The sequence below is a fragment of the Saimiri boliviensis genome, chromosome 14 (genome assembly GCF_048565385.1).
Source record: "Saimiri boliviensis isolate mSaiBol1 chromosome 14, mSaiBol1.pri, whole genome shotgun sequence".
Lineage (NCBI taxonomy): Eukaryota > Metazoa > Chordata > Mammalia > Primates > Cebidae > Saimiri > Saimiri boliviensis.
The window spans coordinates 47192894-47247975 of NC_133462.1; the positions used below are offsets into that span (position 1 = coordinate 47192894).

The 55082-nt window shown below is 50.0% G+C and overlaps 1 protein-coding gene across 1 annotated transcript; it reads left to right on the forward strand.

Annotated features, from left to right (window-relative positions):
- Nucleotides 1-4047: 4047 nt before the first annotated feature.
- On the forward strand, nt 4048-24836 carry NUAK2 (NUAK family kinase 2). Its single transcript, XM_010348965.3, has 7 exons — nt 4048-4351; nt 14283-14403; nt 18021-18172; nt 18538-18603; nt 20763-20882; nt 22058-22190; nt 22875-24836. Exons 1-7 carry the CDS (start codon nt 4121-4123, stop codon nt 23936-23938), a joined length of 1887 nt encoding a protein of 628 aa, XP_010347267.2. The 5' UTR covers nt 4048-4120; the 3' UTR covers nt 23939-24836.
- Nucleotides 24837-55082: the final 30246 nt, after the last annotated feature.

The window sequence follows — 55082 nt, forward strand, 5'->3', positions numbered from 1 at the left end:
AGAATAAAGCCCATCCAGTTAACCCCATGGGCACTTCACACCTCTCTTGAGGGTCTTACCACTTTTTGCCTTGGATTGTATGGTAAATTGTATGTTTATCTGATTTCCCTTACTAAACTGTAAACTCCCTGAGAGCAGAGAGCTAATATTAGTCACTCCACAAGACTCATCTTAGAGGTATCTGAGATCTGCCTTATCTGTCCCCAACCCTCACCTGACCCCCAAAGCGTAGCCTTGGCGCCTCTCACCTGTGCTGCTGCCTGCACCCTGCTCCCAGCAGGACACATCACAGCAGTCCACACTCTGAGCTGCTTTCAAATCCCCTTTTACCAGTCTGGACCCACCCCTCCTCCCCTACAGACACACACACAGATTGTGACGTGTGTAAGGACAGAGACAAACATTTGTTCCCACTTGTTTTCCCAGCACAGCGCATAGTAGATCCAATAAATAACTTTCCCCCATGAACCATATCTGAGATCTGCCTTACCTGCCCTCAACCCTCAGACATGGATCAGCCACAGGACTTGGGGCTAGGGATAGGCCTCTCCCTCCCAGGAGTCAACAGAGGGGCAGGCAGGATTGAGAGTAGCTTATCTCAGCCAGACATCCCAGCACATCCACACATCCAACCACATGACCTAGGAAGTCCCCAACACTGCATTAAGGATCAGTGGCAGAGTCCCTGACCAACACAGATTCCCTGTCAGGCGCTCTGGCTCTCCCACCAACCAGATCTCCTTTAAGGAATTTGAGAGCTGAGTTTCAGCAGCTTAGATCATTTCCTTGTCACATGCTGTTCTGGCTTTGGGTCTTCCTTGCCTGCCTGCTGTGTTCTTTGGTCACCCATGGCTCACCTCCTAGATGGGGATTCAGATTGGAGTCAAAGGAAGCTGCAGTGGGAGTGAGAAGGTCCAGGGGGTTGTAGGTGATTCCCCCCCGACCATGGCCAGGTAATGGAGTGGGCCCAATCACATGGAGGTCCTTCGTGTTTCATCTTCGGATTCCATGGCCCATCCATTCCTTCAGTCCATAAACATCTATGGAGTGCCTTTTAGGTGACTTGCAGTACACTGGGTGTTGGGATACCCGGAAAAAATTACAGGAGTCTAGCTAGATTAAGCTTCAAAAGAAGTATTAGGCTCATCTGTATAATTCTTATAAAGAAATGTTGATTCAGCTGGCCAATTGCCACTTGTCCTTTGGGTCTCAACTTAAAAAGCCCTGGCTTTAGGAACCTGCCCCTGACCAGCCTCCTCCCATCTGGGATACATATTTTAAAGGCAATCTGAGCCAGGCCAGGTATTTCATGCCTGTAATCCCAGCACTTTGGGAGGCTGAGATGGGCGGATCACCTGAGGTCGGGAGTTTGAGACCAGCCTGACCAACACGGAGAAAACCTGTCTCTACTAAAAATACAAAATTAGCCAGGTGTGGTGGTGCATGCCTGTAATCCCAGCTACTTGGGAGGCTGAGGCAAGAGAATCACTTGAACCCGGGAGGCAGAGGTTGTGGTGAGCCGAGATCACACCATTGCACTCCAGCCTTGGCAACAAGAGCAAAATTCCGTCTAAAAAAAAAAAAAAACAGACCATCTGTTCTTCCATCATGGACCCCTCTCCCTCTGTACAGGATTTACTTGTTTATTTCTCACTAGACTGAGAACACTCCAAGGGCAGGAATCTTGTCACCATTGTATCCCCAGGCTCAGCACCTAGTGGGCACCAGTATTTGTAGGATGACGTAATTAGTAGAAGGTCACAGAACTGGTTAATGTCAGAGTCAGGACTCGAACTCAGGTCCCCTAACACTCAGTCCTGTGCTTGCTCTTATGTTACTCATGCTTCCTTTTGAGAATCCTAATCTTCTGGATGAGCCCCCAGGAATAGACGCAGATTTTATAAGGGAAAGGAAATAGCAAGTCAGGGCAACTGTCTCTGAGCTTCATCCTATTTGCACAGATGACCCACAGCAAAAGGGGAGGCTGGTAGAGGGAAGAATGCCACACCAGCCACAACCTCCTGTGGCCCTCCAAATTTGCGAGAGAGAAGTTGGTTTCCTGTGTGAGGTGGATCCTCTCCAGCCATAAAGGAGGCAAAGAGCTCCATGGAGGGATGAAGACATCTGTAACTCACACTAGACAAAAAAATCACAGGATCAGCAGAAGGGCAGGGTGAGGTGGCTCACGCCTGTAATCCCAGCACTTTGGGAGGTCGAGGTGGGCAGATCACAAAGTCAGGAGATCAAGACCATCCTGGCCAACATAGGGAAACCCCATCTCTACTAAAATACAACAAAACTAGCTGAGCGTGGTGGCGTGTGCCTGTAGTCCCAGCTACTCAGGACGCTGAGGCAGGAGAATCACTTCAACCCGGGCAGCAGAGGATGCCGTGAGCCAAGATCGTGCCACTGCACTACAGCCTGGGTGACAGAGCTCATCTCCATCTCAAAAAAAAAAAAAAAAAAGATCAGTAGAAGTAGAAAAGTGGGCAGCCACTTGGGGGTGAGTCCTTCTTTGTCCTCAGCATGCCCTGGATACACAGGGGAGGCACCATCCTCCTGATGGCCTGTGGGGAAGGCTGGCTGCCCAGCAGAGCTGGAATCCATCCAGGGCCCTAAACTGGCTCGCAGAAGGGATTTCCCTCGGGGAAGGGGATTTAGGTCTGTTGTCCTCCATTCTCTTCCTCGAGGATCAGGGTAGGTCCTTTTCATTTGCCACTTTGCTACCAATTATGTGGCCTTGGGCAGAATAATATTTATTTCACAGGATTAGATTATCAAGAGGGCCAGAGGGGAAACATTCCCTCTCCCCCCTTTAAAGCAAGAAGGAAAACCTATGGGCATTCTCATTTCACTCTAAATAGCACTCAGAGTGGAGACTCTGGACATAGCAACTCCAGGGCTCAAAAACCAAGTCAAACCTCATAATCTACCACCAGTGTTCCTGGCACACGACGAGAAAACCTCAGGTGGAGCACCTATTTTCAGATTTGGGGACACAGGTTAGATAGTCGGAGTATAAAAATTTTAAATAAATACATGTCCCTTTGGGTTCTCTCCACCTCCAGCTGATACTTCGCAAATAAATTCCAACAAGTGGTTGAAGGAATCTACTCAACCTTCGAAGTCATCTTTTTTTTATTCTTCTTCTTCTTCTGAGATAGAGCCTCACTTTGTTGCCCAGGCTGGATTGCAGTGGCGCCATCTCGGCTCACTGCAACCTCTGCTTCCTGGGTTCAAGCGATTCTCCTGCCTCAGCCTCCGGAGTCCCTGGGATTACAGGTGTGCACCACCACACCCGGCTAATTTTGTATTTTTAGTGGAGACGGGGTTTCGAGGTGTTGGCCAGGCTGGTCTCGAACTCCAGGACCTCAGGTGATCCGCCTAAGAAACCCTCTTTGAGGAAGAGAGAAGAAATTTCCAGAGCCACTGGATTCCAAAACCCAAGTAAGGCTGATCTAAGGAACTATAGAATTAGCTCTGCACCAGCCTTCCCATTAGGCTTGGATTCTGCCTCAGTCCCATCCCAGCTCCGTTTCTCCTTTATGAACTTAATGAAGTTGTCAAGCAATTATAGATTTTGGCTTGGGACAAGCAAATTACTCAGGATGGAGAAATGTTTTGGTGACCTCTAGTGCCCTCAGATTGTCCCTTGCCAACTGAGAACGAAGGACAATAAAACAACAGGGCTCTAACCAAGACCAAGCACCACTCAGAAGCGAGAGCAGCTCCAAGGGCCCTCAGAGTAAGGTTCTGGGCCTCAGGTGGCCTCGGCTAGAATCCCCTAGTCCCCATTCCCGGCCCTCGGGGCCCAGGTGGGAGGGACTCCATTGACACTTTTCTCGGCTACGCCAATGGGGAGGAGGCGGGGCCTGGAGCCCCGGCAAGCCAATGTGGACGGCCGTGGTCACGCGCCGCCGGCCAGCAGGCCAATAGGCACTGGGGGGCGTGTCCAGGGACGGGGCTCAGGGCGTTTATAACAACTTGGAATGCTGTGCTTTCTGCGCGTTCTAGTGCTGCTGTGGCTCCCCATCCGGGTGCGGGACCTGTGCCCCGCGCTCGAGCCCTAGCCGCACAGCCTAGTGGTTCCCCTGCCGCCCTCGCGCACCTCCAGTTCGCCATGGAGTCGCTGGTTTTCCCGCGGCGCTCTGGCCCCACTCCCTCGGCCGCGGAGCTCGCCCGGCCGCTGGCGGAAGGGCTCATCAAGTCGCCCAAGCCCCTGATGAAGAAGCAGGCGGTGAAGCGGCACCACCACAAGCACAATCTGCGGCACCGCTACGAGTTCCTGGAGACCCTGGGCAAAGGCACCTACGGGAAGGTGAAGAAGGCGCGGGAGAGCTCGGGGCGCCTGGTGAGTGCCGCTCCCTCTGGCGGCGCGGGGCGGGCTCGGGCTTGGCCGCCGGCTGGGAACGGAGGAGGGGGGCGGGGAGCTCGCTCGTTGCTGGGCGGAGAGGCCAGCGTGATCTTTACCGCGCTGAGCTTGCGGGGCTACTGGGGGGTGTCTGTGGCAGATGTGTCGGTCCGCGATTGCGGGGACAGTGGTCGCAGACTTACGAACCCCAGCCAGCAACACCACACTGCTGTGATGATTGTCAAATAAAAAAAAGTGAGGCTATGGATAGTTCGCGCGGAAAGACGAATCGTGTTCTGCCCTGGGATGAGATGAATGGGACTTAAGTTGAATTTTGCTGGGAATAGATTGTTCAATACAGTGCAATGTGAAGAGGTAGTAGAAGGCACCCCGTCTTAGCAGGGATTTGGTAAATATGTGTGTGGTTGAATGAATGGATGAGGTGTGACGTTCCCCCAACTCTTAAGAGTCTGGCAGCCCAGAGCACTGGAGATCTGGCACAGGGGATGGGTTTTGACATTGAGGTCCTTTCCGGCTCTAAGATTTAGTTGAAATTTCATTATGATGAGTTTTTGATTCTGGAAAATGTGAAACCAGGCTCTGGTACCAGGTCCACTGCACCAGAGATACCTTTTAGTTTGGAGGCCTTTTCAAAAACATGTCCTGTTAATTTGGTGCGAGTGTAGTAGTCTACAATCTGGGTGACCTTAGGCAGTTTCCTTCATCTCTGTACTTTGTTTCCCCTTCTGCAAAACTGTAGAAAACACAGCCTGCCTCACAAGCTGCTGTGAGGATTGAATAAGATGGAAATATGAACTTAAATTGTCCCTGATGCATAGAACTTGCAGTGAGAACTTCTGGAAAGGCCAGAAAGAATGGCGAATTTGTCAAGTTAGTTAGCAGTGGCTAATTAGTTCTCAAACTTGAGTTTAAAGTACATAAGAATCACCTTGGATGTTTGTTTAAAATACTTACATTCTCTGGTTTCACACCCAGAGTAATTTATTCTGAAGGTCTAGGATAGGGCCGTATAATATATATTTTAACAAGCCTTTTACAGCAGGTGTTTTAGCCATTATTGTGTTTTGCCAAATCCAGTTGGGTGCTGGTTGTGAGGGTGTGTGTGTGTGTGTGTGTGTGTGTGTGTGTGTGTGGTTTGCCCTATTGGCTAGGCAGCAGTTACCTCCCCAGATTGTGTTTGCTTTTGCAACCAGTAGCTGGTTTGAAATTCAAGAAGTCATTTCATTGGTGAAGGAGAGTGGTTGTTGGAGAAAGGGCTAGATTATGGTCCCATCAACAGGACCGAGTATGTTTTTCCTGCTATCGCCTGGCACAGTCCCCAGTTGCCTGCTGCCAGGTTACAGCTGTTGGGCAATCATGTACTTCCTGGCTTGCCTTTTCTTTCCCTTTCTACAAAGTGTGAGGGCCCAGTGAGGCTTCAGGCTTGAGGCTGTTGGACCCAGGCTTTTTCAGGGGCTTAGCTGGAAAATAGCTGCTCGTGGCTTGTGCTTCATGCTTCTTGGGAGTGGGGAGACTGGGTCGTGGGGCCTGGCGTGGCCTAGAAACTTAGAAACCGAGATTTAAGTTCAGAGATCCCATCAGGCTCTTGACCCAGGTCACCGTGGGGTGTGTGTGTGGGTGTATGTGTGTAAGTGCGTGAGAGACAGAGAATAAGAGAGAGATCTCATTTGATTCCAGAATGAGATAAACTAGCTTTCAGTTTTCAAATCTCAGTGGATTTAGGCAGGGATTCCAGCTCTAATTACATTAGAACAGAGAGAATTCAGAAGATACGCCCTGGCCTCACGCCTCTTGCTCTTTGTAGGAAGCCAAGAGCAGTAGGCATGGGACCTCCTGTGAACCTCCCTGATCCAGACCACCCAGTATTGCAGCTGGGAACTTGCTCAGAGTCTCCTTCCTTCTTGGAGAGCAGCTGCCTGCTGTGCTAATGGTTTCTCAATTCTGGAGCTCTGCTTCTTCCCCACCTTACTCTGCCCCTGCCTCTTGACTCTCCTCTATGAAACAAGAGAGACCTAGTGCCTCAGGATACTTCAGTGAGGGAGAGGGGTATGGGAGCTGCCCAAGACCTCCCCCAGCATGAATTGAGATAGTTGGTGGGAGCTAGATTCAGAGGAAAGCCTGCTGGGTGACTTCCCTCCCACTTTTCTCTCTACCTTTCCAGCACACTTCCTGCTCCCAACCTGCCTAGATGGGATTATCAGGGGCCAGATGGGATTGGCAGAGGGAAGGGCAGGTGGGTGGAACTAATAGCTGCTCTAGGAGGGCATCAAAGGAAAAACAAATATTTGCTCTGGATCTTCAATACATTCCTGGTATCCAAATGACATTTCCTTCTGTGATTCTCCCAGCTCCCCTGGCCACCCTTCCCCCTAAAGAGAAAAACACATGCTAGGGTCCCTGGAATGGTGGAGTCCACCAAAAGCTTCTGATGATCTGCATGAGAAATCGTACCTCCAAGGTACAGCTTCCATCTTTCTGCGCCAAGGGGCAATGAGGGTCATGAGTCCAAGTGGGCAGTGCTCTGGAGCGAGGGTGCTTCTGTCTTTTTTATGTATTAGATTGCTGTGCAGGATTTCAAAATGTTTGAAAGTGACTGAGATGGTCTGATTCCTTCATTGACAGATAGAGTAACTGAGGCCTGGAGAGGGGAAGTGACTTATCCTGTAGCTGGTGAGTGGCATGCCTGCAATGTGGGCTCCTGGATGACCAAGTACTGAGTCCTGGACTGGGAGTTGGCCTTGAGATGAGCCAGGGCTTGCCTCAGTGTACTTTGTTATTCCAACAGTTAGCTCCCGCTGCGTTTCCCATCGCTCCAGGCAATGCTTCAGGTGGGAAGAGTCACTGGGAATCAACCCCACCCTCACATACAATGACTGTGTTGAAGGATTCTGGGTGGGTGAACTACACTATATTCTCGGGGTTTCAAACCTTGTTGGGGATGCTGCCTAGCTGACAGTCAAGGCTGCAAGGGTTCAAATCATGGCTCCATTGCTTACCAGCTGTTGTGATCTCTCTGTACCTCAGTTTCCTAATCTGAGTAAAGTGGGGGAGATCATCATTCCCACCTTGTGGGTTTCCTGAGGATTAAGTAAGATAGCATATATAAAGTGCTTAGCACAGTGTCTGCCACACACAGTGTTATTATCCCAGCAAGGCTGGCTTTGATGAGGCCCTGCCCTTCCCTTTCCTGGGGAATCCCTGCGTCCTGGAGGTCTGTCATACCCCCAGAAAGAGAGTGGATTGTGTTTGGCTTCCCTAAGCCAAATCACTTTGTTCAAAGTCCTAGTCTCTCCTTCAGCCCCAGTTCCAGAGAAGAACTCCCACCTGGCCAGCTGCCAAGGGCTTGCTTGGCAGGACACTGCCCTCCCAGCTCCTCCTGCACCTGCCTGCTCAGCAGCAGGCAGGGAGGCTGCAGGCCACTCTTGTCCTTGAGCTCCAGCCAAACCACACAAGAAGGCTGAGCAGGGACGCTCCTTGCCCAGCAACCTGGTAGAGGGGGCTGGAGGATGGCAAGGAGTGGGCAGCACAGTATGGGGATGTGGCTCAGGCTCCCCTCGGAGCCCATTCCTGATCAATGCCTACCTAGCTCTCTGGCTGATGTAGTAGGATGGCGAGCCACCCCCTAGGCCCACCCCCATTCCGCCCAGTCTGGGCCAACCCAGCCCAACCTCTCCTCCGTTATCTAAATGGGTCATCCTCCAGCTCCTTGTCCTGCCTCCCAGGCAGCAGCTGCTCCACAAAAGGCCAGAGAGGAATCAAGGATCTTGGCTCCAACTCTGGGTGATAGCTATGACCAGAGATGCCCAGCTTGCACCTCCTCTCCCTCTACCTGGAACCAGCATCTCTGGATCTTCTTTTTCTAAGGCCTTTCTGCTATCCTCTACTGAATCCAGATTGTTCCTGATCTGAGTACGTGGGAGGGAAGCAGTTTTTACCAAATGAGCCACAGCACCTACCTCTCCAGGGTGTTGGCAAAGGAGTGGGCATGTTTGTATATCTGCAAGTGGGATGGGGTGGCTGGTGGTGCTGCACAGGCTGGCCCAGGGCGAGATGTGGGGCCTTCCCTTCTCCAGCAATGGGAGGTAGGCAGGGAATCTCCGCGGAAATATTTTCTTCTGAGATGGAAGCTTCTCCAGGCACCATCCTTCCATCTTCAATCCTGATTGTGTCTTGATGTGCTGGGAAGCCTTGGAAAAGTCAGTGCGCCTTTCTGGACTTCAGTGTGTGCCATTTGCAAAACAGGAGGAGGAATTAACCTTGCTGTCTCTTTCTTTTCTTTCTTTCTTTTTTTTTTTTTTTTTTTTGAGACGGAGTTTCGCTCTTGTTACCCAGGCTGGAGTGCAATGGTGCGATCTCAGCTCACCACAACCTCTGCCTCCTGGGTTCAGGCAATTCTCCTGCCTCAGCCTCCTGAGTAGCTGGGATTACAGGCACGCACCACCATGCCCAGCTAATTTTTTGTATTTTTAGTAGAGACGGGGTTTCACCATGTTGACCGGGATGGTCTCAATCTCTTGACCTCGTGATCCACCCGCCTCGGCCTCCCAAAGTGCTGGGATTACAGGCTTGCGCCACCGCGCCCGGCCTTGCTGTCTCTTTCCATGTCCAGGACCTCAGGGTCAAGAAAACCACTGGGGCGGTATCAAAAATTATGCTCAAGCAGGCTACCATGGCCACAGTATGGGCCATGGCTAGCACCTTCCTGGCATAGCAGCAGGTGGCCCATTTCTGACGAAGTTCAGCATAGGATTCTAGAGTTTGAAAGAGTACTTAGAGATCGTGATGCGCAAATTCATGCATGGCTCTTTCTGGCCTTTGCTCAAGCCTTTCTTTCTGCCTTCGTTGCCCCTCCCTAGCCCACCTCCCTTGGTTTAGCAAAACTCACCGATCCTTCAAAATCGAAAGCAGTTTTCTACCAGAGGTGGCTTTCCCTGCTCCTGCTATAGGCAAAGGAACTTCTCTCCAGTGCTCCTGCAGCTCTGCAGGCAGGGACATCAACTGCCACGTTTATCACAATAGAATGGGGTTTATCTAATTGTTAGTACCCCCACTGGACGACTGAATCCCTAACACAAGTACCAGCCAGGCACGTAGAAGGCACTCAGCAGGTGACTGGAAGATAAAGATCCTTTCGTTTTTCAGATGAGGACATGAAAAACAGCCAGATGATGAGTTAACCAGACTTATCTGATCAAGTGACTTATCTTGAGTTGCACAGCTCGATACAGGGGCAAATAAGAATTAGATACGTGGGCTCTTGATGCCCCCACCACTAATCAGATGTTCAAGTTTACGTTATTATTATTGAATCTAGTTTTCCTAGCCCTTCTCAGTAGGGTGGCCATATAATGTATTGTCTAAACTTGTATACTTTAGAGAGTAAAAGGGACAATATTAGCAATTATACCAGGACTGTCTCACGCATGTGGCCTTCCTACGTCTGGGTGATTCATTCAGCAATTGTTACCCTCTTCCTTGGCTTTAGTCATCTTATTTTTATCTTTTATTTTTTTAAGACAGAGTCTCGCTCTGTCGCCCAGGCTGGAATACAGTGGTGCAATCTCAGCTCACTGTAACTTCCGCCCCCCAGGTTCAAGCAATTCTTGTGCCTCCACCACCAAGTAGCTGGGATTACAAGAATGCATTGCCAGGCCCAGCTAATTTTTGTATTTTTAGTAGAGATGAGGTTTTACCATGTCAGCCAGGCTGATCTCGAACTTCTGGCCTCGAGTGATTCACCTGTCTCAGTCTCCCAAAGTGCTGAGATTATAGGCGTGAGCCACTGCACCCAGCCTAGTCACATATTCTAGAGAATAGTTGCCGAGCTATCTTGCAGATGAGAACAAAGGTCCCTAAAAATTAGTCCTTATAACCGAGGTGGACTCCACCCATGTCTAGGAAGAAGAGGAGAAAAATCTTATCTGAGCGCTGGTCCCATCAGTCAAAGATCATCGGCCCAGTGACTTAACTGGTAAATATTTGTGATTGTTTTTCACCAGTAAACAACTGTTGAACGCGTTCTGTATGCTGAGCTCTGTCTAGGCCTAAGTTGTTGCTCTAATTTGCTTTGACAGGCTAGCCAGCAGATAGCTAGAGCCCTCTCCTTGGGGCCAGGAGAGGCTGGGGAGCAGTGGCCCAGCCCCACCAGGGCAGTGAGGCATGGCTTTTCTTGTCTGCCACCTGCTCGGGGACTGATGGAGGCCTGATGACATAACTTGTTTGCTTCCTGGAAGGTGCCAGCCGTACTGCGATCTGCTGGGACCTAATGTGGATTACCTGGTGGGTCCCTAACCTACCCCCTGAGGCCAGAGCACACAAACTTGCAGGAGGCTGAACTGTTCGAGGAGGATTAACCATTCTGATGTAGAATCATGGGCTTCCGGAGTTGAAAGAGACGGATCTTGGGGTTCAATTTGTTTCACCTTCCCCCATGCAAAGACTCCTCCCAGCACCTCTAAGACCTCTTTCTTCTTTTTTTTGGAACCTCATTTATTTTAGGCCTCGTGATCTCTAGAGTTCTGCCCCTAAGCCTATGATGATTTATCTCACTCTTGTATCTGCGAGTATGTAACTGTACGTCCAAGACAGGCCTATGTGTACATTTTAAGTTTTGAAATAGTTTTGATTATCTAGATATGGGATTTGTGTTTATGTATGATTGATTGTTTGCTTTTTATGGACCTTTATCTCTGAAGAGCTCATAGAACTTTATCCATTGTCTAATTTTAAACAATTTTAGAGAGGAAATAACTTGTCCATAAAATCTCCCCTTCAAGGAGAGGAAAAAGGTATGGAGGCGAGAAGTGTGTGGGAATGATGCTCCAGGTTGAACCCGGGAGAGAGAGGTGTCTCCTAGTTAAAGGAGGGTTCAAGCCCTCTACACCTACCCCGGCCCCCTGCCCAGTTCCAAGCCCAGGATTTTGTTTTGTTTTGCTTTGTTTAGCTCACAAGAGAGAGATGGATGGTTTGGAGCAGAAGGGGGGTAGCCCCATGGCATCCCCTGCAGCTGCAGCGTGGGCCTCTCCAGCATCTTGGGGAGGAGGCTCCATGGTGACCATCCCTCCCACCTACCATTGTCCTCCCTGCCCTGCTCAGGGAGGGCCCGAGAGCCGGGGGCCTCCCTTCTTTCACGGATGCAGCTCTGGGGGGAGGAGCAGGGTGGAGGGCACGCCATCCCTGGCCCGTTGCCGGGGTGACCGGCCCAGGCCATTGTGAGCAGCTCCTCTTACGGGATTAGAGCTGTTCCGCATTCTTGTCCGATGGAGAACACAGGCCGGCAGGGCCTGCTGCCCCTGCAAGCCAGAAGCCATTGTCTGCCTCCAGAGCCCTGAGAAAGGGTGGATTAGAGGCCCCGCCCCTGGAGCAGGGTTTTCCTTTTTTTCTGTCTCCCTTTGAATCTTGAGGGAAGGCAAACCCTCCTGGGAAATGGAACAAGGAGCTGTTTACGGCAGTCTGGGTCTTCAGATTTCTCACCACTTACCTATCTCCCATAAGAGGAAGTCTCGTATTTACCATTGGTGTCCTTGGACAGCACTTGCCGGGAACTGGCCGGCCCTGTGACACCCCACCCCCACCCCGCTCCCGCCCAGCCCTGCAGCCTCTGAGGGCCCCGTGGCATCTGTACAGCTCATTTCATAGACTCAGAGCAGGAAAGCCCCTCAGATCTTTTGGTTCAACCTGTTTGTTTCAGGGAAAAGACAACCAAGGGTCTGAGAAGGGGTGGGACTCGCCCAGGGGGACAGCGGCAGACTTCCCGGGGCAGTGTCCCTCCCCAGCTGCTGCTGAGGAGGGCGGAGCAGAGAGGAACCGACCCTCGGTGGCTCCAAGCTTTGCTAGCTGCACCTCGACAGCCCAGTTCCCACTTCCTCCTGCCTCACTCCACCCTTCCTGAGCCCACCACACTTACCGTCCGGAGGGCTTAGCCCTCAGCCCCCAAGTGGTGTTTTTCATCTTGCTGGGCTAAGATAGCAAGCCCTGAGGCCCCGACTGTTGAGTTGTTTGTTTGTTGTCAGGTGGGGAGGAACATTTCTTTTTCTTTTTTTCTTTTTTTTTTTTTTTTTTTTTTGAGACAGAGTTTCACTCTTGTTGCTCAGGCTGGAGTGCGATGGCGCGATCTAGGCTCACTGCAACCTCCGCCTCCCAGGGTTCAAGCAATTATCCTGCCTTAGCCTCCTGAGTAGCTGGGATCACAGGTGTGCGTCACCACAGCCAGCTAATTTCTGTATTTTTAGTAGAGATGGAGTTTCTCCACGTTGGTCAGGCTGGTCTCGAACTCCCAACTTCCGGTGATCTGCCCACCTTGGCCTCCCAAAGTGCTGGGATTACAAGCGTGAACTACACCACCTGGCCCAAACATTTTTATCTGAACTGAATAAACTGGTTTAGAGTTTTGGTTTTTTGTTGTTGTTGTTGCTGTTGTTGTTTCCATAATTTTGGGACCAATTTTTAAAAGCCTGTGGTAAAATGTACATAATATAAAAGTTACCATTTAAAGTGTACAGTAGTATTAAATTTAACATTGTTGTAACCCAGTCTCCAGAATTCTTTTCATCTTACAAAACGGAAGCTCTATACGCATTAAACACCTCCCCCAGTCCCTGGTAACCACTCTTATTGATACTTTCTGTCATTACGGATTTGCATGTTCCAGGTACCTCATTTAAGCAGGATCATACAATATTGAACTTTGCATGACTGGCTTATCTCACTTAGCATTAATGTTTTTAAGGATCATCTGTGTCATAGCATGTGTTAGAATTTCATTCTTTTTATGGTTGAATAATATTCTGTTCCATCCTGTGGACATACCACATGTTATTTATTCCTACATTTCTTTCTCTCTTTCTTTCTCTTTCTTTTTCTTTCTTTCTTTCTTTCTTTTCTTTTCTTTTTTTCTTTCTTTCTTCCTTTCTTCCTTCCTTCCTTCCTCCCTTTCTTTTTCTTTCTTTTTCTTTCTTTCTTTCTTTTTTGAGACAAGATCTGGCTCTGTTGCCCAGGCTGGAGTGCAGTGGTGCAATCATGGCTCACTACAACCTCTGCCTCCTGGGCTCAAGCAATCCCCCACCTCAGCATACACCTGTAGCTGGGACTACAGGCATGTGCCAGCATACCTGGCAAGTTTTTGTATTTTTTGTAGAGACAGTGTTTCACCATGTTGCCCAGGCTGGTCACAAACTCCTGGCCTCAAGTGATCCTCCTACCTTGGCTTCCCAAAGTGCTTGGATTACAGGCATGAGCTACCGCACCCAGACCTATCCCTACGTTTCTTGATGAAGATTTGTGTTGTTTATACTTGGTGGCTAGTGACTGATTGCTTATAGCAAATTACAGTCTGGGACAGAAAAAGTGCCAAACTCAGAATCAGATGAGCACATCATCTAACCTCTCTTGAGTCCCAGTTTCTTCACCTGTAAAGGGAAATGATGATGCTTTCTGTGCCCGCCTCCCAAGGTTGTTGTGAGGGCCAGTTCATTTACTAATGTAAATGAGTTATTCTGTGTCTACTGTGCACCAGGCACTGTACTCAGCATCAATAATTCAGTGGTGAGCAAAACTGCCCGGTCCCTGTCCTCACGGTGCAGACCGGCACATTGGCTTTATAAATCATAAAGTATCGGCCTTGCAAATGTAGGTTTTTACCTTTCTTGTCCGTCTGTAGACTATGAATAAGGAGGTAACTGGTCCATATTTCTCCTGCTGCATGGACCATGTGCACCCAGCTCAGGTGAGATCTTTTTCTAGAGAAAGTGCTCTCCAGCCTGTCTGTCATTTACCCTGGTGAAGGATGAAATGGCTTCTCTGGGTGTATTCTATGGCCTTTATAGCAGCTATAGGCAAACCACCAGGACCAGGTCCCCCAGAATGTCCTCTGCCAAACCTTTCTCCTCACTCTCCTGCGTTCTGTTCCCAGGTGGCCATCAAGTCCATCCGGAAGGACAAAATCAAAGATGAGCAAGATCTGATGCACATACGGAGGGAGATTGAGATCATGTCATCCCTCAACCATCCTCACATCATTGCCATCCATGAAGGTATGGTGGGCACCCGAAGCTGGAATTTGGGGGTCTATGTGTGTGCATGGGTGTGTTCACATGCCTGTGTACATGTGTCAGAAGAAACAACATAAAGAAGTAAAAATGAGCCGGGCGCGGTGGCTCAAGCCTGTAATCCCAGCACTTTGGGAGGCCGAGGCGGGTGGATCACGAGGTCAAGAGATCGAGACCATCCTGGTCAACATGGTGAAACCCCGTCTCTACTAAAAGTGCAAAAAATTAGCTGGGCATGGTGGCACGTGCCTGTAATCCCAGCTACTCAGGAGGCTGAGGCAGGAGAATTGCCTGAGCCCAGGAGGCGGAGGTTGCGGTGAGCCGAGATGGCGCCATTGCACTCCAGCCTGGGTAACAAGGGCGAAACTCCGTCTCAAAAAAAAAAAAAAAAAGAAGTAAAAATGATACAGGCCCTAGAGGTGGGCAAGAGCTGAATTTGAAACTCAGCTGTATGAATTTGCATAACTTACTGAATTTAGTTTTGGGGTTTCAGTTCCTTATTTATAAAGTGGGGTAATCCCATTTACATCACAGTGTGCAAAGATCAAACCATTAATGCCATTGAGTGCTCCGCTCATGGGAGGTACTCAAGGAATTGCAGGCTTTTTTGTTGTTATAATTCGGTTTTCCCTACTTGAACACTACCTTCCCAACCCAGTGAGCTCCTTAGCAATCTGAGGGAGGCTGAAACATACAAAGGCCTGCACCTGTCTCGGGTGCATGGGTGCTATTCTTTGTGCATCCCAAGAGCCAGACCTCCTAGAGTCTGACCTGGGCTCTGAATCATTCTTGCCACAGGGCTGGCTTCTACCTCTCCTTGTCTCTCTTGGCCTCCTCTTCTCTGACATCAGTGCTGACTTTGCCACTCCAGCTGCCCTCCTCCCCGTGACCCAGACAACAGAGTGAGCAAGAGAAGGTGACGAAGGAAAGATGGGGAGCCTTCACCTACACACACCTGTCTGCATCGAGCCTTTACATAATATCAGTTAGAAGAGAAGCAAGGGATCGCAACAGGAGGGAAGAAAGGGAACCTGTGGCTCTGTCTTCTGCCTGTATATTCCTGGTGGGGGAAAAAAATAGAGCAATCTCTGCTCTTGGATTGTGTTCATAAAAATATTAAGGGCAGCCGGGCGCGGTGGCTCAAGCCTGTAATCCCAGCACTTTGGGAGGCCGAGGCGAGTGGATCACGAGGTCGAGAGATCGAGACCATCCTGGTCAACGTGGTGAAACCCCGTCTCTACTAAAAATACAAAAAATTAGCTGGGCATGGTGGCGCGTGCCTGTAATCCCAGCTACTCAGGAGGCTGAGGCAGGAGAATTGCTTGAACCCAGGAGGCGGAGGTTGCGGTGAGCCAAGATCGTGCCATTGCACTCCTGGGTAACAAGAGCGACACTCTGTCTCCAAAAAAAAAAAAAAAAATATTAAGGGCAGCCGGGCACGGTGGCTCAAGCCTGTAATCCCAGCACTTTGGGAGGCCGAGGTAGGTGGATCACGAGGTCAAGAGATCGAGACCATCCTGGTCAACATAGTGAAACCCCGTCTCTACAAAAAATACAAAAATTAGCTGGGCATGGTGGTGCACGCCTGTAGTCCCAGCTACTCGGGAGACTGAGGCAGGAGAATTGCTTGAACCCAGGAGACGGAGGTTGTGGTGAGCCGAGATCGTGCCATTGCACTCCAGCCTGGATAACAAGAGTGAAACTCCGTCTCAAAAAAAAAAAAAAATATTAAGGGCAGAGCCACTGTGGTTTGAGCCTGTCCCATGAAGAGCCAGGCAAGCAGCTGAGAAGGCTAATTGTATTTCTGTGTACTTCCCTCAGGGAACAATGGGCAGATGACAAAGTTTGGTTAAGCCAGGCTGAGTGTGGTGAGTGTGTGTGTGTGTGTGTGTGTGTGTGTGTGTGTGTGTGTGTATTCTGCCTTATACCCATATCTCCAACTGGATCTGGGAACTGAGCTCTGAAGCTCATGATACGGCTTCTCTGGCAACTTCAGATTCAACAGACATAAGAACATCATAGTTACTGTGTGTCTGGAGGGGCTCCCCAAAATTGATCCCCATCCTGCTACAGGCATCAAGGGATGTGAGGTAGAGGGTATGCCTGTGTCTTGGGAACTGACCTCTAACCTAGCTGTTCTCCAAAATGTGCCCTGGCTGGCTTTTGACTCCCAATTTTATGGCACAAAGTTTGCTTGCACCCTTGCAGAGATGGCAAGAGCCACAGGGGTGGAGTCACAGCCAGGCATCCCCAGGAGACTGAGCCTCCATGGATAAGGGCCATTTACTCCTGTCTCCCTGGAAAAAGTGACAGTCTCCTGGTCATGTATCCAATAGCCTGAAAGCTGGGACTCCTCTAGGGAGAAGCCTCTTCACTCCTTCTCAGAGCCTAGACAGCATTAGTTCTAGAGCTGGCCAAGCAAGCCAAACTCATAGGACCCGTTTGACACAAAGATGCAATGTCATGGACATACATGTTCTAACACACACCAGGCAGAAGGGCCAGTTTGGTGAACCAGCCACTCCCTACCTTTCTAGGGAGCTGGAGCCAGGACAAGTCTTCAAGTGGCAAGAGGGCCCCTCCCACCCAGAGAGATGAGCCAGCTGGAATGGGCTGGCTGCCAGGAACCCAGCCACTCAATTAATTACCAAATATGTATTGATTGCTTCTATGTACAAGGCCTTATGCATGAGGTCCTGGCCTGGATCCTCTGGATGAAAGTCAAAGATGGTGCTGGATATCTCAGCTCTCCGTGGTGCTTTATAGTTCATGATCCACTTTAATGGCACTTTTGTTCCCTCTTCTGATCTTCAAGACAGGCATTATTATTGGCATTGTTTTCCAAATGTATGCATGAGGGCACTGAGTATAAATATAACCATAGGTGCCATTTATTGAGTCAGACCTACACCAGCTTGTTCAGGCAGCCCTGGCACTGCTGCTAACTTTTTATGTTTCTCACCCCAGCCCTGTGAGGTTGCCTTATTATCCTGCTTTTCAAATGAGGAAGCTGAGGCACAGTGGTTTAATGACTTGTCCAAGATCACACAGCAAACCTGCATTCTGACTCATGCATCTAGAAGAGATTTGCCCAAGGCCGCAAGGTGAAAAAATACCAGCTTCTTTAAAGAAAAAGTACCAGCTTCTTGAACCAAGGAGCTTTGCCTTTCATGAGAATGAATCACTTATGAGAATGAAAGGCCAGGCTCCTTGGTTCAGGAAGCTGGTACTTTTTCTTTAAAGAAGCTGGTACTTTTTTGGGGATTCTGAAAATTACCCTGCCTTTTCAGGAAGATGTCTAGTGAGGCAGGGTAATGTCTAAGGGCAGGGTAATTTTCAGAATCCCCAAAAGCCTGAACTTCCAAGGAGGCAGAGGGTGAGCCAGTGTCTTTGGCCTTAACTCATGGCTCCTAGAAGATGCTGAGAACTTCCAAGGCCCTTCTCCTGCCCTTATTTGCTACTGTATAGCCCCATTAGCAGATATCCCTAGAGGAGGGGGATCCTGTCTGGTTTGGGGTCTGGGATGGGGGAGGAGTGAGTCACCCCCAGTGGAGAGCAGTGCACTCTGGGGGGCCTGACATTCCTTGCCTTGCTCTGCCCAGTGTTTGAGAACAGCAGCAAGATTGTGATCGTCATGGAGTATGCCAGCCGGGGCGACCTTTATGACTACATCAGCGAGCGGAAGCAGCTCAGTGAGCGCGAGGCTAGGCATTTCTTCCGGCAGATCGTCTCCGCGGTGCACTATTGCCATCAGGTGAGCACCTGCCTGCTCCAGCCATGTCCTCGAGGGGTGGGGTGTGGTCCCTGGGGCTCTGGGGCTGTTATAGACCAGAGAGGTTTCATGACCTGTGCAGGATCACACAGGGAGGCAGAAACAGAAGCAGAACTAGATTCTGGACTCTCAGGGAAATGCTGGCATCTCTGACTTTCAGTCCCTTGCCCAGGGATAGAAGGGCCTGTGATTTCTTGCAGCACACACCAGTAAAGATGGGCATCCCCAGCCTACCTGTGCTGAGGCCCACTTGGCTCCCTTTGTGTTTACCTCAGTCTCCAGTCTAGACTATTCATCACCTTCCCTTCCCCGGTGACCTTCCTCTGACTGCCCCCTCCTGCTTTCAGAATGGAGTTGTCCACCGGGATCTCAAGCTGGAGAACATCCTCTTAGATGCCAATGGGAATATCAAGGTGAGTCCCACTTCTTATTTCCAGAAGCTTCCTGCCCACCCCAGCTTTTCTGTACTGTCCCCAGCCAAGCAGCTCCAAGCTCTTGATGGGTTCCTGAAGGAGCTGAGCAAGGCTGACCTTAATTTCTTCGTTGGTACTGGTAGGGCCCTCAGCCATGGATATCCATGTTGGAATGGATATTCTAACACCTCATTGTGTGGATGGAGAGGTGGGGCCTCAGAGGAGGGGTGATTTGCACAAGATCACACACTTAGTGCATGGCTGAGCCTGGGCTAGAATCAAGGTCTTCTGACTCTCAGATCAGTGCTCCTTTGAAGCCAGAAGGCTGACAGGAGTCTAGGTCTAAGGTCAGGTTTGCTACAACCTTGGAACGGGCCTGGCCTGAGTTCTTCTCCCCACCCATGTGTGTACACACTTGCATACACACACACATGCATGCTTTAATCTGCTACAATTAGATAGCCCTTTGGAAACATCCCACAGATGAAGGATTCCACCTCCAGCTTCCTGCTTTCTTCAGCTGCTAGATTTCCATGCTGAAGTTGTTTTTTTTTTTTTTTTTTGAGACAGAGTCTCTCTATGTTACCAGGCTGGAGTGCAGTCCCACGATCTCAGCTCACTGCAATCTCTGCCTCCCAGGTTCAAGCAATTCACCTGCCTCAGCCTCCCAAGTAGCTGGTACTACAGGTGCGCAGCACCACACCTGGATAATTTTTGTATTTTTAGTAGAGATGGGGTTTCACCATGTTGGCCAGGATGGTCTCAATCTCCTGACCTTGTGATCCACCTGCCTCGGACTCCCAAAGTGCTGGGATTATAGGCGTGAACCACTGTACCCAGCTACTGAAGTGTTAAATTTAGGCATGGAGAAGCTCATGTTGATGGGCATGGCCTAGGGAGACTGGCCCCTGCAGGCACCCAGAAGGGTGACGCTACATTCTGATCCACTTCAGGATCTTTCTGAAGCCAGGACATAGTCTCTTCCAGTGGTTCCTGACCTGTACCCTGAGGTGCCTGGTACTGAGTTCATTCCCTCTAACCAGCCAATTCCCGGAGCAGGTGGGGCTCTCTTTGATGCTGACCAGAAGGGAGGGAAGCCAGGTTCAGTAAACCCGCATAGTCGGGCACAAACATTGACAGGCATGAACTTTCTTGTCTGTACCAATCATGTGCCTCATTATGGACTTCAACTGGTAACTGCTTGATAAGAGGCCAATAAAACCATAAACAAAGGAGCCAGAGTTTCATAAACAGCCCCTCCCCACCCTGAACACACATAACCCTCTGATGAGGTGAAGAGGTGGGGAGCACCAGGGCACTGGCCTCAGCCTCTAACTGAGGATGGATGGGAAAGGGACTCTCTGGGGAATGAGATGACAGGGTTGGGTTCTCAAGCCCTCAGTATCAGATGGTTCAGGGAGTCCTGGGCTGTAATCACAGCCCTGACGCTTGTTCTGCCCTCATTATTGCTTCTCAGCTATATTGGACTGACCCCAGGTTTCTGCCACCAAGTTCTTGCCCAGGTGTGCACACAGGCATGATCCCTTTGCTGGAAGGGCTTTCTTGTTCCTCAGGCCTGTGACGTTACACGAGATGCTGGCTTTCCCCCTCCATCCAGTTGACCCTCCATTCCGTGGCTAAGCATCCTTAGAGCCTCACTGCAGGATCTCACCTAGGCTAGCAGCTGCAGGAGAGGTGGGGGCAAGGAGGTCAGCATGGGAGTGGAGAGTCTGTCTGGAAGGCAGATCTAATAAACAGGGACTCCTGGAAGGCATCTGAAACTCTTGACTTCTAGAAGAAGGAGATGGAAGGCTTTCTGGAGGGGGATGGGCTTGCTGGGCCAAAAGGACGGGCCTGGACAGGAGAGAGCATCTCTGCAGGGGAATGCCACATGAGCAAAGTGGTCTGGGGAGCAGTGAGGATCCTGGAGCCCCCACATACCTCTGCCTAGATGTTCCTCATTGGCACAGCTCCTCAGGATTTGTTCTTCCAGGGCCTGAGCTATGCTGACAGTGCTCAGTGTGGGGTAGGAGTCATGGGGACCCTTTCCTTCTTCTGGAGCCCGGGTTTCCCCAGGATCTGGAGACGGGTGGGCCAAGAGCTACAGAAAAACCCAAGCCTTGGCATGACCTGTGCCCGTGTTTGACTCGATGCTGCAGATTGCTGACTTCGGCCTCTCCAACCTCTACCATCAAGGCAAGTTCCTGCAGACATTCTGTGGGAGTCCCCTCTATGCCTCGCCAGAGATTGTCAATGCGAAGCCCTACGTAGGCCCAGAGGTAAGTGGCCACCCTCCCCTGCCAGCCTGCCCCAGGTGTTTACTATGACTTTAGACCCTGAGAGAATGATAGTTTTATAGTGATTCACCTTTTCAGAGCACAAAACTCAAGCCTCCCAAAAAGTGGTAACTTGCCAGGTGTCTAGCCAGGAGTGGCAAAACTAGAACTAGGCCAGGTGTAGTGGCTCACGAGAATCCCAACACTTTGGGAGGCCAAGGTAGGTGAATCACTTGAGGTCAGGAGTCAAGACTAGCCTGGCCAACATGGTGAAATCCTGTCTCTACTAAAAAGAAAAAATATAAAATTAACAGGGTGCTGTGGCACACACCTGTAATCCCAGTTACTTGGGAGGCAGAGGCAGGGGAGTCATTTGAACCTGGGAGGCGGAGTTTGCAGTGAGCCAAGATCATGCCACTGCACTCCAGTCTGGGCAACAGAGGAAGACTCCATCTCAAAAAAAAAAAAAAAAAAAAAAAAAAAAAAAAAAAGCCAGGCACAGTGGCTCAAGCCTGTAATCCCAGCACTTTGGGAGGCTGAGGCAGGTGGATCACGAGGTCAAGAGATCAAGACCATCCTGGTCAACTTGGTGAAACCCCATCTCTACTAAAAATACAAAAAATTAGCTGGGCATGATGTCTCGTGCCTGTAATCCCAGCTACTCAGGAGGCTGAGGCAGGAGAATTGCCTGAACCCAGGAGGCGGAGGTTGCGGTGAGCCGAGATTGTGCCATTGCACTCCAGCCTGGGTAACAAGAGCGAAACTCCGTCTAAAAAACACACACACACACACACAAAAAAAAAAAAAAACCCCTAGAACTAGAACTTAGGTCTCCTGACTCCTAGGTCAGTTCTTCGTGTCCCTCACCTTCCTCGTTCCTGTTACCTTTCTACAGCACCCAGTCCAGCCTCCCAAGAGTGATGTAGAGGTGGTATCTGTCACAACCACCCCTTCCCCAGCACAGAAGAGATGACCTGGCTATTGCTGTTGTGCTTGTGGCTGTCCCTCCCAGGGAAAGCAATTGACAACATCTCAGCCCCCTTCTGCAGCATCCCCTTCTTAGCCCCTGGGTAGGAGAGGTGGGTCATCCTCAGATGTGCTAGGCTCTGAGTTCTCCAGCCTGTACCATTTTCTTGTCTGGTATGGGCATCCTTGCTGACCTCCTGCCTCCTTCTCAGGTGGACAGTTGGTCCCTGGGTGTTCTCCTCTACATCCTGGTGCATGGCACCATGCCCTTTGATGGGCATGACCATAAGACGCTGGTGAAACAGATCAGCGACGGGGCCTACCGGGAGCCACCTAGACCCTCTGGTGAGTGAGAGGTGTGGGCTTTCTCATCCAGGCCTGGGGTGTCCTTCACTCATTCCTAAGGCAAGAACTGTACAGTAACACTAAAGTCAAAAGAGCCACAGTCCATCATGGCCCACGAAAGGTTAGGGTATCCTCCACCGTGTGTCCAATGTTAAGACTTCCGAGGAAGGGGGAGATAGCTCTTTCTTCCCGATAGGGGCATGCTTGATTATATTTGGAAGTAGTTCCTAAGGCCTCACTTAGATCTTCTTTGGCTACAGTTTTCTCATTTCCTTTTGCTTTTGTTCTCATCCTCGGAAATATTTTTGTCCTTCGCTGTGACGTAGAAGGCAGGAAGAAGGGTGTGAGAGCCCCAGTTACCCTGAGCACAGTCTCTACCCTCAGAGGGTTGAATTTCAATGGAGAGAGAGAGGATAGACACCAACATACACACAAGGGCTCATGAAGGGGTCATAGTCCTGAGGGGTCAGAGGACAGAGAGGCAGCGGGAGGAGTCAATTCAGGAACTCTGGACTAGGGAGCCATCCTGGGCCAACGCATGTTTACAGCCCTAGGTTGGAAGGGACGCATCCGACCCAAGAGTAAGCAGTGTCTTAGCTCGAAGGGGGATGAGCTGGTGACAGAGGACAGGGAGTGCCCATTCTGGGAGCTGCCAGACTGAAGCTCCTGCCTTTTGTCTTCCAGATGCCTGTGGCCTGATCCGGTGGCTGTTGATGGTGAACCCCACCCGCCGGGCCACCCTGGAGGATGTGGCCAGTCACTGGTGGGTCAACTGGGGCTACGCCACCCGTGTGGGAGAGCAGGAGGCTCTGCATGAGGGTGGGCACCCTGGCAGCGATTCTGCCCGGGCCTCCATGACTGACTGGCTCCGGCGTTCCTCCCGCCCCCTGCTTGAGAACGGGGCCAAGGTGTGCAGCTTCTTCAAGCAGCACGCGCCCGGTGGGGGGAGCACCACCCCTGGCCTGGAGCGCCAGCATTCCCTCAAGAAGTCCCGCAAGGAGAACGACATGGCCCAGTCTCTCCATGGTGACCCAGCTGATGACACTGTGCCTCGCCCTGGCAAGAGCAACCTCAAGCTGCCAAAGGGCATTCTCAAGAAGAAGGCGTCAGCCTCTGCAGAGGGGGCACAGGAGGACCCTTCTGAGCTCAGCCCCATTACTGCAAGCCCAGGGCAGGCCGCTCCCCTGCTCCCCAAGAAGGGCATCCTCAAGAAGCCCGGGCAGCGAGAGTCTGGCTACTACTCCTCTCCTGAGCCCAGTGAGTCTGGGGAGCTCTTGGATGCAGGTGATGTGTTTGTGAGCGGGGATCCCCCGGAGCAGAAGCCTCCGCAAGCCTCAGGGCTGCTCCTGCATCGCAAAGGCATCCTCAAACTCAATGGCAAGTTCTCCCGGGCAGCCCTGGAGCTCTCGGCCCCCACCACCTTCGGCTCCTTGGATGAACTCGCCTTGCCCCGCCCCCCGGCCAGGGCTAGCCGCCCCTCGGGGGCTGTGAGTGAAGACAGTATCCTGTCCTCTGAGTCCTTTGACCAGTTGGACTTGCCTGAACGGCTCCCAGAGCCCCCGCTGCGGGGCTGTGTGTCTGTGGACAACCTCATGGGGCTTGAGGAGCCCCCATCAGAGGGCCCTGTAAGCTGCCTGAGGCGCTGGCGGCAGGATCCTTTGGGGGACAGCTGCTTTTCCCTGACAGACTGCCAGGAGGTGACAGCCACCTACCGACAGGCACTGGGAGTCTGCTCAAAGCTCACCTGAGGCGGGTAGGCGTTGCCCCAGCCCGGGCAGGGTCTGAGATGCAGCTGGCTGCACCCCGACGGGAGATGCCTTCTCCCGCGCCTCCCAGGACCTGCATCCCAGCTCAGAAGGCTGAGACGGTTTGCAGCGGAGCCCTGGGCAGGGCTGGATGTGGGAAGTAGGCAAGTGCGTCCTTGATAAAGTGCGTCAAGGATTCAGTGTCCAGCTCTGCTGAACCAAGACGATAATAGAGAAAGAGAGAACCGGAAGGCCCACGTCAGAGTCCAGGTGGCCTGTTTCTTGTGCACATAGTCGGGCCGCAGAAACCTGGAGAACTACCAGGGCCCAGCTCCTGCATCCCATGAATACACTGTACATGTGGTGCCTTCTAAGGACAGCCCCTACCCTACTCATTCTCTGCCAAATTGGGGCCAGACCACTTCACACACACATTCCCGTTCACACCAACCACCAGAGCTGGACAGTGGCACCCGTAATGTGCCTGAGGCATCCTGGGAATGGTCTGGGGTAACCCTTCCTTATTTATCCTCAGAGTAGGAGAACACAACCTGTTTCTTCCATGGTTCTCTTCCCCTTTCTATCCCCCAAACCTGCCCTGAGCCTCCTGGAGTTGCTGCTATGAATCTGAAAGACTTGAAAAGCCTCAGGCTGCTGTGTGGACTTCATCTCAAGGGGCCCAGCCTCCTCTGGACTCCACCTTGGACCTCAGAGACTCAGAACTTCTGCCTCTAAGCTGCTCCTAAAGTCCAGACTTACGGATGTGTTCTCTGGGCCTTCAGAACTCTAGAATGTCTGTATTTATTTTTATGTTCTCAACTTTGTGTTTTAGAAAAAGCGAATCTTGCTGTTTTCAATAATGTGAATGCTATGTTCTGAGAAAATCCACGATGACATCTAAGTTTTGTGTACAGAGAGAGATTTTTACAATGATTTCCACCCCACCCCGACATTCCCCCATATACCCCACCCCACACTGAGTTTCTCTACCTAATGGACCTCCTGGCCAAAAACTACCATTCCATTAAAACCAGAAAGGTGACTGCAAACACGCCCTGCTGTTCTCTTTGGTGATCGAAGTGGGGAGGGATGGGGCCGAGCAGGTTTTTGAGCCTCCTAATACTCATTCCCCTAGGCTGCCAGGGGTGGGAAATAGAAAAACTGCCGAATCAAAACAATTGTGAGCTCAGTAGCTCCGGCTTGACCCTATTATGCACGCAGGTGGGAAAGCCCTGAGCCCAGGGTCCCAGTTGTTCTTCCTGCCTTTGGCACTAAAGTAGAAGTGATTTGGCAGATTATCCCGCCCCGCCCCCACCCTTCCCTCCTTCTCCGCCCCCCGCCCAGCCCCTCCCCGCTCCCGCTCCGGTCTGTTGGAGCCCTGTCCCTGTTGCCTAAAGACACCCCCACAGCCTTTATTCTCTCTCTCCTAAGAAATCCCCTTTACCCCGGTGCTGGGCAGCTTCTCCGCGCTCCCTCCTCACTGCCTGACTCCTAGAGAAAGCAAAGAATGCCTGGAATGTCCACCCCCACCAGACGCCAGCCCCCTCAGCCCCCTGCAGAGCATTCTCCGCAAGCCTGCTCCATTGAGAAAGTCCCAGGCTCCGAGGGCTGGGGATGAAAGGGAGGATGAGGACGAAGTGCGGGCCAGCAGCCGGCTGGCTCTGGCTTCAGGCCGGTTCCCTCCCCCACCCTGACCTGCCCTGGTATTCGTAGGAGGCCTCCAAACGTCCCCAGCTCTGGCTCCGGCCCCACAGCACACCTGTCCTTCTGCCAGCTGTCAGTGCCTGCCCAGTGGAGCGTTGGACTTCCCCTCCCACACCTGGAGAGCTGAGCTGGCAAAGTCACTGGAGTCTGCGAAGGAGATGGGGAGGACAAGGCGACTATGGGGTCAGGACCGGAGAGCAAGCAAGACAGGGCTTAGGCGACGTAAGTCTCTGAGGCCCTACTCAGTGCTGGAACTCAGGGCTGGCCTCTGGGTAAACATGGGAAAAATCCAGGGGGTGGATTTATCTCCAGAAGCTTAGAGTTCAGCTGTGGGGTTAGCAGAGCCCGTTTATTCATTCCTCTCATGAATCAACCCCTTTTGTGTGCTAAGCTCTGTAGAAGACAGAGGTAATTGCTGTATCCCTGGTGCAAAAAAAAAAGATCTTAGCCTCAAGGAGGTTAGAGACTGGGGGTGGGTAAGGTAGCATGCATAAGTTAAATTCAGTGAGAAATTGTTACTGGTTCAGATCATGTTGAAAGGGAGTTTGGATGAATTACATCTTCGGAGATAATAATAGGGGCTTCCGTTCACTAAGTGCTTACGGGTGTCAAGTCCTTAAGGTGTGTTACCTCATGTAATGCTCACAATAGCCTTGTAAGTTCAGTACTATTTTTGTTCTCATTTTATAAAAGAAATTTTATAAAATAAAATTCTCTCTCTTTTTTTTTTTTTTTTTTTTTTTTTTTGAGACGGAGTTTCGCTCTTGTTATCCAGGCTGGAGTGCAATGGCGCGATCTCGGCTCACCGCAACCTCCGCCTCCTGGGTTCAGGCAATTCTCCTGCCTCAGCCTCCTGAGTAGCTGGGATTACAGGCACGCGCCACCATGCCCAGCTAATTTTTTGTATTTTTAGTAGAGACGGGGTTTCACCATGTTGACCAGGATGGTCTCGATCTCTCGACCTTGTGATCCACCCGCCTCGGCCTCCCAAAGTGCTGGGATTACAGGCTTCAGCCACCGCGCCCGGCCTAAAATTCTCATTTTAAATACACCAGGCGCAGTGGCTCACACCTGTAATCCCAGCACTTTCGGAGGCCGAGGTGGAAACATCACTTGTCAGGAGCTCGAGACCAGCCTGGCCAACATAGTGAAATGCCATCTCTACTAAAAATACAAAAAATTAGCTGGGCATGGTAGCTCACACCTCTAGTCCCAGCTACTCGGGAGTCTGGGATAGGAAAATCAACCTGGGAAGCAGAGGTTGCAGCAAGCCAAGATCACGCTATTACACTCCAGCCTGGGTGACAGAGCCAGACTCAGCCTCAAAAATAAAAGGAAGAGAGTGAGTGGGAGAAGCTGAAGCTTGAGAGACAGGACTGGAATGGGAAGGGGGGAAGGGAGGGAGGAGGGAAGGACGCCTGTACCTCAGGAAACCGCAGGGTGTGAAATGGGGATGGAGGGAGAGGACACAGCCCTTTCCATCAGTGCTATCTCAGCAGGAGCTGAGGGAGATGTACTTTCAGGAAAGGAGAGAGAACACACACAAAGGCGTTTGGTCCTAACTCTGTGTCCTCCTGCATCTGCTCACTCAACCTCTTCTAAGCCAGGTGAGCAGGGTGGGGGGGGGGGGTGGGTGTGGGGGAAGCTTTCTGGGGAAAGAAAATCTGAGCTGGAAGAGAATATTTTCTTGGCTCCAAAGAGACCTAGATGAGGGGCTGTGGATCCCGCCCCGCACAGCTCTTTCCTCACCTGCCTGGATGGTTCATACCAAAAACATTCCAGAAAACAGGCTCACAGCGATGACGCGGGCCCCCAGGGGAGAAGGCTGGAGCTGCAGGAATATTTAGTGCCACATCAGTGCTTCCGGAATGTGAAGAACCCAGACGATGACGAGGGTTGGGGGAGGTGGGGAAGCAGCTTTGAGAGACAGGAAAGGGCCATCTGCAGCCAGGACCACGGAAACCTGGTCAGAATCCTCTCCCCGTCCTCAGCCCTTTCCGGGGCAAGTCCAGGCAGTCCTCTGTGTGGAGGGAGGGAAACTCCAGCGGCCTGTTAGTCCCCCGCATTGGGATGACAGCTTCAGCTCTCCTCTGCCCCATCCCACCAGCTGCCTTGGACCCTCCTTGGGCAGATAAAGTGAGAGGGGAGACAGCGCTCCAGATCACTGTTGGGAAGCCCCTACAGAGCACAGTGCCCACGCTCCAGTAGAGCTTCTAGAGGCAGACTTCAGCCCTTCAAGCCAGAATCTGAAGAGTGACTGATAGACCACACATGTCTTGAAGACAAGGATAGACTCAGGACAAAGGAGGAGCCCTGGGTCTTAGCTGAAGCGTCTGGGCACTTTTAAAGCAGGAGAAGGGGACTGGGTGGGAATCACATAATAGATGACAGGGTTGATCTTCTAGAAAAGAGATTAGATGTACAGGCCACGGCTCAGAGAGCAGGACCAGGACCAATGAGTGGGGGCTACTGAGACACTAGATTCAGCTGGATAAGGCGACCACCTACATATATGTTCATTCAGGCCAGGTGCAGTGGCTCATGCCTGTAATTCCAGCACTTTGAGAGGCTGAGGCAGGCAGATCATTTGAGGTCAGGAGTTCGAGACCAGCCTGACCAACATGATGAAACCCCATCTCTACTAAAATTACAAAAATTAGCTGGGCGTGGTAGTGGCGCGTGCCTGTAATCCCAGCTACTCAGGAGGCTGAGGCAAGAGAATCGCTTGAACCCAGGATGTGGAGATTACAGTGAGCTGAGATTGCACCCTTGCACTCCAGCCTGGGTAACAGAGCAAGACCCTGTCTCCAAAAAAAAAAAAAAAAAAAAAAGGCCGGGTGCGGTGGCTCAAGCCTGTAATCCCAGCACTTTGGGAGGCCGAGGCGGGTGGATCACAAGGTCAAGAGATCGAGACCATCCTGGTGAACATGGTGAAACCCCGTCTCTACTAAAAATACAAAAAATTAGCTGGGCATGGTGGCACATGCCTGTAATCCCAGCTACTCAGGAGGCTGAGGCAGGAGAATTGCCTGAACCCAGGAGGCGGAGGTTGCGGTGAGCCGAGATCACGCCATTGCACTCCAGCCTGGGTAACAAGAGCGAAACTCCGTCTCAAAAAGAAAAAAAAAAAAAAAAGATGTTCATTCAACTATTCAGTCATTTATTCAGTATTTACTGAGTTGTGAGAGTATATACTGTTCCAGGCCCTGGAGATATATCTGTGAACAAAACTAAGATTTTTGTCTTGGGGGCATCCATTCTAGTGCAGAAAGTCAGACAAGTATAGTAAATAAGTAAATAATATAGTATATTAAAAGGCCACGGCCAGGCACAATGGCTCAATCCTGTAGTCCAGCAGTGAGAGGTCAAGGCAGGGCACTGGAGTCCAGGAGTTCCAGACCAACCTAGGCAACATGGCGAAACCCTGTCTCTACAAAAAAATGCAAAAGTTAGCTGGGTGTGGTGGTTCACATCTGCAGTCTCAGCTACTCAGGAGGCTGAGATGGGAGGATTGCTTGAACATGGGAGGTCACGGCTACAGTAAGCCAAGATTGCACCACTACACTCCAGCCTGGGCAACAGAGCGAGAACGTATCTAAAAAAAAAAAAAGAAAGAAAGAAAGAAAGAAAAAGAAAACAGAAAAGGAGAGACAGAGAAAGATAGAAGAAGAAAAATTAGTCAGAAAACAGGCTCACAGTGATGTTACTGTAGTCCCACCTACTTGGGAGGCTGAGGTGGGAGGATTGCTTGAGCCCGGAGGCAGAGGTTGCAGTGACAGAGATTGCACCACTGCATTCCAGTCGGGGCAGCAGACTGAGACCCTGTCTCATAAATAAATAAATAGGCCTGGCGTGGTGGCTCATGACTGTAATCCTAGCACTTTGGGAGGCCAAGGTGGTTGGATCACCTGAGGTCAGGAGTTTGAGACCAGCTCGCCAACATGGTGAAACCCTGTTTGTACTAAAAATACAAAAATTAGCTGGGAGTGGTGGCAGGTGCCCGTAATCCCAGCTACTCGGGAGTTTGAGGCAGGAGAATTGCTTGAACCCAGGAGGCAGAGGTTGCAGTGAGTCGAGATAGTGCCACTGTACTCCAGCCTGAGCGATAAAGTGAGACTCCATGTCAAATAAATAAATAGTCATGATAAGAAGTAGTAAAATACTAATAATTAGGATGGGGTACGGGATGGAGAAGAGACAGGGAATGAAATGTTAAATAAGGGTGGCTTTGGAGAGCTCCTCTCTCTGTCTGCACAGGGGAGCTTCTGTCTTCTGCCTTCTCCCATCTTTCTTGCCTACTAAACTCTTTGCTCCTTAAAACCAAAAAAAAAAAAAAGAAAAAGAAAGAAGGAAAAAGAAAAAATATGGTGATCAGAGAAGGCCTCCGTGAGAAGGTGGCATTTGAACAAAGAGCCGGTGGCAGGGGGTGGGGTGGTGCTAGCTAAGTGGCTACCTGGGGAACAGTGTTCAGGGTGGAGGGAACAGCAAATACAAAGATCTTAAGGCAGGAGCAGGTTGGGCGAGTTCTAGAACAGCCATGGAGTCTGGAGCAGGTGAATGAGAGAGTAGCAGAAGGCGAGTCAGGAGCGATAACAAGGGTGGGGAAAGTAGGCTGATTCCACGAGGCCTTGAGAACCATTACGTGGGCTGTGGCTTTTATTCAGAATGAAATTGGGAGCCACCAAGAAGTTTTGAGCAAAGGAATGACATGATATAACTTAGAATTTTTTTTAAAAATTCCTCTGCTTGTTGAGACTAGCCATGGGAGGGTCAACGTTGTCCAATTCTGGAAAGAGGTGAGGGGTCGCAGACTGGAGTCAGCAGTAAAGAAAAGACAAGTTGTTAGATTTCTGACATATTCTGAAGACAGAGCCCACAGGCTTTCCTGATAGATTCAATGTAGGGTATGGAAGAAAGAGGAAAACCAAGAATAATTTCATGGTCTTTGACCTGAGAAACTTGAAGGGTGGCATGTCCATTAGCTGGGTGGGGGAAGGCTTGCAGATGGAAGAGGTGTTGGGTGAAGTCAGAGGCACTTAGACCTCCAGGCAAAGACAAGTGGTATGAGGAGCCTGGAGTTTGAGAGATTTGGGTTGGAGATAGAGATGTGGGGTTGTTGCTAGAAGGAATTTCTACTTCAGGTGGAAAATCTGGTCGGATGATATCTGAAGAAGTCCCTTCCAGCTGTAAGGATTCTAGGATTGTATTGAATAGGAGAGCAGTTCTTTCCAACGCTTGTCTGATATGCTTATGTCGGGAGGTGGGCAGTGCTGAGGTGAGGAGGCATGTTTTGCCTGGTGGGGACTGGATTTCTCCATCGATAAAAAGTCTTTTTTTTTTCTTCTTGGCACAGGATTTCACTCTGTCGGCCCGACTAGAGTGCAGAGGTGTGATCTCAGCTCACTGCAGCCTGTACCTCCTGAGCGCAAGTGATCCTCCCACTTCAGTGCCCCCCGGCTCCCCTAGTAACTTGGACTACAGGTGCACACCACCACACCCAGCTACTTTTTTTTGATTTTTAGTAGAGACAGGTTTTTGCCATGTTGGCCAGGCTGGTCTTGAACTCCTCGCCTCAAGCGATCCACCTGCCTTGGCCTCCTAAAGTGCTGGGATCACAGGCATGAGCCACTGGGCCTGGCCAAAATCTTTCATAGATTTTATTGTATTTTTTTTTTTTTTTTTTTTTTTTTGAGACAGAGTCTTGCTCTGTCTCCCAGGCTGGAGTGCAATGGTGTGATCTCGGTTCACTGAAACCTCGGCCTCCCAGGTTCAAGCGATTCTCCTGCCTCAGCCTCCTGAGTAGCTAGGATTACAGGCACACACCACCACACCTGGCTATTTTTCGTTTTTTTTAGTAGAGACAGGGTTTCACCATGTTATCCAGGCTGGTCTCAAACTCCTGACCTCGTGATCCACCTGCCTCAGCCTCCCAAAGTGCTGGGATTACAGGCGTGAGCCACCATGCCCGGCCTCTTTCACAGATTTTATAAGAATGTTAGAAATGTCACCCTTGGACCAGGGATCTGCCTGTGACACTGGCCCCTGCAGAGAGGTTGTGAGTGGCTTTATACAGCAGAGGCCCCAGGCTGGGAGAAGAACTTTCTGCTTCAGATCCCAGAAGGAACCTGGAAGTGGAGCACAGCCCGGTGAGGGCACAGGAATCTCTGCATTTTCACAAGCAGGGCAAGTGGCTCTGATCACACTGAAGTTCCAGAATTTACTCAACGTGATGGCCTGGAACTACCTTAACCTGAAAGATTTTCACCCTGCCAGGCATGCAGCTTCCCTCTGGGATAAAAATCTTTTCTTTTTCTCATTCTGCCTCCTTTCAGCTCTAAAATCCCTCCTCACCATCTCTTTGCAAAGGAATTCCCCATCCTTTTCAGTTCTTTTCCTTTCTCTCTCCAGCCTCCAGCCCCCTCCCTGAGTTAATCCCACTGTCTCAGTTTCACCCTTTCCCCTCTCTAGGGGCAGTTAGGTTAAGCTGGGGGAATGAGTCATCCTAGGTGGGGGAGGGGATTTCAGGTCCATAAATGGGCAAAAACTCAGATTTCAGGTTTCCGTGTCTAGGAAAAGACCAGTCGGTCCCCTCTATCTCTCCGCCCCCGAAGGAATTCCCCAGGGAAGAGAAGGAAAGAGTCTGGGGCTGGCTTTGACCGGATGGAGTCCTAGAAATAGCTGAGCTTTTTAGGAGATCAGTTTCAGTCTGACTCAGCTTCCCTGATAAACAGACACTGCCGGCCAGGATTTTCCCAGCCCAAGAGGCCAAACCCCCACTTCCCAGTGGAAGTGTTCACTCTGTCTTTGGAGTGCTGGGTCCCTCTAGCACTACTGTCTCCATCCTCCTCGCCATTCTCTCCCCATGATCAGAGTTCGAGCTCAAAGCTGCATTAACCTGAGCTCTGGACGGTGACGGCACCCAGCTTTGCAGCAGGACTTACCTCATGTCCCGCCTTGAAGCTAGAATCAAGGTGCAATGACCTTACAAAATTCCCTCAGCTAGATTCCAAATCACCTCTTTATGACCCCTGGCAGCAATCACCCATCACCTTTGTTGTGTCCATCAGGAGGGTCTTGATAAGTGGCAACTTCATTTTTTTTTTTTTTTTTTTTTTTTTGAGACATCGTCTTGCTATGTCGCACAGGCTGAAGTGCAACGGCACTATCTTAGCTCACTGCAACCTCTGCCTCCCGGGTTCAAGCTATTCTCCTGCCTCAGCCTCCCCAGTAGCTGGGATTATAGGCATGTGCCACCACGCCCTGCTATTTTTGTATTTTTAGTAAAGATGGGGTTTCACCATATTGGTCAGGCTGGTCTTGAACTCCTGACCTCATGATCTGCCTGCCTCAGCCTTCCAAAGTGCTGGGATTACAGGCATGAGCCACCACGCCCGGCCAAGTGGCAACTTCACACTCACAGTAGGCTACTTACTGGCAGGGATCCCTTCTCTGCTAAGGGACCCCTGGCTTGCCTGTCTTCCAACCCAACGTGCAGTCCTCTGTGAATGCGAGAGCCACTGGGGAGGCAGGCTGGTGCCTGGGGAGAGCCTGGCCTGCCAACAGGGCCTCACATGGTGGGCTGGCTCACCTGAAGACCTTTTTGCCATTCAGAGCCTCGCTTTGCTGCTCAAAAACCTTGCTCATCAACAGGCTAGAAGGCTCAGGGGCAGACTCACTGAGCTCTAGGAGAGGAATGGATTCAGCCAACATGCCGATTCATTGATTCGTAATGAAAATCCAACCCCCTGGCAAACCAACCAGATACTTGGGTTTGCTGATGAACACATTCACTGCTTGTGGTAATTTCACATGAGGATAATCCGAAGTTCAGTGGGAAGTTTCCTTGAGGAGCACGGAAACTGGGCTAGGAGAGCTGGTTGAATTGCTCTTCACAGTGGTGCCAACCTCTTTGTCAAAATATATCTGCTAACTCGGTTCGGGACACCCTGCCCCAGCACAGCTCTGAGGAGCACCTCCCCCCGACCACCGCCACACACATTTGACATCACAAAGACAACCTTGCCGGGCTGGCACATTCTTCCCACAGAGTGCTTTGCGATGACTTAGAGAGTCACTTTCACAGTCAACTCACACCCATCACATTGCTGCAAGGATTAAATGAGACAATGCATGAACATGCTTTGTAAGCAATACATCACCGGAGAAAACTGAAGGAGTGAGAACAGGTACTCAATAAATGTTTAATAAAGGGCCTCCATCTGCTTTCCTGGCCCCAGCCCCTTATAAAGGGGAATCTGATCATTAAATCAAGTGAAAACCCATTCCCTAGTAAACACGTCAACATTTATTAAGAACTTACAATTGTTCTAGGTGCCACGAAAAATACAGAAACAATTGAGGAACCACTCCTCCTTCAAGGAATTTACATATAATAAAATTGGGGCCATAAACTAACACCTACAGGATGGTCGTTAACAGCACAGAGGTGAGTGTGCCAAGGGTGTGTGTCGGGGCAAATGTGTAGCAAGATGCTCCAGTTCCATTCGAGTTGGTTGTCATGGAATTGCTTGTGTGGACGTAGCTAGACAGTCAGTTTTCAGTCCCCACTCTTTCTTTTGTCTTTTTTTGGAGACGGAGTCTCGTACTGTCTCCCAGGCTGGAGTGCAATGGTGCGATCTCGACTCACTGCAACCTCCCACTCCCGGGTTCAAGCAATTCTCCTACCTCAGCCTCCCAAGTAGCTGGGATTACAGGCACCACCATGCCCAACTAATTTTTGTATTTTTAATAGAGATGAAGTTTCGTCATGTTGGCCAAGCTGGTCTCAAACTCCTGACCTCAGGCGATCCACCCACCTCAGCCTTCCAAAGTGCCGGGATTACAGGTGTGAGCCACTGCGCCCAGTCAGTCCCCCACTCTTTCATCACTGGATTGGTCAGTCAAGGAATCAGCCCCCCAGCTGCAGGGCTCTGCACCTTGGCCCAGAAGCAGAGTTACTGGAGCAGAGATTTGAGAGCCCAAGTCATTCCTCAGAAGCAATGTTAGCCTTGCTGTCCCCAGTATTACCCTTGCTGGAGATTCCCATGAGGGTCAGAATGGGCAGACAGGCTGGGCATAGTGGCTCACGCCTGTAATCCCAGCACTTCAGGAGGCAGAAGTGGGAGGATAGCTTGAGCCCAGGAGTTCAAGACTTGCTTGGGCAATATTGCATGACCCCATTCTCCACAAAAAGAGGGGGAAAAAAATGAATAGGCAGACAGATGCCAGATTGGGGTGGAGCTGGTCAACTCCCTCCCTCACCAGTCACAGCTGGAGGTGGGGTGGGCAGCACACAGCTGGCTCCTTGACCCGGGGTTCCTGCCAGGCTCACCCATTCTGTCTCCCTGCCTAGCAGGGTTGACTTTCTTTTTCTTTTTTCTTTTTTTTTTTTTTTTTTTTAAGATGGAGTCTTTCTCTTGCCCAGGCTGGAGTGCAGTGGCATGATCTCTGCTCGCTGCGGTTCTCCTGCCTCAGCCTCCCAAGTAGCTGGGAATTACAGGCACATGCCACCATGCCCGGCTGGGTTTTTTGTTTGTTTGTTTCTTTCTTTCTTTTTTTTTTTTTTTTGAGACGGAGTCTCGCTCTGTTGTCAGGCTGGAGTACAGTGGCGAGATCTAGGCTCACTGCAACCTCCGCCTCTCAGGTTCAAGCAATTCTCCTGCCTCAGCCTCCTGAATAGCTGGGACTACAGGCATATACCTCCATGCCCGACTAATTTTTGTATTTTTAGTAGAAACGGGGTTTCACCATGTTGGCCAGGAAGGTCTCCATCTCCTGACCTCGTGATCTGTCTGCCTTGGCCTCCCAAAGTGCTGGGATTACAGGCGTGAACCACTGTGCCTGGCCAATTGTTTTGTGTTTTTAGTAGAGATGGGGTTTCATCACGTTGGCCAGGCCGGTTTCAAACTCCTGACCTCAAGTGATCCACCCACCAAAGTACTAGGATGACAGGCATGAGCCACTGCACCCAGCCAGGGCTGACTTTCTTTAGATGCCTCTTAAAGGCTCCAGGAACACAGAAATGCAGTGCTCTCTTTCGAAGCTAAGTGAGCTTGGTTCACCTCACAACAGAGTCCCATACCCAGACCTTTTGGGGCAGTCTCTCTGGACCCAAGTTTCCCTACATCTGCACTACTCATCTCAGAAAACAACAACAACAACAACAACCAGCTTTGAATTGCATTAAATTATGTGTGTGGAGTCACACCATCTCCATCCCAAATTAACCTGTGGGGCGAAGGGGTGGATACTGATCACCACTGAAGTCTCTGGCGTTGCACTAGAACACTGGTTCTCCAAGCCTGGTCCAGGAACTTCTGGGGTTCCCCAAATCTTTTCAGATGGTACACACAGTCATAAGTGGGTTTGTTGGTGGTGGTGGCGGTGGTGTTTTGAGACAGGGTCTTGCTCTGTCACCCAGGCTGAAGTGCCATGGTGTGAGCATGGCTTACTGCAGCCTTGACTTCCTGGGCTCCAGTGAGACCACAGGCATGTGCCACCACCCCTGGCTAATTTTTTGTATTTTTTGTAGAGACAGGGTCTTACTGCGTTCCCCAGGTCAGTCTCAAACACCTGGGCTCAAGTGATCTACCCACTCCGGACTCCCAAAGTGCTACATTACAGGCCTAGAACTGTTTTACTAATAATAAGGCAACATCATTTGCCTTTTTAACTATCATTCTCTCTTAAGCGTACAGTGGAGTTTTCCAGAGATTTCACGGTGTGTGATATTACAACATACCGAGGGCAGCAGATGGAGGTATAAGGATCCACCTCTGCACAATGATGTGAATATATATATTTTTTTAGGCAGAGTTTCGCTCTGTCACCCAGGCTGGAGTGCAGTGGCACAATCATAGTTCACTGCAACCTGGACCTCCTGGTCTCAATCAATGAAGATATTTAACACTATTGAACTATTTACTTAAAAACGGTTAAGACGGTAATTTTTGTTATGGTTTTTTAAATATTTTTTTAAAAATAAAGACAGGGTTTCACCATGTTGGTCAGGCTGGTCTTGAACTCCCGACCTCAGGTGATCCACCCGCCTTGGCCTCCAAAGTGCTTGGATTACAGACAGGTGTGAGCCACCGCGCCCAGCCTATGTTATGTTTTTAAACACAACTTAAAATTATATATAGATAGATAGATAGATATAGATAGATAGATAGATATATTTGTGCTGGGTGCGGTGGCTCATGCCTATAATCCCAGCACTTTGAGAGGACAAAGAGGGCAGATGACAAGGTCAGGCGTTCAAGACCGGCCTGGCCAATATGGTGAAACACTGTCTCTACTAAAAATACAAAAATTAGCTGGGCATGGTGGCACATGCCTGTAGTCCCAGCTACTCGGGAGGCTGAGATAAGAGAACTGCTTGAACTCTGGAACAGAGGTTGTAGTGAGCCAAGATCACACCACTGCACTCCAGCCTGAGCAACAGAGTGAGGCTGTGTCTAAGAAAGAAAGAAGGAAGGAAAGAAAGAAAGAAAGAAAGAAAGAAAGAAAGAAAGAAAGAAAGAAAGAGAAAGAAAGAGAGAGAGAGAGAGAGAGGGAGGGAGGAAGGCAGGCAGGAAGGAAAGAAGGAAGGAAGGAAGGTGAATGTCCCTGCAGACCTGAAGGGCAAGCCTCTAAATGCTTAGGGTTAGTTTATGGTCAGAAGGACCTTCCCCAGCTGGGCCAGAGACTCACCCACCCTCAAGAAACCTCGGCAGCCGAGAATGAACAAAACCCACAGGAAGTGGTGGAAGTGAAACTTGGTGTCAGTGTTGTTGTTATGAAAAGGGGGAAGTGACACCAGGTGAGCGAAGGGTGGGTGGAGGCACGGGACAGAGGTCTCTAGAGGCAGACGTCATTCGCCACCACCTCCCTCATGCTCTGCTAAAATTAGTTATGGCTGTGATAGGGATTTGGGTTGTCTGAGGCTAGGGGAACGAATCTTGCTTGAGGTCTGGTTGGGGCAGAACAGAAGTAGTGCTGGGGTGGTCGGAGCTTCAAGCCAGGTGGCAGGAAAACCTAAGAAGCGTTTTTGGGGTTGGAAATAAACAAGTAAGTGGCCTCAGCAGCAGCTCAGAGGAGAAGGGCCCTGCCCTGCAGCTGAGAGAACTGTAAGAGGGAAGAGGGGCCATGACCATGACAGTCCCTCCTCTGGTCAACATGGGAAGCTCTAAGACGCTCTTTCCATTAAGTGAGACAGAGGTGCTCCAGAAGTCAGGCGGCAGGGAGGTTGCAGTGCGTTTTTGTCTTCAGCATCTATTGAGCAGTTACTGTGTGCTTGGCATTGTGCCAGGCCCTGAGGATCCTAAATTAAATACAGTGTGGTTCCTGTACTCCAGAGCTTGGAAGTCTAGTGAAAGAGATATGCCTAAAACTAACATGCATCCATGAGTTCATTGTGATCAGAGGTAGTAGTTGAAGGCCCAAGCGGCAGCCTACCTGCTGTGAGCCTGAGCACTCCTCAGCAACTCCCCAGCCCCGGCCCAGACTGCAGACCCACAGAGGCCGGAGTCACCCAGCTGCCGGCAGAGCAGTGCATCCAGTCAGGACCCTTTCTCTCCCCAGACAGCTTTGCCAACTGTTTGGAGCAAAGGGAAATAATCGGATTTGGGGAAAGACATAAGAATGACAGTTTTCTTTCCTGAACCTTCACCTTCTCCTATGTCAGCCTGAGAAAAGCTGTTAGATGCTTCTTTCGAGGTTTCTTTTTTTATTTTTTTGAGACGGAGTTTTGCTCTTGTTGCGCAGGCTGGAGTGCAGTGGTGTGATCTCGGCTCACTGCAACATCCTCCTTCCAGGTTCAAGCGATTCTCCTGCCTCAGCCTCCCAAGTAGTTGGGATTACAGGCACACGCCACCACACCCAGCTAATTTTTGTTTTTTTAGTAGAGACAGTGTTTCATCATGTTTGCCAGGCTGGTCTTGAACTCCTGACCTCGTTATCCACCTACCTCAGGTTCCCAAAGTGCTGGGATGACAGGCGTGAGCCACCACACCCAGCCTTCTTCAGAGGGTTTCTAAGAGCCACAGTTGCCTCCCACCTAGGAGGGAACAGGGTGGGGTGGGGGTGGCACTGGCCTTCTTTGACTGCAGAGATTTTAGATTCAGCCTGAAGTCACAGAACAAGTGGAGCCAAAAGATAGTTCACCCTTTCTGGTGTCTAGAGTTTATTGAACAAATGTCCACTGACCCCCTGTTGCCAGGGGAAGGGGTGAAATATTGAGTCGAGTCCAGGGCTCCAGCCTGCTAGAGGCATAGTCTGTAGAGGAGTCAGATGATAAAGAGGCAGTGCCGGAGAGGATCTGAATCCAGGGCCGTGGGGAGGGAGCAGGCCCCTCAGCCATCAGGCACTGGACAGATTCTTCATGGAGCGGGGAGAGTTGGGCCTTGCAGGCTGAAGACTTTTCTGGGTCAAGTACATTTTTAGGGAGCAAGAGTTCCTTGGAAACCTAACAACTGCTCTCCCGTGGTCAAGGGTGGTCCCTGTGTGTAAACATCATACACATAGAACATGGCTCTGTATCCTGACTCCATTTACCTTGGGTAAATGAAGGCCACACTTCATAATCCCGGGCGTATGCTCCGTTTCTGCACTCTTGGGACAAGTGGTGGCCAGGGAGTCCTTGTTCTCTGGGTTCTTGGGGTTCCAGCTCCAGGCCTAGTTTCTGCCCTTGCCCCTCCCTTGGCCCCCTCCCTCTCACAAGCCACAGCCTGGCAACCTGGCCTTCTCTGCCTTCATTAGGAGGGAGGCTGCTAAAACCACAGCTCACCACAGAGGCCAGGCTGGGTGTGCCTCCGTGGAGCAGTGTCAGGAGCTGGCCGAACACAGCCACGACCGGTCTCCCCAGGGGCCAAATGCAACCTGTTCTCCGTTGTATCTTCCCCACTAGTGGGCAAATTGTGTTGGGCTTCTGTGAGGTCCCATGAAGTTAAGAGAGTCTGCAGTGACTTTGCCCAGATTGGCTGTGTGACTATGGGCAAGTCACTGGACCTCTCTGGGCCTTGGTCTCCTATTCATTCCATTAGAATCCAGACGCTAGGGTCTCAGCAATGTACGTGAACGGGCCTTGTGAGTTGTTGAGCACAGCACTTGTGTGAGAGGTTATTACTTATTACTTAGAACTTGCCCTGAGCCCCGCAGTTTGAATAGAGAGGCTACCTCAGAATTTATACTTGGGTGTCAGCTTCCAGATGGAGATTCCCAACCTGGGGTCTGCGGATGGTCTGCAGGGAGTCCTGGTGTCATATACAGAATTTTTGAGTAGATGCATGTTTCTTGGGAAGAGGATGCAGCATTTTCATCAGACCCTCAAAGGAGTCCAAGACTGAAAACCTGTTAAGAGCCACCACCTAAGCCCTGGGGCTCCCTCCATGAGGGGCAGGCAGAGGGACCTCAGATCCTTGGCTGCAGCAGTCATGAGGCTGGTGTGAACTGCTCATCAAGGGCATGCCTATGTGGGTGTGAAAACCCCAAGTGCAGGCCAGCAAGCTAACAGAGCTCATGAGAACCACAGTGCCAGAGCCTACGAGGTGAATTTCATCACCACCCTCTGTGCAGGCCTGACCTTAGCTGGCACATTGTAACTCCTTTCAAAACAACATGCTTTTTTTTTTTTTTTTTTTTTGGTTTTGTTTTTTTTTTTTTTTGGTTTTTGTTGGTTTCGTTTTTTTTTTTTTTTTTTAAGAAAAAGAATAAAGAAGAGGAAGAAAGAGAAAGAGGAACAGGGAGAGAGGATGGGGGTATTGCTTTATTGCCCGGGCTAGAATGCAATCTAAATATGGGTATGCCTATAATTGTCCTTAATAATGGAGATATAAAAGAAAATGAGGGAAGAGAATAACAAACAAGGAGCCAACCAAGATTTCTTTTGAACTTCTAAGTTGATATGATGTGGTACTGATAAGAGTGTATATTTTGTATATTTAAAGTGGAGAGTTCTATAAATGTTAATTACATTTACTTGTTCCAGATCTGAGTTCAAGTCCTGAATATCGTTGTTAATTTTCTGTCTCATTGATCTGTCTAATATTAATGTTGAAGTCTCCCACTATTATTAGTGGGAGTCTAAGTCTCTTTATAACTCTTGTATGTCTGCGTATTCCTGTATTGGGTGTGTATATATTTAGGATCTTTAGCTCTTCTTGTTGTTGCATTGATCCTTTTATCATTATATAATGTCCTTCTTTGCTTCTTTTGATTTTTGTTGCTTAATTGTAACTTCTGCTTTTTATTTATTTATTTTAGCTCTCTGGTTGGTAAATCTTTCTCCATCCCTTGTTTGGAGTCTTTGTGTATCCTTGAATGTGAGATGGGTCTGGATGCAGCATACTGATGGGTTTTAGTTTCTTATTCAAATTGCCTGTCTTTGGATTGAGGGATTTAGTCAATTTAAATTTAGAATTAATAATAATATAAAGGGCCGGGCGCGGTGGCTCAAGCCTGTAATCCCAGCACTTTGGGAGGCCGAGGCGGGTGGATCACGAGGTCAAGAGATCGAGACCATCCTGGTCAACACGGTGAAACCCCGTCTCTACTAAAAATACAAAAAATTAGCTGGGCGTGGTGGCACGTGCTTGTAATCCCAGCTACTCGGGAGGCTGAGGCAGGAGAATTGCCTGAACCCAGGAGGCGGAGGTTGCGGTGAGCCGAGATCGCGCCATTGCACTCCAGCCTGGGTAACAAGAGCGAAACTCTGTCTCAAAAAAATAAAAAAAATAAAAAATAATAATAATATATGTGAGTTTAATACTGCCATTAGCTGGCTATTTTGTCCATTAGTTCATGTAAATTCTTCATTATATTGATGCTCTTTTTGATAATTATTTTAGAAAGGCTGATACTGTTTGTTCCTTTCATATGTGTAGTGGTTCTTTCAGAAGCTCTTGCAAAGCAGGCCTGGTGGTGATGAAATCTCTGAGTGCTTGCTTATTCACAAAAAACTTTATTTTTCCTTCACATGTGAAGCTTAGCTTGGCTGGATGTGAAATTCTGGGTTGAAAGTTCTTTTCTTTAAGGATGTTGAATATTGGCCCCCACTCTCTTCTGGCTTGTAGGGTTTCTGCTGAGAGATCTGCTGTGAGTCTGATAGGCTTCCCTTTGTGGGTAACCTGACCTTTCTCTCTGGCTGCCCTTAGTATTTTCTCCTTCATTTCAACCCTGGTGAATCTGACGATTATGTGCCTTGGAGTTGCTCTTCTTGAGGAATATCTCTGTGGTGTTCTCTGTATTACCTGGAGTTGAATATTATCCTGCCTTACTAGGCTGGGAAAATTTTCCTGAATAATGTCCTGAAGCGTATTTTCCAGCTTGGATTCATTCTCTTCGTCACATTCAGGTACACCTATCAAGCGTAGATTAGGTCTTTTCACATAGTCCCATATTTCTTGGAGACTTTGCTCGTTCCTTTTTATCCTTTTTTCTCTAATCTTGTCTTCTTGTTTTATTTCATTGAGTTGGTCTTCGACCTCTGATATCCTTTCTTCTGCTTGATCAATTCGGCTGTTAAAACTTGTGCATACTTCACGAAGTTCTCGTATTGTGTTTTTCAGCTCCATCAATTCACTTATATTCCTCTCTAAATTGTGTATTCTTGTTAACATTTCGTCAAATCTTTTTTCAAAGTTCTTAGTTACTTTAGATTGGGTTAAAACAAGTTCTTTTAATTCACAGAAGTTTCTCATTATCCACATTTTGAAGGCTGCTTCTGTAATTGGAACACACTCGTTCTCCATCAAGCCTTGTTCCGTTGCTGATGAGGAACTGTGATCCCCCGCTGAGGGAGAGGCATTCTGATCTTGGGCATTCTCAGCCTTTTTTGGCCGTTTTCCTCCCTTCGTTATAAATTTATCCATCTGTGGTCTTTGTATTCACCGTCTTTGTAATTAGGTTTCTGAGTGGATGTCCAACTTACTGATTCTCAGCGCCGAAATCTGAGCAACCCACTGCACCGACCAAATCAGCGGCGTTAAGATTGATGGTGCTTTTCTGACTCTGCACCAAGAACCGTCGCTCCAAGGCGCCGGCAAAACCGCCTCGCCGGTCACAAGAGTCGCGCTGGCAACCCGTGGGGCTCCTCCGCTGGGAATCTTCTGGTGCGTGAGCAACAAGAATTCATGTGAAGGTGTGGCGTCCTCTCATTCTTTGCGCTTTCACTGGGAGCTACAATCCCGAGCTGCTAGTGATCAGCCATCTTGGATCTCTCTGGTTTCGTTTTTTTAGAGATGGAGTCTCACTCTGTCGCCCAAGCTAGGCTATAGTGGTGTGATCACAGCTCACACTGCAGCCTTGATCTCCCAGGCTCAAGCGATCTTCCCACCTCAGCCACCCAAGTAGGTGGCACACGTCTTCATGCCTGGCTAATTTTTTTTAAAGTAGAGATGGGGACTTGTCACCTTGTCCAGGCTGATCTCAAACTCCTGGACTCAAGTAATCCTCCTCCCTCAGCCGCCACTGTGAGATTACAGGCGTGAGCCACTGCACCTGGCCAAAGACATCATGTTTTTTTGTTTGTTTGTTTGTTTGTTTTTGAGACGGAGTTTCGCTCTTGTTACCCAGGCTGGAGTGCAATGGCGCGATCTCGGCTCACCGCAACCTCCGCTTCCTGGGTTCAGGCAATTCTCCTGCCTCAGCCTCCTGAGTAGCTGGGATTACAGGCACGCGCCACTATGCCCAGCTAATTTTTTGTATTTTTAGTAGAGACGGGGTTTCACCATGTTTGCCTGGATGGTCTCGATCTCTTGACCTCGCAATCCACCCGCCTCGGCCTCCCAAAGTGCTGGGATTACAGGCTTGAGCCACCGCGCCCGGCCGACATCATGTTTTAAGAAGAACTTGGGTAAATGAAATGTGTCCAGAGGACACAGGCCAACCTGTTGAAAGGTCTTAAACCATATCTTAGGAGAAACGATGGAAAGAACTAAGGGTATTTGGCTTGCAGCAAAGAATATAGGTTAGATGGGGATTGGAAGTGGACACTGACTTCTTGACATGCTGCCTAGTAGACTCTACCAAGGGCAGATGGAAACTTAGCAAAAGGAAATATTTTCCAACAGGGAGCCCTGTCCCTCCTGGAGTGGAATAGGACTTCCCTTTGCCTCACATACTTGGTTTTGCAGGAGGGAATAAATTGCAGACAGGATCCAAGCTCCATCTAAGGAAGGAACAAATAAATGACAATGGTCACTTCCCTAGGGTTTGGGGAGAGTGAGTGATGCCTTGTGGGGCAGGGCAGGAGAGTACAAGCTAGACTTGGGCCCCTGCAGCCTCTGTCTGGTGGGAGTGCAAATTAGTTCAACCATTGTGGAAGACAGAGTGGCAATTCCTCAAGGATCTAGAACTAGAAATACCATTTGACCCAGCAATCTCTTTACTGGGTATATACTCAAAGGATTCTAAATCACTCTATTATAAAGACACATGCATACATATGTTTATTGCAGCACTGTTTACAATAGCAAAGACTTGGAACCAACTCAAATGCACATCAGTGATAGACTGGATAAAGAAAATGTGGCACATATACACCATGGAATACTATGCAGCCATAAAAAAGGATGAGTTCATGTCCTTTGCAGGGACATGGATGAAGCTGGAAACCATCATTCTCAGCAAACTAACACAGGAACAGAAAACTAAACACTGCATGTTTTCACTTACAGGTGGGAGTTGAACAATGAGAACACATGGACACAGGGAGGGGAACATCACACACAGGGGCCTGTCAGAGGATGGGGGGCAGAGGGAGGGATAGCATTAGGAGAAATACCTAACGTAGATGACGGGTTGATAGGTGTAGCAAACCACCATGGCACATGTATACCCACGTAACAAACCAGCATGTTCTGCACATGTACCACAGAACTTAAAGTGTAATAATAACAATACTAATAGGCCAGGCATGGTGGCTCACACCTGTAATCCCAGGACTTTGGGTGGCCAAGGTGGGCAGATCACCTGAGGTCAGGAATTTGAGACCAGCCTGGCCAACATGGTGAAACCATGTTTCATGTTTCAAACTGAGGTTCACAGAGGTCAGACACAAAAAATTCAAAAATTAGCCAGGCGTGGTGGCAGGCGCCTGTGATCTCAGCTACTCAGGAGGCTGACGCAGGAGAATTGCTTCAACCTGAGAGGCGGAGGTTGCAGTGAGCCGAGATCATATCACTGCACTCCAGCCTGGGCGACAAGAACAAGACTCCACGTACAAAAAAAAATTAAAAATGAAAAAAAAAGGAGTCTGCTGTGTCTGCCTGGGTCTGCTGGGTCTAACTCCTCCCTCTCCAGACCACAACCTCCTGATGTGGTGTTGCATAAGCAGGTGGGGAACCAGGCTGGGTGAAGAGAGAGGAAGCTGGCGGCCCTGGGAGGCTGGGCTGCAGGTCCCTTGGAGGACAAGCTACGCTGTCTGTCGCTGTCGTGGGCCAGGCTGAAGGAGTGGGGAGGGGAAGATGGCTCACTGGTGAGTCACCCTGGCCATTGTCTGCTCCTGCTCCCTCTGGGGGAGGGTGGCTGAAGGAGACAAGCCTCTGGCCAGCTGGGCCTGTGAGGGCAGGTTTCCCACCCTTGTCCTCACAGCTCTGAGAGCAGCTGGGGTTTGGCTTCCTTACCCTGATTGCCTATCACACAGCAAGGCAGGGCTGGTGGCCAGCACTGGATGGATGTGGAGGGATGTCCAGCCCCACTCACACCTTGCTAAAGGGCTCAGGATGGTCACACAGTGGAGCCTGGGGGCCCAGGCTGGGGGAGGAGCTGCCCTGCCCTGTCTGGCACCGCAGAGGAAGCAGGCAGGCGTGCCCTCTCTGGTGATCACACCTGAACCTGAGCGGCACACCCTCCCCACCTCACCCTTCCTAAGCCTCCTTTCAAACTCCGTCCCATCCAGCAGGCCTGTCCAGCACCCCACCCTCCCTCAGGGCCCCAGGGGAGCCTGCAGAGAGTGAAATCACTCTGGGTCGCTGCCTGGAGGCATCACCCTTGCTGCTCACCACAGCCTGGTCTGGTCCACGTGGCAGGGCTTCCATCCTGCCCCCCGTTGAGCCCAAGTTTGGGTCCCTGATAACTTCTAAGGTGGACATTACAGAGCACAGAATGACGGACTGTCAGGGTTATTGTACATTTGGGGAAACTGATGTTCACAGAGGTCAGACACAGGCAGCAGGGGTGCCTGGTTTTCAGTGGGAAGATGGGAGAGGGCGGACTCCCTGGTAGGGGACTGCTGTGCTCCCAGGCCCCAGCAGGCCTCCGACTTGGGGACAGTCTGAGGTTTGAGACCACCTTACAGTTCCCCTGACACTGCCTCCTTTGCTGCTTCATTCTAGTTCGGGTGGCTCAGGGGGCGAGGTGAGGAAAGGAGCTGCCTATGTGGGCAGCATGTGGTTTTGGAGTCCACAGACGTAGGTTAGAGCCCGCATTCCCCAACCTTATGCCTGCGGGACCCTGAGAGGTGCCTAGATCTCATTTCCCATCTGTAAAATGACAGTAATAAGCATCTTACAATGCAAGATGCTTTGCATATATCATCTCCTGTATCTGTGAAGAGGGACAGAATATGCCACACCAAAATACGCCGCTGCAGCGTAAGGGTTACTCTCACTTGAAAAACAGCTGATGCGGCCAGGCGCGGTGGCTCAAGCCTGTAATCCCGCACTTTGGGAGGCCGAGGCGGGTGGATCATGAGGTCAAGAGATCGAGACCATCCTGGTCAACAAGGTGAAACCCCGTCTCTACTAAAAATACAAAAAATTAGCTGGGCATGGTGGCGCATGCCTGTAATCCCAGCTACTCAGGAGGCTGAGGCAGGAGAATTGCCTGAACCCAGGAAGCGGAGGTTGCAGTGAGCCGAGATCGCGCCATTGCACTCCAGCCTGGGTAACAAGAGCGAAACTCCGTCTCAAAAAAAAAAAAAAAAAAAGGGGAAAAACAGCTGATGCAAAAGGCACACTCTGACCTCTTCCCTTTTCTCCCTGTCCCAGGGGAAGGAAATGTTTTTGTCACCAGAGATGAGGAGTTGAGGTTGAGGCAAATCTGCACAGAAGGATAAAATACCTCTGACCTTCCTTCCCATCCCCATGCATTGTAGCTAATCATCCTTTTCTGCGGTCACCACTCTTTTTTTTTTTTTTTTTTTTTTTTTCCTTTTGGAGACAGAGTCTCACTCTGTGGCCCAGGCTGGTATGCAGTGGTGAGAGCTCAGCTTACAGTAAGCTCCACCTCCTAGGTTCAAGTGATTCTCTGCCTCAGCCTTCCAAGTAGCTGGGATTATAGGCGCCTGCCACCACGCCCGGTTAATTTTTGTATTTTTAGTAGATACAGGGTTTCACCATGTTGGCCAGGCTGGTCTTGAACTCCTGACCTCACGATCTACCCGTCTTGGACTCCCAAAGTGCTAAGATAACAGGCATGAGCCACCGTGCCAGCTGTCCCCCGATCCCCTCCCACCGCTTTTTTTTGAGACAGAGTCTCACTTTTTTTAGTAGAGACGGGATTTCACCATGTTGACCAGGATAGTCTCGATCTCCTAACCTTGTGATCTGCCCACCTTGGCCTCCCAAAGTGCTGGGATGACCGATGTAAGTCACAGCGCCTGGCCGGTTGCCACTCTTTCTATGATGATCTTGGTTTTGCAACTTCTTTGGATCTTCCTTGTCTTTGGCGGAACCTCTGTTTACATGTGAAGTAAAATCTGAATGTGTTTCTCCTGAAAATCTGTCTTATGTCAACTTAATTCTGAGGCCCTGCTGAAGACCCTTGGAGGACAGAGGTGAGGTTTTGCCTCCCCTGGAGCTCTCACAACTATGAGGTCAATGTTATCCCCATTCTTCAGGTGAGAAAACTGAAAGGTAAACACATGTGCTGGATCCCATGAGGAGTAAGCTGTGGAGCTGGGCTGTGACTAGGACCTCCTCTTTTTTATTTTTTTTATTTTTTATTTTTGGAGACAGGTTTTTATTCTGTTGCCCAGGCTGGAGCGCAGTGGCATGATCACGGCTCACTGCAGCCTTGACCTCCTGGAGCTCAAGTGATCATCCCAAACCAGCCTTTTGAGTAACTGGGACTATAGGTATGCACCACCACACCCAGCTAATTTTTCTATTTTCCATGGAGGTGGGGTTTCACCATGTTGTCCAGGTTGGTATCAAACTCCTGGGCTCAAGCAATCTGCTGGCCTTGGCCAGCCAAGGCCAGAATTACAAGTGTGATTCTGGGGTTACAGGTGTGAGCTACTGTACTCAGCCAGAGACCTAATCTTTTTTTTTGAAACCAAGTCTCGCTGTTGTCCAGGTTGGAGTGCAATGGCATGATCTTGGCTCACTGCAGCTTCCACTTCCCAGTTTCAAGTGATTCTTCTGCCTCAGCCTCCCAAGTAGCTGGGATTACAGGTGGATGCCACCACACCTGGCTAGTTTTTGTATTTTTAGTAGAGATGGGTTTCAATGTGTTGCCCAGGCTGGTCTCAAACTCCTGACCTCAGGTGATCCATCTGCCTCGGCCTCCCAAAGTGCTGGGATTATAGGCGTGAGCCATCATACGTGGCCTCTCAAGGCACTATTCTTGACAGTTCTGCTAGATGCTGCTGCTGGATGGATGGTTCTGAGGCATGGAAGAAATGAGTGAGATAAAAGATCACAGGGCTCTTCCCAGAGCAGGGCAGTGGAGAGAGGGGTTTCTCAGGCAGACGATGCTAATGACGCCCAAAGGAGAGGAGGCCGAGGGCTGCCCTGAGTTCAGGGACACAGTCCAGGGCACTCAGGTATGCCTGGGGAGCTTTGGGCTAGCAGTAGGGGAGGGACTGGAAGTCTTGAACAGCAGGTGGGCAAGAGTCCATAAAATAGAGATTCTATGGTTAAAGGGGCTCCTCAGTTTATGGGATGAGGGCTGAGGGCTGAGACTCAGGACGAACATGCACCAGGCTGCTGACGGTGCCTTCCTCTGTGGAGAGGGGCTAAGGGATATTGTTACTCTATTCCCCCATAGTGTTTGCACTTTTTTTTTTTTTTTTTTTTTAATAAAGATCGGGTTTCACCACGTTGGTCAGGCTGGTCTTGAACTCTCAACCTCAGATGACCCACCTGCCTTGGCCTCCAAAGTGCTTGGATTACAGGTGTGGGCCACCACGCCCGGCCTGCACTTTGTTTTTTTTTTGTTTAATTTTGAGACTGTGTCTTGCTCTGTCACCCAGGCTGGAGAGCAGTGGCATGATCATGGCTCACTGCAGCCTCAACCTTCTGGGAGCAAGTGATCCTCTGCCTCAGCCTCCTGAATAGTTGGGACTACAGCCAAGCATCACCACCTTCAGCTATTTTTTTTTTTAACTTTTCTTTTGTAAAGACAGGGTCTTGCTATGTTAGCCACGCTGGTTTCGAACTCCTAGCCTCAAACAGTCCTCCTGCCTCTGCTTTCCAAAAGTGCTGAGATTACAGGCATGAGCCATATTTGCATTTTTTTTTCGTTTTTTACAATAACTGTGCTTTATTTGAATTTTTTTAAAGGAATAATAAAGACCAGAAGATCCTATGTCATGCTAATAGTTGCTGGGAGGAACCTTGTGATTTGAGTTTCCCAGTTCAATTTTCTACAGCAAACATCTATCAATGAAACTAGAAAATATATATATATATTTTTCTTTTTGAGACGGAGTTTCGCTCTTGTTACGCAGGCTGGAGTGCAATGGCGCGATCTCGGCTCACCGCAACCTCTGCCTCCTGGGTTCAGGCAATTCTCCTGCCTCAGCCTCCTGAGTAGCTGGGATTACAGGCACGTGCCACCATGCCCAGCTAATTTTTTTGTATTTTTAGTAGAGACGGGGTTTCACCATGTTGACCAGGATGGTCTCGATCTCTTGACCTCGTGATCCACCCGCCTCGGCCTCCCAAAGTGCTGGGATTACAGGCGTGAGCCACCGCGCCCGGCCCACTAGAAAAGATTTTAAAATAAGATTACATATGTAAATTGTTAAGAAGATTGGCGCTGTCGGGACAGAAGACCTGCCATCCTGGGAATGTTTTCTACCTGCATGGTCCGAGACTGGAGTCACTAAAGCCACTGTGGCTGCTGGGCTCTTGACATATGGCTAGTGCAGCTCAGGAACTGGATTTTTAATGTATTTAATTTGGACTATGTTAAATTTAGGCCGGGTGCAGTGGCTCACGCCTATAATCCCAGCACTTTGGGAGGCTGGGGCAGGTGGATCACTTGAGTTCAGGAGATTGAGACCAGTCTAGCCAACATGGTGAAATCCCATCTCTGCCCAGAAATACAAAAACTAGCTGGGCAGGGTGGTGGGCACCTGTAGTTCCAGCTATTCAGGAGGCTGAGGCACGAGAATTGCTTGAACCCTGGAGATGGAGGCTGCAGTGAGCTGAGATTGCACCACTGCACTCCAGCCTGGGTGACAGAGTGAGATCTTGTCTCAAAAAAAAAAAAAAAAAAAATAGCTCTGTCTTGAGAGCATCTAATAGGACAGACTGTAAGGGTGATACTGGGTCTTAGGAGTGAGTTTCCTGCCTTGCCACCATCTGAGCCCCTCCTGATAGGTGCTTTCTCCTCTATCCTTTCTCTCCTCCCAGGCTTCAGAGCATCCTCTGTTCAGGGTGGAGTCAGAGTCCCCTGTCCCTCCCTGCCCCCTGCCTTAGCTTCCTTCTCCAACATGTACAGAGGACAGGGGTTCCTCAGTCAAACCCTCCCGGTATGTGTGTCATGGTGGGGATATCTTCTGCAGGCGACAGCCGAGGCTCAGCACCTCCTTGCTGTGGAGATCTCAGGCAAGTCATCTCTGAGGGTCCTCGCCAGAGATTCCATAAGGGCCCCACGGCCCTTTGTCTTCTAGTTGCTGAGATCATAGTGTGAGGTCCTTGGCCATGGTCAGGTGGACTGGGCATTGCTGGACAAGGGACACTTAAATGAGGTAACAGAAAGGACTTTCTGCTTTGGGAGGCCGAGGTGGGAAGATCGCTTGAGCCCAGGAGTTCAAGACCAGCCTGGGCAACATAGTGAGACTTTATCTCTGCAACATAGTGAAACTTCATCTCTACGATAAAAAATAAATGAAAAAAATTAGCTGGGTGCAGTGGTGGGTATGGTCCCACCAGCTAGGTGGGAGGATTGCTTGAGCTGAGGATCATTTGAGCCCAGGAGGTGATCGCTCAGCCTGCAATAAGCTGAGATCTCATCATTGCACTGCAGTGAGACCTTGTCTTTAAAAAAAAAAAAGGACTTTCTGGCTGGAAGGCTAATGAGGGAAGTGCTGGGGTGGGTGAAGTGTGTGATGATGGGTGTGTCATGGAGCCGAGAGAGCGCTGCCTGCCCATCCAGCTCCCTCTGGCAGTTCGCCACCCTGTGCTCTTCCTCTGATTTTATTTTGGCACTTAACAAGCTCTGTTGTCATTGACCTATTTTTATCTCTGTCTTTCCAGATAAATTTCAAGATGTTCACAGAGAGTCTGTTGAGCTCTCTTCTGGCTACCCCAGCTCCTACATGAAGCACACGTTTCTTTCATTTTTTCTTGCCGCGTTGCCCAGGCTGGAGTGCAATGGCACAATCTCGGCTCACGGCAGCCTCCATCTCCCGGGTTCCAGTGATTCTCCTGCCTCAGCCTCCTGAGTAGCTGGGACTTCAGGTGCACGCTACCACACCTGGTTAATTTTTGTTTTGTTTTGTTTTTGAGATGGAGTTTCACTCTTGTTGCCCAGACTGGAGTGCAATGGCATGATCTCGGCTCACCGCAACCTCCGCCTGCCAGGTTCAAGCAATTCTCCTGCCTAAGCCCCCCGAGTAGCTGGGATTACAGGCATGCACCACCACGCCTGGCCAATTTTGTATTTTTTGTCTAGATGGGGTTTCTCCATGTTGATCAGGCTGTCTCGAACTCCTAACCTCAGGTGATCTGCCTGCCTTAGCCTCCCAAAGTGCTGGGATTACAGGCATGAGCTACTGTACCTGGCCATTTTTTTTGGTTTTTTTGAGACATCGTCTTGCTCTGTCACCCACATTGGAGTGCAGTAGTGCAATCACAGCTCACTGCAGCCTCAACTTCCACCTCCTAGGCTCAAGCAAGTCAACCACCTCAGACTCCCAAGTAGCTGGGACTACATAGTTAGCCACTATGCCCAGGCAACTTTTTAATTTTTTTTTTTTTTTTGTAGAAACAAGGTCTCACTATGTTGCCCAGGCTGGTCTCAAATTCCTGACCTCAAGTGATCTTCCTGCCTCAGCCTCCTGTGGTGGGAATACAGGCATGAACCACCGCGCCCAGCCACACCTGCATGTTACATGAAGAGGTAATGCCTAACCTGAATGCGGCTTGTCAGGCTTCAGTGACAGGCAGGAGCATTATCGTCCGACCTGAGTTCATCCTGGGTGTGCTGTTCACTAGCTGTGTGTCTGTGAGTTCCCTTCGTCCTTCTGAGCCTCGCTTGCTCATCTGTAAAGTGAAGTCCAGTGACATTCTCCAGGTTGCTGTGAGGATACAATGAATCAGTGCGGCACGCAAGAAGTGCTTGTTAGCTGTAAGGGCCTGAACAGAAAAAGGGCTCATATTGGCATGACTTTGGGCCAGGGTGGGGCCTTCCCACACTCTCAAATCATACCAGAGTCGATGACAGTAGCTGTGCGTGGAAGCCACCTCCTTTTTAATCTTACAGCTGACAAGCAAAGAAGGGAGCCCTAGTATCGCTTTCATCTTTAGCCTCACCCTGGGGGAGGGTGACAGAGAGGCCAGGGAAGCCACATGGAGCCCAAAGCTTGCTCCCCTCCTTACCTGGAGCTCCTCACTGGCCCAACCATCCAGCACTGAGGATCCCTCCAGTAGTCAGAACACAGGTGCCAGACCTGTCTTTACTCCCCGCCACCCTGACTCCATAAGCCTCCCCTCCACCACATTGGGAGCCTGCCCTTGAGTTGGCTTTGCACACAAACACTATCCTTAGTATTCCCGGAGCCCCCAGGGCCTGCTCACTCATTAGGCAAGTCAGTCTCTCCATCCTAAGTTCTTTATTTGTGTAGCTATGGGGACACCAGGACCAGAGAGATGATGTGACCTGCTCAACGTCACACAGCACATCTGAGTATCAGTCTTCAAATCCCTGGATTGTCAGATGGCTCCAGCTCTTCCTGAAGGGAATCCTTTCCCTTCTCTCTCAAAGCTCTCCTCTGGCTTCCCTTTGGCTTTTTTTTTTTTTTTTTTTTTTGAGACAGAGTTTCACTCTTGTAACTCAGGCTGGAGTGGAATGGCGTGATCTCAGCTCATCGCAACTTCCGCCTCCCAGGTTCAAGGATTCTCCTGCCTGTCTCCTGAGTAGCTGGGATTACAGGTATGTGCCACCATGCCCGCTAATTTTGTATTTTTAGTAGATAAGGGATTTCTCCATGTTGATCAGGCTGGTTTTGAACTCCTGACCTCAGATGATCTGCCCTCCTCAGCCTCCCAAAGTGCTGGGATTACAGGCGCGAGCCTGCTGCGCCTGGCCCCCTTTGGCTTTCAGTGGGTTGTCCCTCACCCCAGGGGCACCTGCATTTTATTATTTTTGTTGTTGTGTTTCCCTTTAGCTTTCTTTCTTTCTTTCTTTTCTTTTCTTTTTTTTTTTTTTTTTTAAGACAGAGTCTCTGTCGCCTAGGCTGGAGTGCAGTGGCATGATCTCGGCTCACTGCAACCTCCACCTTCCAGGTTCAAGCAATTCTTCTGCCTCAGCCTCCTGAGTAGCTGAGACTACAGGCGCATGTTACCACGCCTGGCTAATTTTTGTACTTTTAGTAGAGACGGGTTTTCGCCCTGTTGGCCAGGCTGGTCTCGAACTCCTGACCTCAGGTGAGCCACCCGCCTCTGCCTCCTAAAGTGCTAGGATTATAAGCCTAAGCCATCATGCCAGCTTCCTTTGGCTTTCAAGCATAGACAACTGCTTTAAAGCTTCCAAGCCCCAAAGTTCTGGGGTGGCGTTTCCTTCCCACTCTGAAAGCCATCCTTCATTCTTCTCTTCTCACTGCCACAGACTTAGAAGCCCTTTCCTCAGGTATCTTGCCCTCTGGGTTGTGGGCCGGGCAGTACTGATGCCTGAAATAACTGCATAGCTACTCACACCGTGGATACCTTCCCTCCCACACCAACTCCAGGACTTGACCAAAGCCATCCTGCTATAAAACACGGTCCCCTTTTGCCTCTTATACTCCCTCCGGTGCTTGGAGAAACCTCCCCCAGACCCCCAGCAGAAGGAAGCTTTCCCTCTTGAAACCTCCCCGTCCCCTGCGGCCCTGTGGTAGCATTCATCTCTGCTTGCCTCTGTATGGGCAGTGTGTGTGCGTGGGTGCGTGCGTGCGTGTGTGTGTGTGTGTGTGTGTGTGTGTCTGTTCCCACCAGCTCGTGAGCTCCATGACAGCAGAGCCATGTCTGACCCCTCTGTGTCTCCAGTGCCTGTCCCAGAGCCAGAGCTCAAAACCACGTTTCTCAAATGTAATTGAACCGAAAGCTGGGTAGTTTGGGGGTCACAAACCTCCATGCCTGCCAAATCATGATAAGAGCTTCAAGACCAGCAGAGGAGAAAATGAAGTGTTTACTTGAGACTTATCTTCAGGGACCTGAGATTATAGCAAGAATAACCAAAGTGGCTGGGCATAGTGGCTCATGCCTGTAATCTCAGAGGCGGGTGGATCACCCGAGGTCAGGAGTTCGAGACCAGCCTGGCCAACATAGTAAAACCCCACAACTACTAAAAATACAAAATTCAGCTGGCTGTGGTGGTGCGCACCTGCAGCCCCAGCTGCTCAGGAGACTGAGGCAGGAAAGTAACTTGAACCTGGGAGATGGAGGTTGCAGTGAGCCAAAATCGTACCACTGGACTCCAGCCTGGGCGACGCAGCAAGACTCCATCTCAAATAGTAAAAATAAAAAAAGAATAACCAAAGTAAGGCAACAAGAGAGGGATAAAAAGACTACAAGTAGCCGGGCGCGGTGGCTCACGTCTGCAATCCCAGCACTTTGGGAGGCCAAGGTGGGTGGATCACGAGGTCAGGAGTTAGAGACCAGCCTGACCAATGTGGTGAAACCCCGTCTCTACTAAAAAATACAAAAGTAGCCAGGTGTGGTGGCACATGCCTGTAATCCCAGCTGCTCAGGAGGCTAAGACAGAAGAATCACTTGAACCTGAGAGGCAGAGGTTGCAGTGAGCCTGGATGGTGCCACTGTACTCCAGCCTGGGTGACAGACTGGGACTCCTTGTCAAAAAAAAACAAAATAGACTTCAAATAGGGTACAGTGTACACTGCTCGGGTGATGGGTGCACTAAAATCTCACAAATCACCCCTAAAGAACTTACTCATGTAACCAAACACCAACTGTACCTCAAAAACCTATGGAAAAAAAAAAGATTTATAAAAACTACTTAATGCCAGGTACATACTGAGAAAATTAAACTGAAATAATTTGTTTCACTTAAAAACAAAACAAAACAAAAAAAACCA

Bases quoted from the DNA above. Each gene is read 5' to 3' on its own strand.
- NUAK2 (XM_010348965.3), top strand. From the start codon at position 4,121: ATGGAGTCGCTGGTTTTCCCGCGGCGCTCTGGCCCCACTCCCTCGGCC. The intron at 4,352-14,282 runs GTGAGTGCCGCT...TTCTGTTCCCAG, and splicing joins GGGAGAGCTCGGGGCGCCTG to GTGGCCATCAAGTCCATCCG. The intron at 14,404-18,020 runs GTATGGTGGGCA...TGCTCTGCCCAG, and splicing joins CATCATTGCCATCCATGAAG to TGTTTGAGAACAGCAGCAAG.